General features: G+C 42.3%; 1 protein-coding gene across 5 annotated transcripts; it reads left to right on the top strand.

The window, feature by feature from the left end:
• The first annotated feature begins 8,013 nt into the window (after positions 1-8,013).
• LOC311064002 (phospholipid-transporting ATPase IH-like) lies at positions 8,014-59,248 on the top strand. Of its 5 annotated transcripts, none has more exons than XM_084083699.1 (31): positions 8,014-8,463; positions 25,128-25,250; positions 25,903-25,992; positions 26,242-26,322; positions 27,439-27,546; positions 32,424-32,552; positions 34,447-34,550; positions 34,765-34,815; positions 34,935-34,999; positions 35,495-35,576; positions 35,711-35,861; positions 35,977-36,174; positions 36,366-36,539; positions 36,668-36,834; positions 37,798-37,869; positions 41,243-41,316; positions 41,603-41,706; positions 41,824-42,005; positions 44,414-44,647; positions 44,818-44,992; positions 45,736-45,838; positions 45,984-46,129; positions 46,558-46,617; positions 46,737-46,864; positions 47,219-47,354; positions 47,985-48,008; positions 49,715-49,780; positions 50,257-50,360; positions 52,510-52,675; positions 54,197-54,419; positions 55,644-55,774. In XM_084083699.1, exons 1-30 carry the CDS (start codon positions 8,425-8,427, stop codon positions 54,374-54,376), a joined length of 3,516 nt encoding a protein of 1,171 aa, XP_083939825.1. In that variant the 5' UTR covers positions 8,014-8,424; the 3' UTR covers positions 54,377-54,419; positions 55,644-55,774. The 5 variants fall into 5 exon arrangements, with proteins under 5 accessions (XP_083939825.1, XP_083939826.1, XP_083939823.1 ...); XM_084083700.1 differs by lacking the exon at positions 55,644-55,774 and adding an exon at positions 53,391-53,508 and having other exon boundaries at positions 54,197-54,291; XM_084083697.1 differs by lacking the exon at positions 54,197-54,419 and having other exon boundaries at positions 55,644-59,248.
• Positions 59,249-64,644: the final 5,396 nt, after the last annotated feature.

Raw genomic sequence — 64,644 nt, forward strand, 5'->3', positions numbered from 1 at the left:
CATGATGCCCCTGGTCAGTAATTCTATATGTTGACGTTTAATGTTGAAACATTACAGCACTGTATGCCAAAGAAGATTCTATATAGGCCATATGAACCTCTTTCTTTGAAAATAAGAAGAAAAGAAAAGAAAAGAAAAGAAAGAAATAACAGTGTTTCTGATTCTAGAAATGATATCTGCAACACTCCACTGTCACAGCTACTCTTCCCCTCTGGCTTTCCTCACTTGCTTCTCTCTTTTTCACACACACAAACATTCACATTGAGAGAATGTGTGGATACATTCACACCCACTCACATGCACGCACACAGGCTTTTTGGAAAGAGTGCACATGCTCTGCACTAATACTACCGAAAATCACTAATTTATGTCCAGGTCTCAGTGGCATAACTACAGCACACATCCATCTCCCTGGCATTAACGTGATAGATGTATTTTTCAAGCTGCCATTAGGGCTGGAGCAGTTTGCTGTGCAGGGCCTGTGTATGCTAATGTGCCCTCTCACACCTGCAGTTTCCAATTACCCCTGAGGAATGGAGCCAAGGCTCCGTCTGCAGCCACCAGCAATAATATGAGTAATGGCAAAATTGCCCAAGTGCTGTATAGGACTGTATAGGAAAAAGAAAAAGGAAAAGAAAAAAATCTGTCAAGTGAGGGTGGAGTGTGGGGAAAGAGAAGGGGTAAAAAACGAGAAAGTGAGAAAGGAGGCATGGGGAAATGTGCTGTGGGTGGGAGAACGAGAGGAAGGAATGTGTGAAAAGCAGCGACGAAGCAGGGGCGCTGCCCTGCACAGCTTGAGATGTTTTCCTGACACATTTTCGTTTTCAACAGATATTGATTTCCCCTCCGAAACGCTTTTTCCTGTCAATATTGTAAGCATGGATTAAAATCATAGCATTCCAACATCGAACGCTGCCAGCTTCCTGTCTCTAATGTGTATTTTTTTCTTGTTTTCTTTCCAAGGTACTTTTAGATCAGCAATCACTGTAGCCTCAGAAAAAAAACGACAGATGTGTGAGTAGAAATAGAGATGCCTAAATGCATCTGCTTAGATCAATTTTGTGGAGCGTAGAATCATTTCATCCCTGCCACTCATATGTTCTCTCCTTCGTGACTGATTTATGTTTCATTTTATCTCTCTCTCTCTGCCCCAACCACACTATTTTTTTGTGGGATTGACCAAGGAAATGGGTAATTTTTGTTTAAATATATACAGTATATATATACATATATATTAGAGTTAGGGTTAAAAAGATTCATATAGGGTTAGAGTTAAGCTCTATTATGGTAGAGTATGTTCATACAATTCAACTTATACAACTGGGTTGGTTGTATTGAGACATTTTGATCCTGTGTCTAGGTTGGACACAACCTTTGTCATGATCCTGTTTCTGGTTTGACACAGAGCAAGCAGGCAGGCTCTATTAGCTCAGTGAGAAAAATGTCAGCACTTGCGCACAAGACCTGGGTTCTAATCTGGGGTCGAACAGGAAAGTTACATAGTGTAGCTTTAAGATTGGGCATTTACTGAGATTATGAGGATAGGTTCATTTTAGGGTAAGGGATAGGGGTTTTGAGGTTAAGGTTAGGGTTAGGTTGAGCCAGCAGACTAAATAAAAATGGCTTATTTAATGTTTTCTGTTTAGATAAACATGTGCGTGTTAGTGTGTGTGCATGTGTGTGTGTGTGTGTGTGTGTGTGTGTGTGTGTGTGTGTGTGTGTGTGTGTGTGTGTGTGTGTGTGTGCGTGCGTGTGTGTGTGTGTGTGTGTGTGTGTGTGTGTGTGTGTGTGTGTGTGTGTGTGTGTGTGTGTGTGTGTGTGCGCGCGCGCGCGCGTGCATGTGCGTGTGTGTGTGCACGCGCATGTGTGTGCGTGTGCGTGTGTGTGTGTGTGTGTGTGTGTGTGTGTGTGTGTGTGTGTGTGTGTGTGTGTGTGTGTGTGTGTGTGTGTGTGTGTGTGTGTGTGTGTGTCTGTGTGTGTTTATATCACCCTTGAGTATTAGGGGGACATTGTGGCTGTTGCCCTTGATAACAGGAGGCGGAAAATCAATCACCTGAATTGACAGATGTGTGTGACACTGAAGGGTTGTCACTGGGCCCACCCATTTGTTTTCCCCTCTCTCCCTCCCTCTCTTTTGGCCTCTTGTCTTTCTAGATCTGTTTGTCTCTTGGAGAATAGAAACGTATGGCCTATGCCTACGCATGCACATTTAATGTAAAGTCCAGAGTGTAACATTTCAGATTTCAATTTATATGCCAACAGACAGACAGACAGACAGACAGACACACACACACACACACACACACACACACACACACACACACACACACACACACACACACACACACACACACACACACACACACACACAACACACACACACACACACACACACACACACACACACACACACACACACACACACACACGTTTATGCACGCAGCAGGCACCTGGTAAAGACCTAGCAGGATTAGTGTGTTGCATGAGATGGTTACCACGAGGAACACGTGTTCAGGTCACCAGCACTCCGATGACACAATGTCACCGCTATAACAACACTGCTCGTCTCATCTCTCTCTCTGTCTGTTTTTCTTTTCTTTCTGTCCATCCTCAGCCCCCCCTCTCTTCTCTCTCATGCTTTCCCTCTCCCCCTCTTCCTCTTTCTCTCTCATGCTCTCTCTCTCTCTCTCTCTCTCTCTCTCTCTCTCTCTCTCGCTTTCTCTCCCTTTCTGTATTTATGTGTGTGTGTGAACTGAAAATGTTTGAGGGGTGAGGGGGGCACCGAATCCGAAGAGAGGACTTGGCAGTGGCTCCTCTCCCTCTCGCTTCATCGCTTCGGTCCTCCCCAAATCCTATTTCACAGTGCCAAGCATCCGCTCCCTGGATCTCCACAAACTCCCATCTCCAGACGCAGGTTTAAGCCCCTCTCCTGGCACCCAGAGTGGGCACGGAGAGAGGAGGCATGTGACACACTGCACTGTCGCCAGAGACACAGTTACGCACCTATTATCTTTGCTCAGAGCGAGTCCAGTGTCCCACAATGTGCACGGTGCTTACTCACATGTTCCTGAACTCACCGGTTGGATGCAATTATTTATGTGTGACCATTTAGGAGAACATAAACTTGTAAGCATATTACACACACACACACACACACACACACACACACACACACACACACACACACACACACACACACACACACACACGCACACACACACGCACACACGCACGCACTCACTCACGCGCGCGCGCACGCACGCAGGCACTCACGCACGCACACACACTCGCTTGCTCGCTCACTCACTCACTCACTCACTCACCCACTCACTCACTCACTGTATCATGACAATATATTGGTGATACTAATAAAGCCATATTCTACACATGCTTGATTCTGTAGTCATTATCTTCTGTTAAGTGGTTCTGACAAGTGACACAGGATCACACTTCAGTACTTACGGCAATACTACGTCAATATCAAATTCATTTCACTGCAGTAGCCTACATACGTAGAAGCAGAGATGGCCAGTATTTCAAATACCTTTTTGTACTTTGTCATTTGTATTTGGCTGGGACGGAAAACATTAGATTAATTTGTATCAAGATACTTTCAGATCTTGTATTCTCTAGATTTTAGATACATGAAATACATATGTTATTATGTTATTTTGGTCCGGGTACTAAAGTATAATTCGGTCTCAAATTGACACATTTTAAACATTTACACAGGTTTATACTGTGGAATAAAAATAAAAACACAATGTGAGATGTCACTTCTCCTCTGAATGGCTTACCCACCCACAGAACAAATTCAACCACAAATGAGAGGAAGAGTAGGGTGGGTCTTGAAACATATCACCTTGCCTCAACTAGTGAATGAGGCCTCGTGGAAATTTCCTTATACACTAAAGATAGTTTACTTTTGTGATAACTACATTACTGCATAACCGATAAATGGTCAGACGAGCCTAATCTTTGATTATTTGTGTTGCTATGTATCAGTATCCTGCTCAGTATCCTGGTGTCAGTATCCTGCTCAGTATCCTGGTGTCAATATTCTGGGGTCAGTATCCTGGTCAGTATCCTGGTGTCAGTATCCTGGCGTCAGTATCCTGGCGTTAGTATCCTGGTCAGTATCCCGGTGTCAGTATCCTGGTATCAGTATCCTGGTGTCATTATCCTGGTCAGTATCTTGGTCAGTATCCTTGTGTCAGTATCCTGGTCTAAGTATCATGGTGTCATTATCATGGTCAGTATCCTGTCGTCAGTATCCTGGTGTCTTTGAAGTACAGGCGTAGAGGCAGCTCTGTGTAGGATTGTGCATTCAGTCTCATGCCATAGTTCTTCGGCATAGTTTTCGGTGACAACAAGGTCACTCTGGCCTACACTCTCACACACAGTGTTAAACATTTTTGTCTGCCTGCTCCAAACACCACTCTGCTTGTATGATCAATTTCTTCTTAGAATTTCTGACACAGGCAATTCATTTAATATTTGTCAATCAATCTATGCATTGACTAACCATTGCATCAGTTTTTGTAAAATGTATTTTCATGTATTTTCAAAATACAAATGATCTCAAATACATTTACAAGACCAGTATTTTGTATGTGTATTGAGATACAATTTCAAACTAGTATTTGTAATTTGTTTTTAGCCCCCCCTGTGTGTAGAATAGATGTAACCAATGTTGCATTAGTAAGTAGGTCAGGTGTGAATAATATTGTCACATGAAGCTACGTCTGCATTTTCATGAAAAGACCACTAGATGGAACCATATACCTGTAGTTAGTGGGAGATAACATTTTGATCACATTTTTATGGCTGTTGTGTATTATTTTCCAATTTTTACATATAGACCTAAAGTTTCCATACTCATTCCTTGTATATTTCTATCACTGGTTCCAACATGAATCTCATCTTTGATTAGAGATCAGAGAACGGCTCATAAGTCATAACATACTTATAACATAAAATGTCCATCGTTTGCAATCATATGGTTCTGATTTTCTTTCTTTAATTGTCTCTGGATGGAATGCAGTAATATGCCAATATGAAAAAAAATGGCAAAAAGCAAATGAAAACTGATTTGATTCTTGACTGCCAGTCTCGTAGACATGGAGGCTCAAAAAGACTTGTTTATCTCAAACTTTCTTTCTTCCACCCATGTAAATGCCGGAAACACCATCTAAATATAGAAACGTAGACAATTCAGGAACATACGCACGCACACACACACGCGCGCAGACACACATGCACGCACGCAGGCACGCACGCACGCACGCACGCACGCACGCACGCACGCACGCACACACACACACACACACACACACACACACACACACACACACACACACACACACACACATCACATCACTGTTTTCTCATGCTGGATAAGGTGGAAACAATAGACCTATGACCCCATGCTAAAACAAAAAAAACATATTACTGTTTGTGCAAAAACATAGGTAGCCTATGCAAAAGATGTGAGTGTCTGTTTCCTTGACCTAGGCCATATGCTGATGGTGCACTTTGTCTCTCCTGAGTCATGATGGCAAGTGAGTTGTGACACAGAGTGGGACACAACCTCTGAGGGACTGGAAAACATTTGAGTTATTATTGGTGGATTACAAATCTGTCATAAAGTGGACGTGAAGCATTTATTCACTGACACACTGCAACAAAACAACACATAGAGGAGACGTAACCATAATAGCCTCCTATAAACAAAGCATGTTGCAATCTGTCCATTGAGGCAAACTCGTCATTAAACATTAATGGCCTTCAGGGCTTGAGGGAAGTAAACAGCGACATCCTGCACGTCAGAGCTGTAAGTGCTGGATCCCTATGCATTATTAATAGAGTCTGTGCTAATTGAAAGTCATAATTCCACAAATGAAACGTCTGAGGCAGACATCACGCCCTGACATTTTGTTGACAGATAATCCCCCTAACAGAGGAAGCTAATTTTAGATTATTATTTTTTTGCTCACACAACTAGTAGTACTAGTAGTTGTATAAGATAGTGGGGCTGTCACCAGTCAATAAGCAACTGCACTAAGCTTTCTTTAGGCATACTTAAGGTGTTGTTGTAAGTGATCTTTATTTGTAAAAGAATTGTGTTAAATAACTCTGGCAGTGTTTATTAAGATGCAGGAGTCTCCCCATCTCTGAGAGAGAACTCATGAACAAACTAGAAGTGGGAAAAACTAAACAAAAAAAAGTATCATGGTCCTGGAGTCAGTATCCTGGTCAGTATCCTGGAATCAGTATCCTGGTATCATTATCCTGGTCAGTATCTTGGTCAGTATCCTGGTGTCAGTATCCTGTAAGTATCCTGGTGTCAGTATCATGGTCTAAGTATCCTGGTGTCAGTATCCTGGTCTAAGTATCCTGGTGTCAGTATCTTGGTCAGTATCCTGTCAGTATCCTGGTCTAAGTATCCTGGTCTAAGTATCTTGGTCAGTATCCTGTCAGTATCCTGGTGTAAGTATCATGGTCAGTATCCTGGTGTCTTTGAAGAACAAGCTTTCTTTAGGCATACTTAAGGTGTTGTTGAAAGTGATCTTTATTTGTTAGATACAGATACAGATACAGATACAGATACAGATACAGATACAGATATAGATACCAATATAGATACCAATATAGATAGATAGATAGATAGATAGATAGATAGATAGATAGATAGATAGATATATAGATAGATAGATAGATAGATAGATAGATAGATAGATAGATAGATAGATAGATAGATAGATAGATAGATAGATAGATAGATACATACATACATACATACATACATACATACATAGATAGATAGATAGAGACTATGTAGGCTAATACAATACATAACACAACACTGACTATTTATGTGTTATTATTTCACCTTATCTTTGTAACACTCTGAATGTTAGGGTGTAATTAGTTTTTACAAACACGTTTTACCACTTAAGTTAAACAGAAGTGTAGCCTGCATGTGCGTTTCTATGCAGGCTGTGGGTGTGTAGTGTTTTGAGCAATAGTAGCTGAGTCACATTTAGCATGTTGTGGAGTGGATTGAAAACAAGTGGCTGTGGCACTTGGTTGGTACACGTGAATATCTCTGCCTAAAAATACTCAAAGGGACAGGTTTACATGAGCATGTGAGGATACGTTTGCAACAAATCATGAATCAACCATATATTTTAAATGAGTTGCACGAGTCCTGTAAAAAAAAAACACCCATTTATTGTAGACTCTGAGATTTGCTGCACAATATTTCCACCACAGGTTGACACACAGACACAGTACAGGTAGATCAAACGGTGGCTTTTTATAGATATGTTAGAGAGCCATTTCCCTGTGTGTGTGTGTGTGTGTGTGTGTGTGTGTGTGTGTGTGTGTGTGTGTGTGTGTGTGTGTGTTTCTGTGTGTGTGTGTGTGTGTGTGTGTGTGTGTGTGTGTGTGTGTGTGTGTGTGTGTGTGTGTGTGTGTGTGTGTGTGTGTGTGTGTGTGTGTGCATGCGTGCGTGGGTGTGTGCGTGTATGTGTTAGTGTTACAGTGCTGTAATCATATCTATTCCCTGCTGCGCGCGCACCGAAAAAGGTAACCGGAACTCTCGCCCCAAAACACACTCGCCCCCATTATTTTCGCGGACCGCTTGCGCCCAGCGATTCTTGTATGTTGTATTCGTGTATTAGTTTTTATTAGGGTTAGGAATGAGGTTAGGTTTAAGGCATAGGTTTACGTTTAGGATTACCTGGTGGCGACCGTTCCGGAACGGTCGCTGGATTTGGCCCGGGGAGACCGTGTTTTGGGGCGAGCGTTCTTGTATTCCCGAAAACAAGCCCACCACAACCAACCATAGACCGTAGTTCACAGCGCGTCGCATCGCGCCGCACTGACAGCTTGTAGATCGGCTCTTTTTAACCCAGTGGGAAATTTGCAGTACGCATGCGCATCGTAGTCATCTGACGTATGAATGCAATGAACATTTGGCATCGCTCTGCTACAGCGAGGTAACAGGGCCACCTCTGTAAGCACACAGCGGAACATACAGAGCTCACGTGAAGGAATATTTATTTAGGGAGAATAACATATCCATGCATATAGGGACCGAGGCGTAAGAAGAAGAACATTTAAAGGTTTTCAAAGTTGCGCGAAATGGAAAATTCTCCGGCTTGAGCCGCTGAGGTTCTTCTCTGCTCAGTTGCTGCATGGCTGTTGCAAACCGCTATAGGATGCCATGAAAATCACAACAGCCGACTGAAGGACCGCTGCTGCCGCTTCTTCTTTATAGGACCATATGGAGACATAGCGGCGGTGAACGATGGGTACTGGTGGTGAACAGATCTACTTTAGGTGTTTACAGGGATCCAAAGAGAGCTGAACGTCTTCTGCACCGAGTAGCCGCCGCGGATAGTAGAGCCTGTCTGCAGGATGGATTTCACCGTGCTCCGGAATCTCATCAGAAGATTCGTAAGGGGCCATCCGTCCATCAACATTGTTACCATTGAAATCAATGAAATGCAGTGCAATGCGGTGTAAACTCATAGGTGTTACATTTGTGTAGTTTTGCATGTTTTTCCTGCCACATAATCATGCCGACTGCCGAGTAAAGTAGGCTACCTATCCCACTGTTTCACAAACAGTGGGTTGGGGTCCAATTGTGGGTCGCGGACACATTTTTATGGGTCACGAGTACATTTCAAAACATATATTTTTTCAATAATAATCCCCCAAAAATGCATTTTTTTTCATGGATTAATGAAAAATTAAATGATCTTTCAAAATAAAATAAAGAAAACAACGAGTGAAAATAACCGAGCTACAAGCTCACAAACTCACATCATGAGCTTGTATATCTGCTATTTTCACTAGCTTAGGTAACGGTCAAACGTCAAATTTCTCTTTTGGGTCTTGAGCTAAAAAGTTTGTGAACCACAGACCCAAACCATAACCTATTGTGACTGTGTTGGAAACGTGGCTTTTGATTATTTTTCATGATAGACATTAGACATTAGATCCGAGTTGCTCCACTGGTCATTGACTATGGGGCTTTACACATTGTTTGCAACCTGAATAGGGAATGTGCTAGTTAATCCAGATGCAGTGACGGGTGGGAGGGTGTGTAGAATAGAAATGAACTTGGCTGGCCCAATTAAGCTGCCTTGATGATAAACTGTATACATCCATCAGTTTATTTAGATAGCAGTAGTAGCCTGACTAACAGGGGGGGGGGCTTTCTTTGACTGTTCTGACCCCCATTCTGCAGCAATAGTTGGTATAGCCACACATGTGGATTTTACAGGGGAGAATATGACCATAAAACATGAACATGAAACACCTCCAGCCATTTAGCATTAACCACTTAAACCCTCTAGACTTAGTAAACTGGACCCTGAGTTGGCTCTGTACCTGGACCACTTTTTTTCCCATCCACACCCAATCTCTTTGCCAAAAATAGCTGATCTACAGTTGCGATTTTAATGTTCTCCCAGAATATGGATGCTGGGGTTCAAGTGGTTAATGAGAGACATGCAGAGCAACATAGAGATATTGACACATTCAGTGCCACAACACCATCATACTGTAGCCTCAGATAGGCAGGACTCTTGGGGGCTAATCAGCATCTCTAACGAATGTTCTTGATTGTCTCTGAGCAGGAAATGATCTGTATTAATGACAGTGTTGATGATGCTGATCTCGAGCCATATTACCGGTTCGCCCGACCGTTCAAAAGGCCAGTGCCATTAGTGGCCTGTGATTATCTGCCAGGACAGGAACCAGCTGGCCAGTGGGCGGTTGAATTAGAGAAAGAAGGCATAGAGGGAAGCAGGCATGACACTTGACAGGACCAGTTACGGCCTGGACAGTCCTCAGACTGGACACACCACTGGGTTGTCAACACATCTGCCAATACAGAGTGTAGTGTGTCTCTGACTATAGGGCTGGGTGATATGACTTTAAATCAATATCACGATTATTTCAAGCTTTGGCCTCGATTACATTTAATGAACGATTAGCAAAAAAAACTTTGATGTGAAGCGTTGTGTGCTTGTAGACCTGCTATTGTCACTATTTCTGTACGCCACTATTGTACAACAAACCTGCATGAGAAAGATTAAGTCTGTTATTGATTCTAAATATCGGTTTAGATATATATTTTTATTTATATTTGCCCTATCTCTGACCACCTGACCAGAAAACTTCTTTAAGTATTGTGAAATAATCACCAGACTGTGCGCACACACCCGAGCACCTGTGTTTCTCTGTGAACGGTTGTACTTTTAAGTATTTGCTGTATGCCAGAGGTAGGCAGAAGCATGTTTAAGTGAGTGTTGAGTGAGTGTATATGCGTGTGTTTCTGTGTGCTGGAAGTGGGTGAGTGGGTGTACAGTGTATGACGGTCTGCTCCACCAGGGCAAATGTCAAGGGAAATCATATCCACTAGTGAGGAAGAGAGACATGGTCATTGAACACGCCCCTCATTTGTCATTACGCTGTCCATCCTTTTCTTCTTACATCAGTTGTTGATTATTTTGCCATGGTAACATGGTGTGGTGTGCATGTGGACATTAATTCCTTTGTTCCAATATCAAAGTTAAAATGGAGGGAATGTTATTAATGTAGCCTATAATGTTAGTGCTATCTTTGTCTTTACAACACCTCCCCTATAAAGGGACTTGGACCATTTGTAAATATTCTACAATTCAGCATTAACTAATAACTACTGTATGGTTAGCTTGGCTTCTGAGCAAAAGCATGTGGATATATTTTGCAAATCTTGAGGTCTCGAGTATTTAGTCTTAATTTTGACAATATAAGACAATATAAGTCTACATCACACACATCTACAATAAAAGATATGCCCACACTGCCACATGCACGGTCTAGAGTAAAGTTTAATGTGAAGCAACGTTTTGGTTGTGTAGACCTTCCTCAGGCAAATTTGTCACTCTCCAGCAGTGAAAGCATAACCTATTTCTGATTTTGTCCACTTGATAATGACAGAGCTGTGTAAAGAAGTTATGCTGCGTATGCTTCCTGTATCTGCTCATAACACTGTCAATCACCTGAGACAGCCTATTCCCCAAAGTGAGTCAGCAGAATCAATTTATGCCTAAATTGCGATTTTATGAATATATGTATTAGCCAGACTAGTTCTATAAGCTTGTAAGGCAGTGTACTACACAACACAAAATTTGACTGTCTACCTTACAAGCTTACACACTTCCATCGGGTTAAAGCATTACATTAAATATATCATATATCACAGTATAGTCATCCCCCACTTGGGTTCTGCTTGTGATAGACAGAAACACAGCAGCTGCTCAATACTAATCTATTTCAGATGATGCAGAGATTTTGTGTTAGAGTGTAGATTTGTGGATGAGCATTTTTTCCTGGATGTGAGACAACTCTGTCTACAGCAGTCATTTCATCTTTATGCTTCAGTGTTTTATCTCTTATTGATCATGAGGATGAGCGCAATATGTTCATTCCTTAAATCTAAATGAGTACAGTAGACTATACTATAATGTACATATTTTAAGTCCTCCGTTTTGGCCCGTAGGCCGGTAGTGAGGTAATGGCACTGCCGCTGCATCAAATTAAACTCGAGCACTGAAGTAAAACGCCTATTCAATCACTTTTACAAGTTTGCACAATGGTGAAACAAGGTTAGATTGGCCCTGTGTGTGTGTGTGTGTGTGTGTGTGTATGCGTGTGCGTGTGCGTCCGTGTCCGTGTCCCACAGGTTGAGAACCACTGCAGGCCATGCAGGCTCAGATAGCAGCTAACTTTAGTGGGACAGTAGTTCATGGTTTGACATGGAGATATTCCTAAAGTGTTCACACACTGACTGATAGTGAACCAGAATTCAATATGGGGGGTGCTGAACTGATGTACAGAGCTTCATCATGCCCAAGTGTGGCAAATGATTTACCTCTGAAATAAAAATACAACACAATGACATTCTCAGGACAAGGACACATTCGTTTTAAGAGGCAATATGTTGTGCAGTAACGGAAATACAGCCTGGGACTGAAACATTGGAGTGATCAAATTGCATTCTGTTGGCAGCCGTATTTCATCTGAGTCCCTGAAATGGCACTGTCTGTAGATTGAGCAGTGACAAACATGAATTTTAGTAAATTTGTAGGTAGCAAAGTGTATGGGACAGTATGTTGGGTAATAACCTAAATCTATTCATGATGGCAGTGCTAGCATTGCAAATTTAAGTGTGTGTGTGTGTGTGTGTGTGTGTGTGTGTGTGTGTGTGTGTGTGTGTGTGTGTGTGTGTGTGTGTGTGTGTGTGTGTGTGTGTGTGTGTGTGTGTGTGTGTGTGTGTGTGTGTGTTGTCAACAAACTTTCAAAATGTGATTATATAATCAAATTGTAAAGTAAAAAGAAGCAGACATTAGATTGTGAAAAAACTAAAGCAGCAGGCTGTCTTGTTCTCGTGTTGGCCTGGTCCGCTGCACTGAATATACTGCATGATGGACAGGAGTCACACAACATCACTTTCATTGATTGAAAATGAAATGTGGGTCATGCTGAAATGAGCGAATGATAACAACAACCATGGGTGAATGATGCAGAGAGTTCACAACCCAACTCGGCCGCAGAGAAAGTGAGTGCACTCTCAGCAATCTAAAAAGCCCCTTTGGGAATACTTCGGATTTTGGTCAGTCCGTGGTTTGTTTATTATTATTTCCCATTTCATGTCAAGGAAAAGATAATTGTTGTTCCATGTTTATCACAGCACAGCTCGCTCGGAGCATTGCATGTCTTTTCCGATAAGTAGTCACGTCTCCCTTCTATGGAGATATTGCGCAAAAATAGATTTTAAAATGGTTTGAACTTTTTAAGGGAATAATCATAAGTCATTTCTGCCAGTTCCTCAGTATTACAGTATTCTGCTAATTTACTCAACTGAGCACAGGTCAAGAAAGAGGACAGTAAGAGAATCAAACAAAGAATGCATTTCTCATCTGTAAAGGAACTTCCCGTGCTTTGACCAGATGTGTACTGTACGTGTTAACTTAATGGTTTGGCAGGTGCCTTGGTTTATGTGTGACCACTGACTGACTTCAGTCCCTCCTCCTGTTGCTTGCCTTTTATTATCTGGTAATAATAGCTCTGATGTGATGCTTCAGACTGGTGCTATGCAGGCGCTCTCATAACACTGCATGATGTCATCATTTTGATGAGAAGTATGGTGTGTGTGTCTGTGTGTGTGTTTGTGTGGAGGTTGTGGTTCACAGTAAAAATGAGCGATGGCTAATTAAGGCAATATTCACGTGTCCTTTAATCTAAAGCACATCATCTGACCTTTTAAATAATGGCCAGTGATAATGAGGTTTTGATTGGCACCGGTGACATGAACATTCTTTTCACGACTTAAGGCTAATCCCTCCCCTCTTCTAATCCTGTCTGCTCTATATGTATACTATATGGATTAATAATGAGTCTTGTGTAAACAGCCCCGAATAAGAGGCGTGAGATATAGGTCTGAGCTTTCCCTCTGATCTGAGACAGTGTCAGGGAGGGAGTTCTGAGCGGACCTAAAGCTTGTTAAGCCTAAATTTGTCTTGTCATATGACTTGCTGTGTTGCTCGCTGGAAAATCTTTTGCAGAATTATGCAGCCATACAATAAAGTAAGAGCCTTTCTAGGGTTTACAGAACTGTGAGTCATGTGTCTTGCTTTTACAGCTTAGCTTGGTAGATTAGTCTATATATTCCTGTTCGCTTGCCCCCAAAATTGAACCTTGGTGAAGAGAAAAGCTGACAAAGGTGACAAACAGACAAACGGTGCCTGTGTTTGGTTCAAGCTGCGCTTTGCCATGTGCTTTTTGTTTTGTTTGTGTTGGCTTGAGTTGAGACTAGTATGAGATTTGTTTGCCATACAGCATAGCTCGTACACAGAGGTTCCATTCCAGGTTAACATTTCAAGGGAGCATATTAGCATGTTCTCAGTTTTAAGTGTTAACCATAGAATAGGAGATAGAAAAGAGGACAGACGTACTGTAGCACAGCGGGATTGGAGACTTATGCAACCGTTTGATCACATTCACATTAAGAAATGATGGCAAAAAACACAGAATAAAAGAATACAGGTCTTGTGGGTGTGGTCTAATTAACTCATTGTAAAGGGCTGCTTGTGTTAAATTCTATTCAGTGCCAATAGTTAAGGCAATATTTACCATCATATTTGAATACGCCTTTTATTATCTCCGCCAGGCCGACGAACAGGGATGGAGATGATGTTTTTGCCCCTGTCTGTGTGTGTCTTTGAAATCCAAACTTATCTCGCAAACTGCTGGACCGATCAGTGCCAAACCTTTTTTTGCGCAGCCAGTAGACCAAAGAAGACAATCTCTTTCTTGTTATAGATTTTAAACAGTGCTAATAGTTCTTTCTCAAATTTATGTCTGGTTATATAAAAAAATATTGTTATGATTGGGCTTTATTGCTTAGTATTTAGAAGCCACATTTCAGCCCAAGCTATCATTGACGAGCATTGAGCACTGAGCCAATAGCAGAACACACCACCATATGTTATGTGATGATGAGAAAAGTGGTAATGACAAAATCCTTTGTATTCCCATTGCCTAGTATTATATAGTGTGTCATGGGCTAGTATGAACTTTCATACTTAGTCTCTGTCTATGGTTGCATACTGTGTTGCTATGGTGATGAATGGCAGGTGAGAAACATGGATGTCTATGGTGTCTATGTGCACTAATCAATTGTGGCAGCGGTGGCCTAGTGGTTAGAGGGGCGGCCTTGATACCGGAAGGTCCCTAGTTCGATTCCCCAATTCATCACATCAATCATGAATCACCGCTGAATAGCCCTTGAGCAAGGCTTCCATGCAGGGTCTGGCTGTAAATAAGTTCCGCACTTAGTCCAACACCCTGGGTAAACAACAAACTTTGCTTTGCTTACTATACAAATAGAAATCTCCTGAGAGCTCCTGATATGATGTTTGCATGGATCAGAATCTGATAATGTTGGGTCTTCAAGTGTTGTGACTTGTGAGTCAATACAATGTCATTTTGTATTCAATTTCTCATTCATTTCAGTGTAGTGAAAAAATACTAATTAATGTCCTTTAGTTTGCGGCAGCTGAAGGACATTGTTTCTGTATCATTTGTAATTTTTACTGTTTAAATGTAAAACATAAATATATCTGTAGTGCTCAACAGTGAGTTTCCGGAAGTAAAAATCCCTTTCCTATTCTCCGTAGAGGATTTTATCAGCTATATTTAGGGCTGTCACGATTATGTCATTTTACTTGACGATTAATTGTCTCTCAAATAATTGCGATTAATGATTTAACTGTCGAACATTGAACATTATTGGAACATTTTTTTTTTCCTTGGCTTTTAGGCTTCGTGAAGAAAAAGGTGTACAGGGCAGATATGACAAATAACACAGTGGAAATAGCCGATCTACAGGCTCAAAGCGTGTTTTAAGCTTGCAGATCTGCTATTTCCACTATTTTTGAAATTCTTCTATCTTAAATCTTCTATTCTATGATGATTTTTAGCATGGAAATGATTATGGCGATTATGCAAAAAATAACTGCGATTATCTCAAATCATTGCGATTAGGTGATAATTGTGACCGGCCTATATTATAGTGTCGTAAAAATCCAGTGGAGACTTGCCACAAGGCTCCTGGTTGTAAAACAATGCTATATGCTTATGCTGTGCTCCTGTAGAAGCCACACGTCTGTATGCAATCAAAGTTTGATTCGCAAGAAATACTTCACTACCCACAATCCTAATGTGTTAGCTGTGACGTCTCTGATTGGTGGAGCTTGTGTTACTATATAAATGTTCAATTAAATTTTGTTAAAGTGTCAAATCACAACAAGTTGTCTCAAGACACTTTATATGTGAAAACCCCCCCCTTAACTGGAAGAAACATCAGGCAGACCCAGGCTCTAGGGTGGGCGGCCATCTGCCTCGACCGTGTCGGGGGAGACAGAGAGGGAGATGCAAGTAGTAGCAATAATAGTAAATATAATGTTCAGGCTAAAAAACTCTTACGGATTTTCTGAAACGTCTATGAAGAAATTTATGGGATTTCTACCTCTGGAACCTACGCCGGTATAAAACATGGCGGCGACTGTTGCACTCTATTACAGTACTGAGTACATACATCTGTGTGTTGTGTAAGCATGCCATGAATATGTTTCCGTGTCCCCTGCCTCGTTAATGAGACTACTTCATTAAGGAAGAACCCAGTCAGGGGAACTGAATTTGTGGGTTAATGAAGGATACCTGCTTAACATGGTCTGTGGCACCACAGGGCAGCGTGATATAGTGGAGGAGGGATCAGACAGGACCGTTTAATCAGCCCAGTTAATGGTGGATACCTTTATTATCCCCCTTTGCTAGTAATGAGCTAGACACCATGGGATATGATGGTTTGCTCGGATGGTGAATGTCTTTGTGGTCAGTGTATGTAATCTGTCTTGTGCAGCTTAAAAGAGTATAGCACCAGTAGGGTTCGGGGGTTAAATTTCCATTGAGGCTTTCATTGTTAAAAATGTTCTCCATTAAAGCTCCATCAAATGGCAGGCAGTTTCCAGTATTACACATAGGCTATTGTCATTAAGATCTCAACCGGACTACTAGATGTACAGTAGCTGCTCTGTGAAAACACCTCTGAAGCAATAATACAAGTTGATATCAAAATCAAACTAAATCATAATGCAGTTTGAGTCCACATTAGGTTCATGTGCTATCTAAGATGAGACCTTAATTGATCCTGCTTGGGAAATTCAGGCACCAAAGACAATACAGCAGGTTACAGGGCAAGGAAAGAAAAGTGCAGTAGATACAGCATGATGGAGATACATCATAGTCAAGGCAAATAAAACATTTTTATCATCTGAAAGGTGTCAAAAAGAATAATCTACAGAGTCGGTGACAGCTACTCTTGACTAGCATTATCGAGTGTGTGTGTTGTGCACACACTCAATAATAATGCATCTTTGAAGAGAGCAACCGGTTAACCTATTAAGATCTGAGGCCGATTCTACAAATGTCTTCTAAATCCTAACAGTTTTTTTAAATACTTATGTTGCTGTATCACATCAGTGGTGCCCAAACTTTTTCATGTCAAGGACCCCAAAAATGATATGTATGTGGTTGTGGACCCTCATCTCAAAACATTTAGTTCCAGGGACCCCCAGAAGCAAATATTTGAGTAGAAAATGTTTATAAATATATTCAAAGATTTGCACAATATTTTTGAATAGCTAAAGTATAAAATAATGGTTAAAGTAGTTACACGGATACTTTCCCGAGGTCATGGTGTTGACATGTTGCAAGCCCAGCTCTGACTTCAAGTCCACCATTTCTTTTCCAATCCAATTCCAAGCTGACTTCCTCCCTGTGTTGCAGGTGATGATGTAACATCAGCATCTTCACTCGCTGGCCATTTTAGTGTGATTAATAAAGACAAAGCCTCCATGCCCTTTGTTCAACCAGCCAGCCACTCTGTTTGATGGAGCAGCAAAAAGGAAGATGGAACAGTGGGCCAGGGTTTGATACGGATCGCGGCAGATTAATGATCAGATAGCTATAGACCACAAAGCTTTCTTCTCTCTCTCTGTCTTCGTACCTCTCCTCTCCCGCAGTCACATTGTCGTCGGAGCACACAGTGCCAGGAAGATCTGAGGAGAGGTGAAGAGAGTGGAACGGAGAAAGACAAGCGGATGTGAATGGAAGGAGGAGAGTAAGGGAGAGAAAAGAGGGGGGGCAGGCAGTGGATGTTAGAAACCGTAAACCGGCTGGTTAGCTACAAGGTTCACTGTGCAATTTTATATCCATGTCCTTTTGGCCTAACATCTACTGTGGATAGTACAGCATCTCCACAAAACTGGTCTACACAAGCTTTCTCTCTCTCTTCCTCTCCCTCTCCCTCTCCCTCGGCCTCGGCCTCTCCCTCTCCCTCTGTAACTTGTCGCAGAGGTGAAACATGGAGTTATTTTTGTTTTTCTTTTCTAATCACAAAGTGCTGGTCTGACTGAATGCCCGTTGCATACACTCAAACGCACAACTATCTGGGCTACGGGAATGGTGGTATAGGGTGTTGTTTTGGCGTATGTCTCTCATATCTCCTTAACTCTGTTCTCGCAGTGAGTCATAGATCATCCTGTCATCATGTTAGCTATTACTGTCTCTGTTTTTTCTTCACAGGGTCTCTCAGCCAACCACCTGTCTGTCGGTTTCTCTTGAGTCTCATTTCTCATTTCAGATTTTTATTGTGCCAGTCTCTTTTTATGTCATGAAATTTAAGTACCTATCTCATTTGGTTATTTATCCACCATTTACTGTCTTTCTTTCTTTCTTTCTTTCTTTCTTTCTTTCTTGCTTTCTTTCTTTCTCTCGCTCTCTTGCTCTTTCTCTCTCAACTCCTCTGTCTCTTTATCTCTCTCTCTCTCTCTCTCTCTCTCTCTCTCTCTCTCTCTCTCTCTCTCTCTCTCTCTCTCTCTCTCTCTCTCTCTCTCTCTCTCTCTCTCTCTCTCTCTCTCTCTCTCTCTCTCTCTCTCTCTCTCTCTCTCTCTCTCTCTCTCTCTCTCTCTCTCTCTCTCTCTCTCTCTCTCTCTCTCTCTCTCTCTCTCTCTCTCTCTCTCTCTCTCTCTCTCTCTCTCTCTCTCTCTCTCTCTCTCTCTCTCTCTGTGTCTCTCTGTGTCTCTCTCTCTCTGTGTCTCTCTGTCTCTCTCTCTCTCTGTGTCTCTCTGTCTCTCTCTCTCTCTGTGTCTCTCTGGGTCATGTTGTTCCCCTAATGTTTTGGAGGGAGCTCAAGTCGGCCAGTCCATTGGCTTGATGTCTATTTTTATCCGGCTGCCAAATGCCTGGTGATCAGTGTGGATGAGTGTACAAACTGAGCTCATGGTCTCCAGTGGCTTTCGTTTTTAAACTAGGCTCGGCCAGTTATGAATTTGACACTGTATACTCCAGAGGAGTGTCAGTATTCATGTGTTTAATAACTGAACTACTACAGTAGAGATATAGGCCTAATAGCCTAGTTTCTCTGATTCTAATTACATCAGGGAATCCAAGTTACTGAGATTTCTTTCTCATAAAAACGTAAGGAGTAATTGTCACTGCATCATCTGCTAGAAGAATAGATAATAAAAGATACAATGTAAGCTACAATACAACTGTAATTCTGCAGTAATTCTATGCAAGACCACTGTTTCCACTGAAATGTTTGTTGCAGAACTTTCTGCTAATGGTCAATGCTTATGCGTTGAGCTGTGTCAGGCACAGTACTCTGCCAAACGCTGTGCTCATACACTGCCCACTCAGGCTAAAGCCTTTTGGAGGCACAGGGAAAGCCAACTGGAAACAACTTTTGACGTTCCTTGGAGAGCCCTGTTACAGACCTGCCCACCAGGTCTGTTTAATTAAGGACTAATAAAATATCTGTGGTAGCTTCCCTCAAAGCACTCTGTCAACGCAGACCTTTTTGATGGTGAGGAGTGGTTTGTTGTTTCCACATAATAAACAAACAAACTCACAGTGAGGTAGGGCTGCACGATTATGGCTAAAATAATAATCCTGATTATTTTGATTAATATTGTAATCGTCGATTAATAATCATGATCATTGGTGAACCAGGCAGCTATGCTGCTCTATGTTGTCTACATGAAGTGTAGTATAGTAATAATAATATGTCAGATTTAAATAGAGATTTTCTATCTAAGTACTCAAGGTGGCTTTACAAAGGGGGGAAAGAAAAACAAATGGATTCAACTTTATAAGGAAAACAAAACTCTAAAATGAGTTGTGTCTAAGAGTAAAATCAGTTGTCTTGAGAACGGAATTGTTTGTAGCTCAGCGAGTTCACAATCACAACTTGCACTTGGTGTCTAGACTAAAGTTGAGTTTTAGCCTTGGATGATCAGATGATCAGAATAAGATGTGAATGACTCTGGCATTGAGCTGTGTGGATTAGAGACAAACATATTTTAATTTAAGAAATGTTCTCATTATGAGGCGTGTAAATTAGTTAGTTTTATACTGTGGTATATAACTGGCAGGCTCGAGTAATGTACGAGACAGTGAGGAGGTGAAAGCACAACCCTGCAGAAGATTCCCATAACAATACGCTTCAATATGCTTTGGTTATTTTTCTTCTTCTCATTAAATACATGTACTAAACAGTAACTAACTAGGCAGTTGTGTGTCTAGGTAGCTCAGTTGGTAGAGTGCTCACCTTTGAATCACAAGGATCTGGGCACTGCCAACTCAGTCTAAATAAGAAAGACATGTGGTGGAATTAGAGGCATGTTACTAAAAGGTTTAATGATCAAAATAATCATCCCTCCTGTATTTGTCTTCCATGATCTTTTGCCGTTTCTCTCCTTCCTCTTTCTTCCTACTCTACTACTTTTTTGAAAAAATATATGTCCTTTTGAAAGAAAACAAGAATAAATATGATTTGACAGTCATATTATTAGCAGCTGTATTGTGTGTGTGTGCCCCCCCCAACTACTCAAGTGAAAGTATCAATACTGCAATGTAGAAGAACTCTGCCAAAAAATGGCATACCTCAATATGACATTTTGCGGCTATATTATGACTTTGTCATTTCTTGTTTTTTTTATAGTGCTGTAACATGTTATGGCCTAATCACTGTCATTCAAGCATAAATGTCTTAACATTAAAATAAAAATAAGTAACTGGTATAGGATTAGCCTACCTATTGTGGTACAAAACAAGTCCTTCTGCAGTGAATTACAACATTAGAATTGTGCAGAATTCAAGAAGCTTTATTTGTTACGGACTCATAAAGATACAAGCAGCTAAATGTTGTTGGAACTTGTACCACAGATTGTTCTACACATAATTGATATAATGAAGAAAAGAAAATATTAAGCAAGAAAATAAAATGGACAATAATAAATAAATAAAAATAGCCTACAGATATATACAGTTTTAGGAATACTCTGGGACTTGTCTTAGACAGGCATGTCAGCAGTGGTGTAAAGTAAGTACATGTACTCAAGTACTGTATTTAAGTACAATTTTGAGGTATTGTTCACTTTACTGTTGTATTTCCAGTTTTCAGTACTTGTACTCCACTACATCTCAGAGGCAAATATTGTACTTTTACTCCACTACAATTGTTTGAAAACTTGAGTTACTAGTTACTTTGCAGATATAAATTATTACATTATAAAACATACATTAACCACTTTAGCCCTATTTGAGAGAGAGAGAGAGAGAGAGAGAGAGAGAGAGAGAGAGAGAGAGAGAGAGAGAGAGAGAGAGAGAGAGAGAGAGAGAGAGAGAGAGAGAGAGAGAGAGAGAGAGAGAGAGAGAGAGAGAGAGAGAGAGAGAGAGAGAGAGAGAGAGAGAGAGAGAGAGAGAGAGAGAGAGAGAGAGAGAGAGAGAGAGAGAGAGAGAGAGAGAGAGAGAGAAGCATGTTGCTAACGCATCAGCACAGACAGTTGAATGCAACGTTGCATGCAGCCGTTGTGAGCTTGTAGATTGGCTGTTTTCGCCGGAGCTGGTGTGTGTGAGAGAGAGATAGAGAGAGAGAAAGAGAGCGCGCGCGCGTGTGTGTGTGAGAGAGAGAGGGACTTGGGAGAGGGCCAGATGGAGACGGAGGGGAGGTGCTGCGAGGGGAGGCGGGTGCTGCAAAAGACGGCCGTCCATTGGCCGTCCATTAGGTTTAAAGTAGTGTCTCCCTATTGGCTGTAAAGTAGTGAAGGACAGCCAGGACAGCCAATAGACAAATAGGTGTCGCGAAAACATGTCGCGGATGATGATGTCTGAGGCTGTTTGTAGAGCCGCCGCGCTGCTAGCGGCTAAAAAGGGGCAGGGTTGATATTTACCTCCCCCTTTGGCCTCCTGAAAGGTGGATTTTCTGGCCTGTTTTAAAGGAGACCAGTGTGATCCACATTTGTTTTATGGGATGGTGTCAGGGCATTCCACACTTGGGTGGCGGTGCTGTAGAAGGAGACATTACCCATGTTTGTTCTATAGGTGGGTGTTACCAGATCGTTGTTGTCGCTTTCTCTAGTATTGTGGCTGTGGGTGTCGCTCACTTTTTTTGGTCAGAGTGAGCGAGTCGGGTAGTTGGGGCATTGACAGAAAAGTCGCATTGACTATTTTGAAAGCCAATCCCATTTTTAATTGCTTAACCCTGTCTTCTACCCTGAGCCATCCTAGGCTTGCAAAATGTTTTGTAAAAAGGTGGGTCATGGGCCCCAGGCCAAGAAGTAGTCGAATCAGTTTGTTTTGGGAGGTCTGAAGCTTAGTCTTTAGTGACATTGAGATGTTGGAGTTCCTGTCCGAGGTCCCATTGCTGCACAGCAGCTATAACTTTCTCAATGTATTAGTTGCTCACTGGCATTATTCTGTGCCATATGATGTCTCGATTTGATTGTGCTTCTGTGAGCCTGATGGATGGTGAGATGGGTTGTACAGCGTTCTTCTGGGTATATTCAACTTGGTGTAATGATGAGGTCATGACAACAGCTGACAAAATAAATGCTTATGCATGATCTGATATCCAATCATCATCCATTCATATCAACACCATAATAGGAGAGTGTCTCCTGGTGGCTCACTTGACCTAATATTCGCAATATCCTGAGTTTGAATCTTGCTCAAGACGGTGTTGAATGTCATCATATTATCTCTCTTCAAATATAGAAACGTTAACAGAGACTGCATACTGTTCAATTAATTGTTTTTTAATCAGCACCCAGTAGTGATGTTCATAGCGTTATGCTCCTCCTCATTGGATTTCCTGAGGAGGTCTGATGTAAAATTCTCTAGATTTGGTTGTTTGTTTAGTTCAGCATCTACCTAGAACGACTCCTGGCATGTACATGTTGCACTTCGTTATAGTCTCTATCTCCACCTGCCCATTTTTAAATTTAGAGTAGCCAAAAAAATAATAATTTAACCCTATTTTCTCCCAATTTAGTATGCCAATTGACCCCCACCCACACCTCTCCTATCTGTGCACTACTAGGCTGCCCAATAAAACAGATAGACAGGACTTAAAATCTTTAAAAAATATATTTTGCACATGAAGAACTAATGTTTTTAAACTATGCTGTAACTCCATGCTCTGATGCCTCAGAGCTGAGCCCACCTACACACATCAACAAACACACAGTACATTCATACTGCACTCGACTTTCATGTCCTTGAAGTAGGATCAGAGTAGTGACAAAAGTTATTTAGGGAAGTATTATGTAACATTCTGCTTTTTGGCATTATCACAATTAGGAGGGAGTGAGAATCGGTATGTCTGTAAATTAAATGCATGAGGAATTTATTTTACTTGATTTGATGGATGCTGAGAAATAGTGACACGCACGCACGCACACACTAAATGTTTAGTATTTATATTATACATACAGCATAGATTTTATTTCGTGCATTAAACCAACATTTACATACAGTAAGAATAGTAATCTATGAAATGAGAAGTTTTGAAGATTTAAAAAACTCATATTTACAGTTGAGAGATTATTACACTAAGTAAATAAAAAAAGCTGAGGATGAAATACATCCTATAATAAATCTCTTTGTACGGGCATATGGTGAAGTTATACCCAGAGCTGTGTCTATATTGTGCTCCTGTTTGATGGAATCATTCAACAATATATGTTAAGAATAAATGGGAAAAAGAGCTGGGTGAGGACAAAGCCACTCCCCTGCTTTCTACAGACCGAAAATGAAGCCGATTGTTCCAAGACTGTAGGTCCGTCATCTTTCAATATCGCGTCATATCGCGTCATATCCTGCAGAATGAGACCAGACCATTATTGGTTGGGTAGCTTGTCAATCAGGAGCGGGGGCGGGGAATGAATGCTATTGGTTGTGTAGCTTGTCAATCAAATCATCCCGCCCCTCCTAGAGAATAGCCTACTTTATCGTAAATTTTAAAATAAATGGGACCATAATTTAGCAAAACGCATATCCTGATGATTGAAAGGAGACTTTAAACTAGCGACTGGAAGCATATAGAATTTATGACAAGTTTTATTACGGTAAGAAAATCTAGTCTAAAGTTTGTCAAAAAACCCATTCACTTGCGTTAAAATAAATTCTTTCTGACACCGCAGGTCGGCGCAGGGTAAAACAGCGCCACTCTGACCATTCATAAGCTTCCGTGTTGGGCTCATTGTAAATATCCAAGACTTGCCCCTTGGGTATGACATGTGGGAAATACATCAGACTACAACTCAATCAAAGGGATGGAGGGAGTTTACCTGGAAGAACCAAATTCGATACTTCATCTCTCCAAATTAAAAGTAAACAAATTAATTCAACAGCCATGCTGGAAAATGTGTGACCACATTGATCCCAACCATACACACATTTTGGAGTTGTATAAAAATACAGCCTTTCTGGGATATCATACACATGTGTGGGTATATGTGAGGTTTTAGGATACTAAATTCTCCATTCATGTCTTGTACTATACCTGGGACACATTGAAGGAACTGTACATGCAGGAGACCAATACTTGGTCAAGATCGTCCTGGTTGCTGGAAAGAAAGCGATCACCAAGAACTGGCGCAAGACTGACATAACAGACTATAAACAGTGGCGGACCACCATAGACAACATTCAAGACATGGAAAGCTTAACATACAAACTGAAAATAAAGGAAAATCTCTTTCAATAAAGATGGGAAAAATGGTTAATGTATAAATTCAACAAAGGAGAGACGTGAGGCAAAGAAAAGCAAAGGTTGACTATGTACCCCCATAAAGGTTATAAGTAAGTGTAGTATTATGTTTGGTTCTTTTTTGTAATTTTTATTTTAACATTGTTTTGTTGTTCTTTTTTGTCCTTTTTTTGTCTTTGTTTATTGTTGTGTCATTTTTCGTTGGTGTTTGTATTGTTTTCATATCATTGTAAAGTAAACCTTAAAAAAAAAGAATAGTAATCTACATTCAGCGAAATTATGACAGACTAGAGAGGCAGCTGGCAGTCATGTAGGTTGGTATCTGTGTGAGCTGTTCAGAGTGCATTCCTGTGATGGTCACTGTACAATAATAGTAAGTAGGTTATGAGTTGTGACAGAACAACACTGATTGGAAGGTGCGAAGTAACCCCACATTCTTTCTCTCTCTCAGTGTGTGGGGGAGGAGATCTGGGTGGACAACCGGACAGTGTACATCGGTCACAAGGAGCCTCCTCCGGGGGCTGAGGCCTACATCCCTCAGCGGTACCCCGACAACCACATTGTCTCCTCCAAGGTGAGCGTGCCTGCAGCTCCAGTGCTCTTGACAGTCTCTGGCAGTGGTTCCCAAACGTTTTAGCTCAAGACCCGAAAGAGAAATTTGACATTTGCCAGGGACCCAAACTAGTGAAATTAGCAGATCTACAAGCTCAAATTTTCGCGTGAATCCATAATTTTCGCTTATTTTAATGAATTTCTCTTTAATGTATGAAAAACTCCGAATATTTTGTATTTATGTTTTGAAAATATTTTGAAATAAAGAAAACATTGAAAAGGGGGGAATTTCACTCGTGACCCACAAAAATCGTTTCACGACCCACAATTGGGTCCCGACCCACTCACTGTTTGGGAAACTATGGTGGTCTATGGCAACCACATCAGCTACTCCTGAATCACTTGGTCAATGACATGACATTACTTCTCGTAAACACCATCAGACAAGCATCCAGTCTGTCTGACGGCCTTGCCGTCGTCGGGAATCAGATGACACAGACGGACGCATGTCATAGCTGCATATTAATAGAGGCTGTCTGGGACGGGCTCTGACATAACAGTTTGTCTTCTTGTGGTAAAAAAAAGAAAAGTGACAATGTATCATTATTCCACCTTCTGGTTCTATTTCCTCTCTGGCATGTCTGAGAGTAAATATTTCTTGTTCTGCCCCCCAGTACACCTTCTGGAACTTCATTCCCAAAAACCTGTTTGAGCAGTTCAGAAGGATAGCAAACTTCTACTTCCTGGGCATCTTTTTGGTCCAGGTGAGTGTGCTGAAGACAGTATGTGAAGTCACAGTGAGAATAATCTGTACAGTAAAAAAATATATATATATTTTTGCATTTAAATGTTATCAAATGGATCCATAATGGGTGGATTTGGTTACATTTGCACACTGCTAGTTTTAAATTAACATTGAGTAGTTCTATGTCTAGTTCTTTGTCAGATGCTTCTCTTCTTTCCATTCTCTGTCTTCACCCTCCGTCTGCCTCCCTTCCTCCTCTGCTTTGCAGCTTATGATCGACACCCCCACCAGCCCTATCACCAGTGGACTGCCCCTTTTCTTCGTTATCACTGTCACCTCCATAAAACAGGTAGGACACACTCAACCCCCCCCCCCCCCCCCACACACACACACACTCATAATCAATTCCATGTTAAAAAATGTCATATATTTAAAAAAAAAATCAAAAATAGTGGAAATAGCAGATCAGCTATTTCCACTATTAATGTTTATTTTTAAGTATAAAATAATTATGTGTTATTTGTCATATCTGCCCTGTGCAACTTCTGTTTACGAAAGCTAAAAGCCAAACAGAAATGTAATTTTTTTATTCATAATGTTCCATTCATTTTCAACGACAGAAACACAATTAAATCGTTAATCGCAATTATTTGAGTGATAATTCATCGTCAACTTAAATTTGTAATCGTGACAGCCCGGCCCCTATACACAACTCCCGGCCTCTAATGTGCTTCCATAGGCATGCATACACAGAGATGCACGCGCACACACACATTACTGTACCCACGCAAAGAAACTCTCACACACATGCTCGTTCTACCGTGCCCTGCAACCCACATGTACATTCCTCTCTCAGTGCAGAGGACACACTATTGAATATGTCTGGCGATGTGAGAAATATGATAATGAATGGTCTCCTGTGTTAATCGCTCTGGCTGAGTATCCGGCGCCCTCGAGGGAGGCTTCCTCTCCACTGCATGGCGGTGCTGAGGGATGGGATACTATCAGTGATAGATGAAGCTCTCCTGGCTAAAGGAAGCCTGGACTTTATTGGGACATAAATCTAAAACATGACATGTTGGCTTGAGATCCAGGAAACGGGTCACCAAGCGCGGGGAACAACGCTAATTAATTACCGTGTACGACTTTCACCCTCTCACCCCCCTCTGTCTCTCTCTCTCTCTCTCTCTCTTTCTCACGCACGCACGCACGCACGCACTCACTCACTCACTCACTCACTCACTCACTCACTCACTCACTCACTCACTCACTCACTCACTCACTCACTCACTCACTCACTCACTCACTCACTCACTCACTCACTCACTCACTCACTCACTCACTCTTGCACTCGCATTCGCTCTCACTGCATTCTGTCCCCATTTCTCTCTGCACTCTAACCTATATTCTGTTCCTTCTCCAACCTCTCTCTGTCCTCTCTTCCTTTGCATTCCACCTCTCCCAGGGTTATGAGGACTGGCTCAGGCACAAGGCGGACTGCTCTATAAATGAGTGTCCAGTGGATGTGGTACAGCAGGGGAAGGTGGTGAGCACACAAAGTCACAAGCTACGGGTAAGAATGGCCTCATTAGAGCTGTACAGCACCTGAGGACACTCTCTCACACACACACACACACACACACACACACACACACACACACACACACACACACACACACACACACACACACACACACACACACACACACACACACACACACACACACACACTCTCTTTCTCCTTCCCGATCTCCCTCTCCCTTTGTCTCTCGCTCTATCTCTCCCTTCTCCTCCCATTCCCTCCCACTGCAACCCCCTTTTCTCTCTCTCTCTCTCTCTCTCTCTCTGTCCCCCAGTAATAAACAGCTCAGAGGCTGTAGCAGAGGAACAGTCAAACAGCCCTCTAGTGCACTGTACGCATTCCTTTGGAGCATGAACAAGACTGATGCATTCCATTAGTTGGGATAATCGATATTATGCATATTTGTGTACTGGGACCAGTCCAGAGAGAGTATTGTGCACTGCCTGCTGCCTCCTCCACCACCAGCATAGAAAGGCAGGGGTCATAGTTAAGTTATGTAACCTGCACCATCATTATATCCACCATACCAAAGTCTTTGGATGTTAAGCTTCCCAGCTACTCTGCAACCTGTTGGGTTGACCCCAGCAGGTGCTCTGCGCCTTCTGACCGTAACGTATAAACTATTTCTGTGTGCCTGTTCACGTTGCGTTGGCGGTGCGCTTGTAAATGTTAAATGTACCTTTGGGCGAATGAATGAAATGCCATCAGTGGAGGACAAAGTACTCAACTAGGGTTGTCCGATATTGGCTTTTTTACCGATAACCGATATACCGATATTGTCCAACTCTTAATTACCGATACCGATATCAACCGATACCGATATATGCGGGGATTATTGTGATTAGGGTAAGCTCAAATTTCATATCACACACACCATATACAGTAAGAACTCCTGTAACTTATTTATAAAGCAAAAAAAAACGATACCGATATTTTCCCGATATCAATTTTTATGCTAATATCGGCCGATAATATCGGGAGGCTGATAATATCGGACATCCCTATACTCAACCCCAATACTTGAGTCAAAGTATAGATACTCTTGGTCAAATATTAATCGGTCAAATTTGTATTAATTTGAAGTATAAAAAAAGTACAAAGTACTTTTTGTTTTTAAATTGAAATTTAGACAATTTCCCCCCAAAATGCAGCTTTTTTACATCTGCTGTAGTGTAGTCAAAAGTACAACATTTGTCTCTGAAATATAGTGGAGTGAAAGTGTTAATCCTACTATAATTCTAGTAACCTCACGGACGGTGGTAGCTGTCTTGTGTCTTGGGTCGACTCTTGATCAAACTGCGCATGCGTCGTTGCCAGGTTTCGCGAGAGAAACAAGCAGCAAGGTCTATTAAAACAAGGCCAAACGAAAGGAACCCTACAAGCAACGAGGGATATGAAAAGAAGGCCAAACGAAGCCCCTTCACACATATACCTTGCCTCTTGGAAAACAGCCGATCTACAAGCTCACAACGCGTCCCCACACCCACCTGCACTTTCACAACCAACGCCAAAACACAATACCACCAATATTGGCCCTAAACCGCTTACAGTAGGCCGACATGGCAACACCGACGCTGCACCATAGACCCCGCCCACTCTCTGAGTACAATTCTTACTGTGGAAAGTAAACACACCAGACTTTTTCCGCACACACGCATACACGATGCACATACGCACACGCGCACTTTTAGACCCAGTCCTATTTTAAAAGTCTGCGTATGTGCGACTCGCGTATCCGCGCGCCTGGTGTAGCCGCTATCATTGATAATCACTTGGATCTAAACAAACGCGGTGTACGCACACGTTCGCTTTGAAAAGCCTGGTGTCGATCGGCCGTTACGGATGTGTGTGTGTGTGTGTGTGTGTGTGTGTGTGTGTGTGTGTTTGCGACGGGACCCGGGGCGGGCGAGTAACATGCCTACGCCATTCTCCGTGCTGTGTGTGTGGGTGGGGGGGAGGGGTCCCTGGCATATCTTTTCAAATGGGGGTCCGCGGGCTAACAAGTGTCAATTTGGGGGTCCTTGACATAAAAACGTTTGAGAACCACTGCACTACACAGTACAAACTCACTTTCGATCCCTGATAAACTGTCTGTTCTTGGCGCATAAGCCAAACTGCACACTTTGGGTGCTCATATTCCCCTACGGGTATGGTCTAGTAATAATAATAATAATAATAATAATAATGCATTTTATTTGTATTGCACTTTACATTTGAACAAACCTCAAAGTGCTACAGTACAGAATAAAAGCATTTGCATAAAACATCTAAAAAAGGAGAGTCTTAAAAAAACCCAATTAAAAACAAGCAAGGGGGCAAAGAAAACCTAGGGGTTAAAACCTAAAAAGCTAACGCAATAAAGCAAATGCTTTATTAAAAAGGAAAGTACTGGGGGCACGGTGGTGCAGTGGGTAGTGCTGTCGCCTCACGGCTAGAAGCTCCTGGGTTTGGTTCCCGCCGGGGACGCTGTGGGCACTGGGGGTGTGTCCTCTCCTTCGTGTCATCAGCGACCATAACCCCACCTTTCGCCAAGGTGGGGTTGGCGAAAGGGCCTTTCTGTGTGGAGTTTGCATGTTCTCCCCACGTCCCCTAGGGTCGGTACCCTCACAAAAATATACAGTAATCCTGGTCTCTATACTGCCTCCCCCTGGTCAGCCGGGGCGCCTGATGGAGGGGAAAGGAACTGGTTGGAATAACGTGTTCCTTCCATGCGCTACGTCCAACTGGGAAAACTCCCCCCCTGTCAGGTCTGGGCTCTCCCTAGGCTGGCAGAGGGAGTGTAGCACCCAGGATTACTTAGCCAATTGGCACTGGGTGAAAAAAATGGGGTTGCAAAATTGTGGGATACAAATTTAAAGGAAATAAAAGGAAAGTATTTAGTCCTCTCTTAAAAGCATCTACAGACTGTGGAACCCTTAGCTGGTCCGGGAGTGAGTTCCACAGTAGAGGGGCAGCTGATCAGCTACTTAAGTACAGTACTCAAATAAATGTAGCTACTTTGTTTGAGATTCACCCCTTGGTGCCCCCTGCATTTGATGATGGCTCTGTCAACATACTGGTGAAGGATTTGTCTCTCTCCACCGCGAGTGATTAGATAAGATTGCGGACAATAATGTCTATCCTCATCCCGTTATGCTCTCCGGTGTCATTCATGATTTTAGAGGCCAGATTGCAGTGCCTGTGAGATTATAGCACAGAGCAACCATTACAGTACAATACAACTATAGAGATGGCATAGAATCAAAAAGAAACAACACCCATAAGTTCCAACAGTTAATTTTTCATTTTGTGGGTTGGGGTTCTAGCACGCCTGGTCTTCAACCTCCCTATATTTTCACCTTTCCCGTAGAACTTCTGGTACGCTCCCGGTTGCTGCCAACATCTGGTTCAAATCAATCAATCAAGGGCATGGCACCCCCTTACCTTCAGGACATGATCCACCCCATCCCACACACTTAGATCAGCTAACACTGGATGGCCAACACTCCAAGCTTCCTAGACTGTTCTCCCTCCTGGCTCCCAATCTGTGGAATGACCTCCCCGCCTCAGGCAGAACTGCAGACTCACTCCCTGTTTTCCTCCGCAGTCTGAAAACTCAGCTCTCCAGACTCTATCTCACCTCCTAGCACTCATTTTTCCTTGCATCACTTATTGTTGCCAATTTTTGACAGATGCTAGCCATACTATGCAGATGCATGTTGATTACTTATTCACAGCCTATTCATGTTATTTAGATAGACGTACAATAGTGTTTGCTTGTCCACAAATGACACGTATGTAATTTGATAGCACATAGATGCTACAGTAGGTTTATTGTTTACCTGGCATCCTAGTTGTTTTGTATGTTTCTATTTTCTTTATTATTTACCTTTTATTTACCTTATTGATATATATATATATATATATATATATATATATATATATATATATATATATATATATATATATATATATATATATATATATATATATATATATATATATATATATATATATATATATATATATATATATATATATATATATATATATATATATATATATATATATATATATATATATATATATATATCTTGCTGCCCCCCCCAACCTTGTCAGCAAGTACAATGGGTCCCATGGTATATGTAATTAATTCCTTGGTCCTTTCTACTGTTCCTGTCGAGTGCACAGGGACTGAGTTGGATGTAGGGGGTCCGTTTAGAATAAGGCTTCGATATTATTTGCCGCCTTAAAGGTTGCGGAGCATGTCACTTTATGTTGCCATAGCAATACGGTCAAATTAATCTCATTGGTCGAGAAAGGTGTCCTATAAAAGACATTCACCGCACACGCAATGCACGTGCGTACATGTGCGCATTCTGCCTCTCTCTGTCTTGCTTTCATTTTCTGTTACCCCCACCCCCCTCTCTTCTCGTCCTCTCTTCTCTTCCCTCTCTCCCCACTCACTCTCTATGTCTTCTTGCATGTTCTAAACCGAGGTTCCTCCTCAGATCAAACAGAAGGGATTAGAGTGAGAATCGGGAGCAGGAATAATGATGAATATATTAATCATCAAAAAATCAAGAGTGCGAGTGTCACGTGTACGGTCACCATGGCGATGGGATTTATGAGCGCTTAAGCTGCTCCCCTCACATAATCCATTATGCAACTACTCAATCTGCTGAAAAAAAAAAACACAGTGTAAAAAGATGAAGAGGCTGTGTAGTTGCTCGTCTGTCTTGTCTGTCTGTCTGACCTGCTGTCTGTGTCTGTGCTGTGGTCAGTGTTGTTTATGGTGACAGACGATGTCAAAATACCACATTTATGTATTATTGATTTTTGAAGCCATTAAAATGGGCGCCGCGCCACGGCCGTCTCTGCTCCGTCAGGTCGGGGACGTTGTCATGGTGAGGGAGGACGAGACGTTTCCCTGTGACCTCATCCTGCTGTCCTCCAGCCGGGTTGACGGCACCTGCTACGTCACCACGGCCAGCCTGGACGGGGAGTCCAGCCACAAGGTACCACGCGGTTAACCCATTAAGACCTGAGGACGATTCGAAAGATCTCTTCTAAAACCTATAACAGTTTTCCGAAAGACTATGTTGCTATATCAGTGGTGTTCAAACCTTTTCATGTCAAGGATCCCCAAAATTATATGCATTTGGCCGCCGCCCCCCATCTAAAAAATATTTAGTTCCAGGGACCCCCCAGAAGCAAAGATTTGAGTTAAAAATGTTGCGCAGATTTTCACCTTTTAGAAAAAATAGCAGATCTACAAGCTCACAGCACGTCTTCGTGCCACGCTGTGAGCTTGTATATCTGCTATTTTTGAGTAGCCAAAGTATAAAATAATGGTTAAAGTGGTTAAAATCTAAAATGACACAGTGGCTGTCCCGGTTTTAGTGGGTTAAGTGGCCCAATGTTATTATACGCAGTTAAATCTTCAGATAGATATTTAAAGCACCTCTGCAGATTTGACTGTGGACACTTGCAAAAAGCTTGCAGTGCCTGGTTAACTTTATAGCCTAAACAAAGATGTTTTTTCATTTTATTGAGGTTTTATTTGCTTCCATTTACAGTTTGTACAGAACCACCTATTGTATGTAGCTGAAAGCTACATTAATATGATACACAGACACACACACAGAAAGTTACAAACTGAAAATTACAGGATTACAAACTTAACACAACATTTAATAGAAACCAGACCAAAACAAATAAATAAAGTAAAACATTAAATAACCAAAGCTCAGTCCAGAGGGGTACACTGTGTCCAAGACTGGCTGCCACACATTGGGGAATCCTTCTGTATTGTCCTGGAGTGTGTGTCAGTTTTTCCAAAGTAACTATCCTCATTACCTCCTTATACCAATCGTCCAGTGTATGAGTGTCCTTGTAAATCCTGAGTTTGAGAATAAGTCTTTCTTGCATTGTGAATGTACTTTGCGCTGGCCACCTTAGCTGGCACACTGAAGAGCCGATAAGTCCAATTCATATCCAGTCAGTGTGGGTGTTCTAATGCTCTAATCGTTCCTACTGTAAGTCTAATCTTAAAAACTGGACAAAGACTATATTTGTTTTAACCCGACCTTATCTATCCACATGTGCAGCTTGAATGAATAATTTATTACATTTTTTATGAGGCACATGATAGAGTTGTTCTCTTTAACCTTTAAAGTGTAAATGTGAAAAGCAAGATAAAGTGATTTGAAGAGAATATTATCCAAATCCAACCACTATCCCCATAATGACCATTATATATCACTCTTTCACTCACTCGCTCACTCATAGATGAATTCTATACATAAATAAACAAATGTCTTTGATCATTTCACATTTTCAGCCCCAACACAGACACCATGCACAGCGTGCACAAATACATGGCCCCCCTCCCAGTCTCACATAGTCAGAAGATTGGAGATCTCCGCCTACCAAACGTGTGGGGAAATCTATATATGGTCTTGGAACAGCAGAGAAAACCTCCGCTGACAAACCTATGCCCACTGCTTTGAAAACAAACCATATCACTGTCCCAGTATGAAGTCTTTGCATTGGTTCTGCAATCATTTTTACATTTCCAAAATGTCAACCCAGTTCTAGTCCCTACAGTACATTGAATTTAGATGTCACCAGATGTATCGGTAAGTGGAGATCTCTGATCGTCTGGCTAGGCGAGACTGCACCGAATACAGTACATAACCACTTCATCATCCCAGCATGCATGCTGCTACTGACCCAACAAGCTCCGCAACGACTCGCTTCACTGTCTCCACTGAATATTCCTGCAGTATCACCTGTCGTTCAGACAAACAGGCCACCAAAGCTGAAGGGCTGAACGAATGAAGCTCCAATTAGTGACAGTGGGTGACATTTTCCATCTTTGTCTCCCTTCTTCCCTTCTTTCTCCCTCAGACCTATTATGCTGTACCAGATACCATGGCCTTTAGAATGGAGCAGGAGGTGGATTCTCTACATGCCACTATTGAATGTGAACAACCGCAGCCTGACCTCTACAAGTGAGTGGGACACACAATCGCAGCATGTATGTTGCACACACACACACACACACACACACACACACACACACACACACACACACACACACACACACACACACACACACACACACACACACACACACACACACACACACACACACACACATACATATATATATGTGTGCTTTTTTTCTTTAATTGTTTTATTTATTTTATTTGATCCCCCATCCAGATTTGTTGGACGCATCAATATTTATAAGGAAAACGAGGAACCTGTCGCCAGGTCAGCTTTCAGTCACGATCATCTCTAGTGTCTTCCTTTTTCATTGACAATTCATACTCTTCTACTTGGAGTTATGAAATGGCTTATTTCAATTTCAATTGTCTCCCTTGTTCTTTCAGAACACTAGGGGCTGAGAATTTGCTCCTCAGAGGAGCCACCTTGAAGAACACACAACATATTTATGGTAATGTGAAAGAATGGTTGAAGGAAAAACAACCTTTGTTGTGATCACGTTTAAGTTGTGTAATTTTATGTGACATTGACTCCATTGTGTTTTAACGGGTGCTACTGAGAATTGTGGCATCTTAGTGTGCAGGGTAGGGTATTGCTTATTGCTTGTAGTAATTTGAGATGTTTTTATGTTCTCTGTTCTCTGGACTGTTACTGTATATGATGTTTTTTTAATGTTTTTTTTTGTGTTTTTAATGTTTTGTTTGTGTTATGATGAAGTCCAGGGACTTACAGATGTAAATGAACTTTTATCTATTTCTGGTGCAATACATCTATTGTGCATTGTCCCTCTGCCAAATACAGTAAAATGACATTGAATGTGCGTGCGGTGCCATGTTGTTAGTTTTTTTTTCTTTTTTTTTGTGTGTCTTGAACATAGACATGTAGACAGGCGGTTAGGTGGTGTCATTGTTATCATGGTAACCACGGTCTCTCTCTCCTCCGTCAGCTGTTGCAATTTACACCGGCATGGAGACCAAGATGGCGCTCAACTACCAGTCCAAGTCCCAAAAACGCTCTGCTGTAGAAAAGTAATATTTATTTTTAATTCACTAATATTTCCTATTTCACCCATTTGTCTGTCTGACATTAATTTGCTGTAATTTGCCCTTGAGAGTTGCCATGTCTCCTCATATTCTTGCATATCCTCCCTGTCTGTCTCTAGATCAATGAATGCCTTCTTGATTGTATACCTGTGCATCCTGATCAGTAAAGCATTGATCAATACAGTTCTGAAGTACGCCTGGCAGTGGTCCCCTGACCGGGATGAACCTTGGTACAACCAAAGGACTGAGGTTGAGCGCCAGCGTCACATGGTCAGTCCATCAAACACTACATTACCCATAATACAATCAGAAATTGCAGCTGGTTCTTTTTTCTATTCTTTTTTTTTTTACCTTCTCTCTCTCTCACACCTTTTCTCTCGGGCAGGTGATCCGAGCATTCACAGATTTCCTGGCCTTTATGGTCTTGTTTAATTACATTATCCCGGTGTCTATGTATGTGACGGTGGAGATGCAGAAGTTCTTGGGCTCCTATTTCATTGCCTGGGACGAGGATATGTACGATGAAGAGCTGGGAATGGGAGCGCAGGTCAACACTTCCGATCTCAACGAGGAACTTGGACAGGTAAAAAGATCATGTGCACACACATCTGGTTTTTCACCAATTGCAGGTTAGTGTTGCAGTGTGTCCATGGCTGCTGCAATGTCAGTGTAAACCCAGGTACAAACATGAACATTATCTGCCACAATCTGCAGGCAAACAATTTAGTAATGGACCCTCAATTTGCCCCTGCATAATCCCCCCCCTCCCCCCAGGTGGAATATGTGTTCACTGATAAGACGGGCACTCTGACTGAGAACAACATGGAGTTTATCGAGTGCTGCGTGGATGGAAATGTCTACATCCCCCACGCTATCTGCAACGGTCAGATCCTCAGCGCTGCCTCCAGTATAGACATGATCGATTCCTCACCTGGAGGGTACAGGAGGGTAAGTGTGTGTGTGTATGTTCTGCAATCTACATGCTAAGTGAATTGTGATTATTAAACGAGCCCTGTGCTGTTTGCATAATGAGGATAATGTGCGCATAATGTCCCTGTGCTCGCTTGTGCCCACAGGAGCATGAGGACCTGTTCTTCCGGGCGCTGTGCCTGTGCCATACGGTGCAGGTGAAGGAGGAGGAAACGGTGGATGGCATCAAGAGAGGCATCCACCAGGGCAGGCCCACCTCCTCCTACATCTCCTCTTCACCTGATGAGGTGGCACTGGTGGAGGGAATGAAGCGGTATAACACCTTCCTATCTCTCTTTTTCTCTCGCACATATACAGTATTATGTCTGTCAAAAGAAATTTCATAAATGTATGCAATTAACTCTTTCACCGCCAGACTTATTTCTGGCTGTGTGCACCCACTGCCAGCGATATTTAGATTTTCTTACCTTTTGAAGTAGTCACAGAATATTTATCTCCAGTATGATCGATCCCATGATGGTTGCTAATCACCGTGCTTCCGCGAAAAAAAATAAAATGTCATCGCGACCTCCCGTTCGCTTTTATATGCCTTTGAAAATAACATGTCTCGGCCAAAATTACATTGGGAAAAAGGAAAGTACACAGGAGCCGAGATACAGGATTTTTAAGTAATAAGTTAACCAGGAAGTGAATGGAGCAGTAAATCTTCGGATCGCGTTATCTCTGGTTCTGTGTGAAAAAACGAAATGTCGACTTTTTTAAAGTCGTCATAAGTCGTCCTTGGCAGTGAGAGAGTTAATTTGAGATATTAATAAAGAAGTATGGGTCTAAAGCGTGGCTTCCATCTCTGTCATCACATTGATGACATTATTGCCAAAATAAACAAAATGTGAAAAATATTCAAGGATTAACTTGCTTGGCCTACTTGCAGTGTGCACAAGAAATGTGGCGTTGATCGGTCCAGTGGTTTGCAAGATTAGCTGTGGACAGATAGACAGACCCACACAGACACAATTGGCCCCTAGGAGCCCCACGCTGTAAAAAATGACTCCATTAATGTGAATTGCATCAATGTAGATTTTATTTTGAAGGGTTTGAACAGAAGTGTTATTTTCTTTCTCCTACAGTATTCATGCTTCTTTCCTTGTTCTGACAGCGACTGTTTATACTTGCATAATCGGGATAACAGTTTTTGTCCTGTTATCTGACTTTCTCTTGCATTTTCTCTGTCTCACTCTCGGTCTCCCTCTGTGTCTCTCTCCCTCTCCTTTCTCAGGTTGGGTTACACCTATCTTAGACTCAAAGACAGTTACATGGAGATTCTCAACAAAGATGATGAGATTGAGAGGTAGGTCTGATAAGAACATGTTTTAGTCCCAAAAATAAAATATAGTTTTGTGCATTGAGCGCATGCAGTGCGGGTAATGGTTTCGCAATAATCTGTTGCTTTTGAACATATTTCCTTCAGAATAGCGAACAATCAAAGGGTACTGCACAAAAATGGGTATGTCAGATTAATCTTTCATAACAAGGCTCAGCTGTCCTGTTAAGACAATAAATGATAGGCTACTCACAGGTTATACTGTAATAGATAGGCAGTAGATCCCGTCAGTCCGTCTGGTTAGGACAGCTTTTTGGGAAAGTTGATTAAGCATATGTGGGAATCTCCTCATAGAGCTATCCAGTTCAAGTGGTAACGTTTTAACGTGTCCACCTTTTATGATTAACGTTGCTTTTCACCTGGATGCCACAGCTGTGGTGTGGATAGCTGTTGTGAAGAGTCTTTAGTAGGGGTGTGCCGATATACCGTCCCGCGATATATCGCGATCGTGACGATTTTGTGACAATATTTATTTATCTTTTTTTTTACTTTTTTTTACCCGCAATAATAATAACGCAAAAACAGAAGTATTTGTTTGCTTCCCCCCCGCATATATTTTCATAAGCTTCCCCCCCCATATATTTTCATAATAAAAAAGTGCCATATATCGATATCGTGAGCCCAGTATCGTGTATCGTATCGTGAAATTAGTGTATCTGCACACCCCTAGTCTTTAGGCATCCGTGTTTGTTAGATGTTTCATCTTGAAATGCGTGTGCATTGTTGTTAATTTGTGGTAGGAGTAGGACAACTTGCCAACTTTACTCACAAGTGCCCTCTCATTTGAAAGTGTCTGTGACTTATTTTAACTAATGATACAACTTCTTTTGACTGCTCAATATACAACTTAAAGTCTATGCGACAACTTCGCAGCAAAAACAACTTTCTTGTTCCGTTCTTACCTTCACAATAAAGTGTCTCCTGTTTACCTCCCAATACTGCGCATTTTACACAGGTTATTATTAACAGGAAATAGGTGTATCTTAACAGTGTGTGTGTTTGTGGGAGAGAGATTTGCGGTGATATTATAATGAACTGCTATGTCATTGTCAACCGGTCAGGATGTCCGGAGAGATTTATATTTTCCGGTCTTTTTTGTTATAAAAAATCTGTCAAAACCGGCAATTACCGGACTAACGCGTAACATATCTACACACACACACACACACACACACACACACACACACACACACACACACACACACACACACACACACACACACACACACACACACACACACACACTATATACACTGAAATTGCCTAGAGGAAGACAGCTCCCACATGGCTAACATTCAGGATTAGATGAAGCAGTCAGAATGAAATTGCGGCAGGGAGGGTTGTTTTTAGAAATTGCTTAATCAGATCAAATTCTGTTGGACCGAGGTTTTGTGACAGCGTATAATGTTTCGATCCATATGAAGCGCTTGTGTGATAGCCATCTTTACATTAATAGTCTCCACAATGGCCTGTCAATAGAAGAGCTATTTTGAGGGAGTGGGAAAAGTAAGAAAAGAAGCAAACTCCCGGTTCAAACTAGCGGTGATAAAAGTTACACAGTGACAGCTGTCACGATCATGACATTTCACTTGATGATTAATTGTCACACAAATAATTTTGGCATTGAACATTGTAGCATATAAATACAAATTACATTTCTGTTTGGATTTTAGAGTTGGTAAACAAACATTGCACAGAGTAGAAATTACAAATAACTTAAATATACAAAGACATATTCATATTTAATAACTTTATACTTTAAACATGTTTAAAAAGAATAGTGGAAATAGCTGATCTACAAGCTCACAACGCATCACATCGCGATATATCCACTCTTGCTCAATCTATTTTTTTTGTCTGCTTTTGGTATCAGAGTCACCGTTGTCTGATCTGTAACTTGTGTTGAATGCTACAAATCTAAATTGATGTTGTTTTCTAATCAGAAAGACAGTAGTTTCTCTTCCTTACATTGTAACCTTGCAGGGCAGTCAGATTTAATTACTTTATTACTTTATGTCCACTGCCCCTGCAGCCAGGAACCACCCGATTATGACTTTCAAAAATGTCATGAAGGGTTTGGTGGGAATTCAATTGGAATGTGTAATTGCTTCCTTAGCTGGATGTCGTTTCCTTTTATTTGTCAATTAGGCATATGATTCTGTGAGTTTCTACTGTATGTTTTGCTGTATGTGCTTTCAATGTTTGCTGTTTTTTTGTTGTTTACAACAGTAATTGCTGCTATCTTGGCCAGGGCTCCCTCGAAAAAGAGATTGCGTCATATCATTGGCACTCATCTAGTTAATACAGGATGTACCTGTATACTGTACGTTATCCATAGCTTTTAACTAGATACTTTATTTTTCATTTGTAATGTATTGGTTTATATTCTTTTAACAGAAAGCACTTTATGCTTTAAGCCAAAAAAGTATGCTTGACTCCCCCGAAACAAACTGACCACAGACCTCATTCAGTGTTGAACACAAGTCTGTGTCATTTTCAATCAATTAGCCTACTAATAAAGATTATCAAGGAACAATACACTTCTGTACACATTGGAGCCACGCCATTCCCATGTGGATCCACAAGATTAGATTTATGATTTGATAATTGACTAAATCGATTAGTTGGATTGTTGCAGCCCTATTGGACTAACGGTCCATGTATGCTAATTGTATTTAAAGACATTGTGACGGCCCCGCCCCCCTCTGCCTCACTGTGGCCTGCTAGCTGCCACAGTGCTGTCACCTGCAGAGGGGAGCAGGCCGTCAGCCAATTGGCCCTCCTAAGAGGGGTGTGGCTGGGAGAGTATAAAAGCAGCGCTGCTCCCAGTCTCTCATTCTCTCTCTCCTCCATACAGACAGGTTGTCCCTGTCTGTGGGTCCTGGCCTAATCAGTTCTTTTCAGTTCCCTTTTCGCACCCTTATTACAACACGCACACAGCACACTCCACACATCCATACACTGCAGACAACCTGACTACTGACTTACTCACACCTCACTACTTTATCATTGATTTTTGATTTAATCTTGAGTAATTAGTTAAGAAATAAACATTATTTAAACTGTTTGACTTGTGTGAGACAACATTTTTGTTATGCAGAACCCTAGTGCATGACAACATGTACAGTGCAAACAACATGCACAGTGAAAAATATACCAGGAGATTATCAGAACAAAAGAGTACAATGAGAGTGCCGTGAGACTGGGATTTCTCTCTCTGTATTCACTTGAAAATAACTGGCTTTGGTTCATTTTGAAAGGGATGCTACCTGCATGTGTCTCCTGTTGAAGAGGTGATGGTTGTTCATTTTTAAATGCTACGTTCCTGTTTGTCCCACAGGTTTGAGCTGCTACATGTACTGAACTTTGACTCTATCAGGAGGAGAATGAGCGTCATAGTCAAGTCTAGCTCAGGTCAGACACACACACACACACACACACACACACACACACACACACACACACACACACACACACACACACACACACACACACACACAAAATTATGAAATATTGTTCTGTACACATAAATCACAAATGTACACATTCATTGAGTTTGATTGATTGACTGACTTCTTCAATCTGCACAAATATCAGATTTTTTGTCAGGGTGTTTTTGTATGCCTGTGTGTGTTGTGTACTGTACATATATGCATATTCTTGGATATATTTCTATGTGTTTGCCTGTTTGTATCCTCAGGAGAGTATCTGCTGTTCTGTAAGGGGGCAGACTCATCCATCTTTCCGCGAGTGGTTTCTGGAAAGGTTGAGCAGGTGAAAGCCCGCGTGGAGCAGAACGCTGTGGTGAGTATACAGACATGGCCCGTCATAAAGCATTAACACCGACATTATACAGACAACCAATTCTCTGCTTCCCGATTCTCCGTCCACCATCTGTCTTCTTCACTGTACTTCACACAGGAGGGGCTGCGGACTCTGTGCGTAGCCTATCGGAGGCTGTCACCAACAGAATACGGGGAGGCCTGTCAACACCTAACTGATGCCAAACTGGCCCTGCAGGACAGGGAGCAGAGGCTGGCACAGGCCTATGACATCATCGAGAGGGACTTTGTGCTTTTGGGGGCTACGGCTGTGGAAGACAGGTTTGTTGTTCAAGAGAGAGTGGGAGAGGGAGAGAAAGGTTTAAATGTGGTTGTCAGATTAACAGCAGAGTGAGGGCACGGTAGCGCTGTCGCCTCACAGCTAGAAGGTCCTGGGTTCGATTCCCGCCGGGGACGCTGTGGGCGCTGGGGGCGTGTTCTCTCCTCCGCGTCATCTGTGCCCTAGGTGGGGTTGGCGAAAGGGCCTCTCTGTGTGGAGTTTGCATGTTCTACCTGTGTCTCCTAGGGTAGGTACCCTCTAGAGATACGCGGATCGCGGTTTTAGCCGTGGTTGCCGTAGTTAACCGCAGTTTGGGTGGATTTGGGTCAATCAAATATAATTATTAATTAATATTGGATAAACCGCAGGTGAAATAATGCGGGAATTAAATGAATGATATCAATCTATAGGCCTATAATAGCTTTTAAAAAGCACTACATTTCACCGTGTGTGCGTTAACTGCGTTTGTAGTATTTTAATATTACGTCATTTTACACCAGGCACAAAATAGCCGCTCACTCACTACATGTTGCTTTGCAGCCAGCCGGTGTTGCCAGGTTGCGAGAGAAATAATCAGCCAGGTCTATGAAAACAAGCCCAAAACACGTGCCAAACCTTTACAGTCTATGTGCCAAACAAGCCCAAAAGTCGCTTATAAAAAGCCGACATGGCAACAAAGTGGTTGAAAGCGAAAGTGACTCAATGAAGACGTGCGCTTGTTGTTACCATGGTTGTGGATTGTATACAGTCACTGCATCGCGACAGTGGTGAGTGACATTGTTTATAAGAAAACTAACGTCAGGAAAATAACTGGTGCGGTTGGTGCGGATATAATTACAGCGGGTGGATGGCGGATGGATAATGAATTTGTTAACGCGGATTCGGGTGACAAAAAAACCCATCCGCGCATCTCTAGTACCCTCACAAAAACATGCAGTAATCCGGATCTCTATACTGCCTCCCCCTGGTCAGCCGGGGCGCCTCATGCAGGGAAAAGGAACTGGTTGGAATAACGTGTTCCTTCCACGCGCTACGTCTAAACAGGGAACCTCCCCCTGTCGGGTGATAAGAAGCAGCTTGCTAGCTCTCATGCATTGAAGGAGGCATGAGCTCGGCTCTAGGCTCTCCCTAGGCTGGCAGAAGGGGTTTAGCTCCCAGGATTACATAGGCAATTGCCACTGGGTGAAAAAATGGGTTACAAAAATCGTGGGATAAAAAATTAAAAAAATAAAAAGATTAACAGCAGAGACTTAGTGAGTCATGTAATTATACTGTAACTAAAATATTGCCACAACTCTTGTCATGGGGGAGAACAGGAATCATTCCCAGCTCAGATGTACGTGACCTTTTAATAATTTTTCCCTTTTCCATACTGACTCCAACACTGCTCAATTGAGTAACGATTTCCCCTACTGATCAATCAGCAAGTTGACAGCTTGTTGTCTTTATAAATGAACAAGTGATCTCATAGAACAGAAGAGGATTACTTATCAGCAGTCGGGTGCCTGGTGGCTCATCTGGCTGCTGCATGGACGATGTGGGCTAGCGGGGACCCGAGTTTGAGTGCGACTCCCGGTCTTGTTATGCCGGTCTCTCTCTCCGTCGTAGCTAGTCGACTAGTCTATTAGACACGGAAATACTAGTCGGTTAAACTATTATTTATTATCAGAAAAGTATTACAATATATGCTTTTATTCTGTCAAAAGACATTTTTTAAGTAAAATCCCACCGCAGTCACAGCTTGTTGGTACCGATCCTCCTTCTTCCTGAAGTGCTCAAGGTTCTGTATTTCCCTGAGTTGCAGCTGTAAAGAAGCGTTATAATGTGGCAGCTGCCTCCAAGTGTCACTTATTGGGAGAATAAATTACCCTCCCCCCCAAAAAAACACACCAGCATGGAAAGGCCATCAGAATTCACTGGAGCATACGTCCATTCAGCGAAGTTGAATGAACCATGGTTTTCCCCGTTTGTTCAACGATTTAATTTCTTCGCATTTCTTTACGTGTATTTTTGTGAGCATAATGCAAGGTCGCAAAATGCAATACTTTTTTGTGGCATTTGAAATAATAATATTATATTATTGAATATTAATATTAATATTAAGCATTTGAAATGGCTTTTATATACTTACAATCTGTTCTGACAAAGTTTGGCCTTTTACACGTGTCGTGACCTGTCGTGTAGTCAGTTAAAAAACATAATTTAAATGTATTTCTTTAATTACAAATGTATTTGCTGTGCACATCCCTACTCTCTACACTTTCCAATCTAATAAATAAATGCCAAAGGAAAAACATGAATAAAAAATAAATGTGGACAGTTGATCGACCGAACAATTCATGGTTGTCTTAACCCATCGACTGCTGGCTAAATGACTACCGGTAACTAATATTGACATGTTGCCATGCAGGCTCCAGGAGAAGGCTGCAGACACCATCGAATCGCTCCACAAGGCTGGAATAAAGGTGTGGGTCCTGACTGGGGACAAGATGGAGACGGCGGCGGCTACTTGCTACGCTAGCAAGCTGTTCCGCCGCAGCACCCAGATCCTGGAGCTGACCAAGAAACGCACAGAGGAGCAGAGCCTTCATGATGTGCTGTTCGAACTGAGCCGGACTGTTCTCCAACAGCGCTCCATGTCAGGGTACGGAGCCAATGAGCACATCACACACGTATATGAATACACCGCATAATCCTGGATCAATGATTTAGCAGTGTACTGATATGCAAAACTACTGACTGCTAAAGAGGTGGCTGTGTCTGTATTTAAAGCTGGCTGCTGTTGACCTGTCTGTGGCATGGGGTGTGTTTCAGATTGTCAGTAGACTGCCTAGACTTTGGCCTGATCATCGATGGGGCCACTCTGTCTGCAGTGCTGAAATCCAATCCAGAACGTGTAGGTTACAACTACAGAGAGATCTTCCTGGAGATCTGTCGCAACTGTAGCGCTGTGCTCTGCTGTCGCATGGCTCCCCTGCAGAAAGCACAGGTACAACTGCACTTCTTTTGCTAATGTGACCTATGTCCATTCTAAAAACACTGCTGATGAAACCAGTAGTATTCTTTAACTTCTGTTCTTCCCTATGAAACTGAACTCATTCAGTGTTAGGGATGATTGCCAAGAACGGGTAACAGTTTGGTCCCGGTTCTGATTACTCCGAAACAAAATACCAATAAGCTCCTGGACAAACTCTGCTACTGGTATTTGACTGTCAATTTATTGTAACAAAGTGTTTAACAAACATAAGCTTTACTGGGGCGGGCTCCTCTGGTATACTAACAGCTGCTTAGGTATATTTGAAGCCATTTTAACAAGTTTCTATTTTCAGTCTGAGAAAACAACAGCATCCATGACAGTTCAGCCAGGACTCTGTCCCTCCCGACCTCTTTCCTTCACAGTACAGAGTCATCAATCATCTGCATCCCATAACCTGAAGGCACTTTTGTGTCGTATTTGAAGCCATTTTAACAAGTTTCTATTTTCAGTCTGAGAAAACAACAGCATCCATGACAGTTCAGCCAGGACTCTGTCCCTCCCGACCTCTTTCCTTCACAGTACAGAGTCATCAATCATCTGCATCCCATAACCTGAAGGCACTTTTGTGTCGTATTTTGTCTAGTTAATAGTATAGATGCCCCCAGAGATTAATGAAGTGGTTTTGTTTTGTATTGTGCTACATACTGTACTGAAGTTCATACTGTATACTGTATGTATATATTTTGTTTCTATAGATTGTGAAGCTAATAAAATCTTCTAAAGAGCATCCCATAACCCTGGCCATCGGCGATGGTGCCAATGATGTCAGCATGATCCTAGAAGCGCATGTGGGCATAGGTGAGCTCATTTCAGAATCCTATTTGGAGGCAAGCGGAAACGGTCACCTCTGTACTTAATGTTTGTGCGAGCCATGTACACAGTCAGTCGCTGCTGATTAGATTATGTAGCCAACCCTTATGCTATTTAATTTGTACTCCTCCAGGCATCATGGGTAAAGAGGGCCGCCAGGCAGCGAGGAACAGTGACTATGCCATCCCAAAGTTCAAACACCTGAAGAAGATGCTGCTTGTTCATGGTCATTACTACTACATTCGAATTGCTGAGCTCGTGCAATACTTCTTTTATAAGGTGCTTGTAGAAATCAAACACACACACATCCACACACACACACACACACACACACACACACACACACACACACACACACACACACACACACACACACACGTACATTTGTAATTCCCATTGATAACACTGAATCACAAAGAAGCAGATTTTAGAACCCATGACAGATTACTGGATTTCAGTGTGATTCTCTTCTGGAATGGAGGTTCCGATGATCCTTGTGGGCAGTATCCAAATTATTCATGTTTTTTTGTTGTTGTTGTTTTTTCACCCTTTTGGCAGGCTATAGTGTTTTGCAGCCCACTCACCAGCGCATAGCCTGTACATAAACAGAAATGTGTTAATGGTACCTTTAGTAGACTGAAATGTCTTCATGTGTTCACTTAACAGACTTATCTCTGTTCTCCTTTTCTCTATATCCGTCTCTCCAGAATGTGTGCTTCATATTCCCTCAGTTCCTGTATCAGTTCTTCTGTGGGTTCTCGCAGCAGGTAGGTAACTAATGTGCAGAGTACACATATCTTTGAAATGCTGTGTTTTAACACTAGTTGAGTTTGTATTATTCTGGAGTTCTCGATCATTGATCTCTGTTGTGCTTATCCCTCGTCAGCCTCTGTACGATACTGCGTATTTGACGCTGTACAACATCAGCTTCACTTCGCTTCCCATCCTCCTCTACAGTTTATTTGAACAGCACGTCAACATGGAGACGCTCATGAGGGATCCATCTTTGTACAGGTGAGCTCAGAAGAAAGTGTGTCAAACTTTCAAAGTGACTGCTGAGAATGGAACTCAAGATTGATGCAACAAAGAATAAAGCCTGAATAAAGCCCTATACTGTACTTTGTTGGGTGCAAGTGTCACGCTATGAAAATTGCCTATCTACAAGATCACTACGTGTTGCATCACCATGCTTTGTGAGTTTGTAGATCGGCTACTAAGTATAACTCAGGCTTAATAGATAAATGTGTCTGTGTGGGACTGATTATCAAGAGCAATTCTACCAACAAAACAGACATTGTATAAAACATCGCTTGACTGACCTCTGCGCTCTACTCCACTGTCCGTGTTTTCCCCTGGACTCTCTCTCAGGGACGTAGCAAAGAACTCCCTACTGCGCTGGCCTGTCTTCCTATATTGGACGTGCCTGGGTGTTTTTGGCGCCGTTATCTTCTTCTTTGGTGCCTACTACCTGTTCGACAACACCACCTTCACCAGCAATGGTCAGGTGAGCCTGGGCCCGCCCCCGCCCACCCACCCCCCTCGTGTCTCTTTGGCAACAAGAGGATGCGAGTTCTGTCAGTGGCTGCTTCGGCCATTTTGGAATTAGAGCCTTTATGTGGTTTGGTACATGTGGGGTATTTGAGGTATCCATTAGGTAAGATACGAGGATAATGGACACTAACAAAGTGCTGTCTTTAAGAATGCTCATCCATCTCTATTGGATTCTCTCATGAGGGTGGAATGAAGTGCAGCGCGGCCACTTTAGTGGTCAAATATTGTCAATTACAGTCTTGTAATACAGGGAGGTTTGAGCCTCTGGGGCACTCTGAATAGGTCGACAACATTGGATTCACATTCATATCGACAACGCAGTAGCATTTTTCTCTGTATTGTTATTTTTTATCATGTCAACTGTTTTGATTGGCTTTTGGTCTTTTTTTGTTTGTTAGTTTGTTTGTTTCTTTGTTTGTTGTTTTTTAAGTTGAAACATCCTGATATTTATTTCACCCTTTGTCCTGATTCTTTTCTCTCTTCTCCCTTCTTCTTTTTCTCCCTCTTCTTCTTCCTCTTCTTCTTCTTTCTTCCTCCTCTCCGCTTACCCTTTCTTTATTTTGCTTCTCTTCTTGTTTCTCAGCTTATGACCACCAACACACAGATGGTAAGCCTGTCTCCCTGTCTCTCTCCCAGCTCTCTCTGTCTTTCACGCTCCCCTTGAGTTCCTCTCGTACCGTTTTAAGCTTTCAGTTCTTACCGTTTCATCCACTTCCATCCATCCTCTCACTTCAAAGCGTCCATGCACTCTCATTTGAATGTGTAGTTCTATGGTGCTCCATTATTCCCAAACCTTTTCAAAGCCCTGAACCCCTGCACAGTACCTAACCGTACCAGCCTCCACTAACATAGTAGATACCTTAGATGCTCCTTACACATCTTCTTATATTTTGTTGTGGTAGTGTGTAGTATAACATTGTAGAGTGTGCGTGTGCGTGTGCGTGTGTGTGTGTAATCAAATCTTGCATTGGGTTGGTTTTTAATGTCATTGCTACAGTATTCATGGGTGGCTGAGCCTTTTCCCATCCCAGCAGACTGTACTGTATGTGCTCATGTTCATGAACAGCTAGCTCGGTGGTTTGCGTAGGGCTGGGCAATATGGACAAATTCAAATATCATGATTTTTTTTGCCCTTTTTATTTGTTTATTTGACCTTTTCTCCCAATTTATTGTTAAGCTAATTGCCAATCCCCTCTTGTATTGTAGTCCCTAGAAACCCTTAAGCGCAATACATACTCCTTCCGACGTTTCTTCGGAAAGGGAGGTGATATAACTACAAATAAGACGTCATTCCGAGCTTCGGAAAGGCGGTCCTTTCCCTGGAACCCGTGCACCTCCAGATGTCCTGACTCTCCGAACTATAGTTCAGAAAAGCTGTCCGAACCAGAAGATTTTCCGACTTTGGAAGGAGTATGTATTGGCCTTAAGTCTCTGCTGTGGTGGACAGGAACATTACCCCTGCACTACCCGGACATCCTAAATATCATGATATCTTTTACCAAACACCCCAATATCGATATTACGCTTTCACAAAAAAAGTACACAATGAGATTTGGGATAAATAATCTTCATTAGTGCATAATAACTAAAGGGGTAAGACAAATAATAGAACAGCTAGAATAGTATAGTAATAGTTGGTTTCTTTTCTTTTATGTAAAGTGACTTTGGGCACTATTATTATCATTATAGTTTTAAAAAGGCAACACATATCACACACTCCATATTACGATACGATAATATCCACAATCCCAGACCATATCTTGTCACAATATTGATATATTGCCCAGCCCTAGTTATGCATCATGCTGATTTCTCTCATGAAAAGAATGCCATTAAAAAAATGCCATATTATCTTATGGAGGAATTCAAGTACAGACAGCAGCATGGCATCAGCAACCGGTGTGGTTGTTACATAAATTCCCTAGTTTCTCTCTACCTTCATCTTCCCCTCACACGGTCACCCCCCTCCCCCTTACTCCCATTCCATCTGTTCCTTCCTGATGTCTGCTTTGAGAACATTGTGAAGAAGAAAAAAAAAAGAATCTCTGCATTTCAGCGGCTAGGAAGATATGGATGGAAAAACGGGTCTATATATTATGGGATAGGGAACCTATTCAGATGATTGGTGCCACATAAAGAACACTGTTCTCCAGTGGATTACTAGGGATGATGTGACGTTGTGCACACATCCTCTCTTCATAGAGCTTGCATTGTAAAGCAGTGGGGTGTAGTCGGCAGCTATGGTCACAAAATGATGGGAGTGACAGGGCTCTGTCATGTGTAATGACCAGTTCTCCATCTCTCCCCATGCAGATGTTTGGGAACTGGACCTTCGGGACTCTTGTCTTCACTGTGCTGGTGTTCACCGTCACCCTCAAGGTGCATTATGTGTTTTTACGTGTTTGTGCTGGGCTGTGTGTGCATCTGTGTGTACTGTGCATACAGTACATGTGCCTGTTTGAGTGTACAGAGAGATGATGGGAGAAAATGCCATGACTCTGCATTATGTAACCCCACACGTTTGAAAGCGCGTATTGGTAAGTGTGACACTGTATGCTCTGTATAAGCATGCACAAGCTTCCAGGCACGTGTTAACTGTGTGTGTGTGTGTGTGTGTGTGTGTGTGTGTGTGTGTGTGTGTGTGTGTGTGTGTGTGTGTGTGTGTGTGTGTGTGTGTGTGTGTGTGTGTGTGTGTGTGTGTGTGTGTGTGTGCGTGCGTGCGTGCGTGCGTGCGTCTGTTTGGGACGTCATCGATTGACTGATTACTATAGCCGCTCAGTTAGCACCCCTTAGGCCTTGTCATTGACTTCATTGACTCAACCAGTCTTTACCATATATGTAATTCTGTGTTGCAGCTTGCCTTGGACACACACCACTGGACCTGGATCAATCACTTTGTCATCTGGGGGTCCCTACTTTTCTACGTCATATTCTCGCTGCTCTGGGGAGGAATCATTTGGTATATTGTCCTTTTAGTGGTGTCTTTAATATCTGTTGCCTGGTTCTTGCGATAATTAGAGGACCATACCAGTTGTCTGATACGTTTAGCCCTTTGACTCACAGTATACTTGACATTTCTGATGACCACATTACTGCCATCTAAAGCATACTGTGGTATGTTTGATTTTCGAGGAAGACGATGTATTCAGTTCATTTCAGTATGGTATGAAAATCAACATGAAGACTTGAAACTTGCTAGAGATACATAATCCAACACATTTATGTATATGTAATATTTGTTAAAGTTACGTTATTGTTGCATTTTAACCACTTAAACCCCATAGGTTGTTGAGCGGAGTTCCTCAGGACTCTATACTAGTGACTTTTCTGTTTTCACTGTACTTTAAATAACTTTGCTTTAACTTCTCTGAAAATAGCCAATTGATTAGCTCACAATGCCATAAAGCGTAGATTAGTTATTTTCTGCGAAGGTTTTCCAAAGAATACGGATGCGGTAATGCATTTTAAAGCGTTGAGAGTTGAAACATTTAATTGAAGAGACAAGATTGTAGTAAGTGGCAGGAACCTTAGTCAATAAATGACAGGGTAAATGCTCATGCATATAGAGTGCAAATAATAAATCAGTTAAATACTACAAAGTAACTAGGATAGCAGGTAATTATCAAACCTAGCGTCTTTCGAAACAACATGTTATCTACAGTACATATAGTATAACTAGCATTATTAAAAAATAAGCAACAAGAAGTGCTCCCAAATTCTCACTCTAATCCCTTCTGTTTGATCTGAGGAGGAACCTTGGTGTGAAAGAGAGAGAGAGAGAGAGAGAGAGCGTTGGGAGTGAGAAGAGAGTAGTGGGGTAACAGAAAATGAAAGCAAGACAGAGAGAGAGAATTCTGCACATGTACGTGCATTGCGAGTGCGTTGAATGACTTATAGGATGCCTTTCCCGACCACTGAAATTAATTTGACCGTATTGCTATGGCAACATAAAGTGACATGCTCTGCAACCTTTAAGGCTGGCAGACAATATTGAAGCCTTATTCTAAACTGACCCACTACATCCAACTCAGTCCCTGTGCACTTGACAGGATTAATAGACAAGGAATTAATTACATATACAGTACCATGGGACCTATTATACTTAATGACAAGGTTGGGGGTGTGCAGCAAGATTTAAATATATCTGTACATCTTTGTGTTGGGTGTGAAAGTAGATAACCTTGATACTGCAGATCCACTGTAGCATCAAATGGGAAGCACAGCTTATGCTTTCCCACAGGGAGGCTGTGTGCTATTCCACAAGGTTCCTGACTGTCACGCTCACTATTAACAATTTAGGCATTTATCAGACACGCTTATTCAAAGCGACTGAATGCTAGGGGGTGAAGTAGAGTCTGAAGAGGTGAGCTTTCTGCTGTGATTCTGCAGTTCTGCCTGAAACGGGGAGGTCATTCCACAGATTGGCAACCAGGAGGGAGTCTAGGACGCTTGAAGCAGTGGTCAGGGTGCTTTAGGGAAGGGAGGGACAGATGTTCTGTTTTAGCTGATCTAAGGGTGTGGGAAGGGTTGTAGGGGTGGATCGTGTCCTCAAGGTAAGGGGTTGCCATGCCCTTGATTCAGGGACGCAGAGGGCATTTTAGAACCGAAGGGGATGCGTGCCCAGCGTGCGCTTTTTTTTCCAGGTTTGTTACTTTTTTTGTTTTTTTTTTGTTAGTCGGTTAGTTCGGTACAAAAAATGTACTCCATGAAGTGTAGATGTCGGAGGTTATTTATTTTTCCTTCATCACAAAAGTGGGGGGGATATCACCCTCCCCCAGTAGAACTGAGTATATTCAAACCCACCAGCCCCCCCCCCCCCCTCCTGCGTGCAGTGAAGAGAACACAATCGGTGAGCTTAAGGTGGTGGAAAGACATCCACGTGAAATGTCAGCCAGGCGTGCAGCGATGCATCTTTCAACTTGCGTGGGAGAAGGAGGGAGTTGCAATAGTCAACAGTAAAAAAAAATATATGGCCAACACTGTGAGTAGTATTAGTATAGTATGTATTGATGCCAGTATGGTCCTTTAAGTTCACATACTGGTTGACAGGAACCTTTGAATCTAGTGTTGAGACCCCCTGTACCTACGTATGTTCTGTCGCTGTCCAGGCCCTTCCTGAACTACCAGAGGATGTACTACGTGTTCATGCAGATGCTGTCCAGTGGCCCAGCGTGGCTCAGCATCGTCCTTCTCATCATAATCAGCCTTCTGCCCGACGTCATCAAGAAGGTGCTCTGCAGGGCCATGTGCCCCACAGCCACTGAGCGTGCACAGGTAGCGTCCTTAGTCCCCAATTCAACACTTGTGCTGTAACGTTAGCTTTGTAAAGTTCTCCTATGTTTTGTGAGGTTTAGGTTTTGCAGTGGTGAACCACATGCTTTATTGCTCAGCCATTAACCCAAGACTGCCTACTAAAAGATGCTTATGCTAACTACTATATCACATCACTTTATTTAGATGACAACACTTACATTGGAATTGTCCTACTGACACTTTTTTGCTACGGTCACTGTCGCTCTATATTTCCCTGTTCCTCTGTCATCTTTTACTGTGTGATATCTTGTGCGGAGGTTTGCTTCAATATACTATATAACACATCAAGGAACACCGTTAGCCTCCTCAATAGCTATGAGCAACAGTGTGATGTTGAAGTGTGTGACATGCTGTTCCCTTTTGCTTAGCTACACCTGCTTCGTGTGAAGCAAGTTGCACCTCGAGTGAAAAGGTGACATGTCTGACAGATCTCTGCCTCCTTTTCTCCCCCCTCTCCATCCCCCTCTCTCTTCCCCTTTCTCTGCACCGTAATGGACCACCTAAATCAAAATGTGCACCTGCCCCTCACTCACTTCCCTCCACCACCCTTATTCCCTTTCTCCTTCCCTGTTTGCTTTCCTCTTGTCGCTCTATTTTCTTTTCTCTTTCACCCCTCCTCTTCCCTCTGCAACTCCCGCCATCTGCGTTCGATTTTCCGGCGGTTCACTAATGGCAGTCCAAACGCCCGTGCCTTACCGTGGAGCCATCCACCATCTTCATGCTTTCTCAGTCCTCCAGCAGAATGAGTTTCTGATTGGCCCACAGAGACGGGAGAGGAGGAGTTGGAGGAGGAGGTGACTCTCTCTTTTAAGCACTGTTCTCTGTATGCATGGTGGCATGTTGATAATATGAATCACTCATCACTGTTTCACCACACGCACTGGCAGCTCTGATAACGTCAAACCACCTACTTTACTAATGCACCGCACTTTACTCCGTCCTATTCCCACACTAACATTCTTCTGCCATATTATCGAGTCCCATTCCCACTCTGTATGTATTGCTGTATAAGTGTATAGCATATTGCTGGTGTACATGTGCATGTTCATCATTAATGTGTCAATCGTGTTTGGACGTGATTCTTCATTTAAATAGGATGAGAATTGTCCTATAATTGGCTGGTTTTACAGGCATGATCAAACTGAGCAAGTCTTATCCTTTGCAGGGTCTTCTCCATCTGTGAAACAGGCCACACAATTAGTACTGTATAACTGTAACTGTTCCAGCTTTGTTTGAAAGTACTAAATGTGTCATCGCTACCCTTCCAGTCCAGCCATTAATCTAAAAGGAGTGGAGGACATTAAGAGATTTGTTATGGGGGAAGTTATTTGGTTTGCCTTTGATTTAAGATTCATTCGTAGAAACACAGTCTAATCTTATATCTTATCTTGAGATAAGATTTAAGACACACATTCAGTATCATTGTTTTATTCCTGACCCAAGGGTCCATTATTACCTCCTCACCTGTACCATCATCCACAGAAGGTAAGGACATCAGGGGCCCTGGAGGTTTGTGTGGCCCCTGGCCCTGGCCCTGATGCTGGAGGGGGAGTCAGTGAGAGGGATCCACTGCACCCTACTCGGACCTGTGAGGGGGACAGTGGAGAAAAAGCTGCTAGGACCTATAACTCCATGATGACACCCTGCAAAGCAAAGCCCTAGAACCCCCCCCCCCCCCCCTCCCAGGTGGGCTAGGGTCACCATGGTAACAGCACACGGATGGACCTTTCTAATGGAAGGGGGGGGGGGGGGGTATTAGTGCTGCTGCCGTTATTGTTTACGTGCCGCTCGGGTCTGCATGGGGCATGGTGGTGTGCTATGAGTCAGGGGTGTGAGGGGCTTGGGGCTTCTTGGCTCACTTTCGTCTGGGTGTTGCTGTGCTCTGGAGCTTTTCCTCCCTCAAATCTGGCTTCGGGATTAAAAAAATCTCCATTTAAGGCTGCACTGCTGGTTCTGTGCCATGCTGTGCTTCTTGCTGCATGTGAGATGAGAATTAACATGATCCAGAGAAAATCCATTGCTACTCTCGAAATGTGACTGAACCCCGAGTCATTTTGGATCCTTGCCCACAGCGTTACAAAAAACATGGAAAAAAGGGTGAAAGGATAATACTAAATGTACTAGCTCAATGGCGCTTTGCTGCACTTTGGGTCCTACAGCATGACCTAGCTGACATTTCTTAGCCAGCACTTGGTGAATTGGGGTCTTATGTTTGCGCTTTGTATACGGTAGACACACTGCTTAAACACTGCTGGGCTGTCCCAGATCACTAAGACCACCCACTCTAACACAGATGTCACAGAAACACACATTTAAAAACAAAATTTCTGTAACAATTTGACTTAAAGCAGTACTGTACCCATTGATCCTTTAGGCAATCTAAACCATTGGCCTTCCCCACGTTTTCCAAATTCTCATTAACCTAGTCTCACTGATGACATCTGGTGCTGAGAGATGGAACAGCATGCATGAACCGTGTTTCCATATTTCATGGGTATAGCTGAATGGTATATCAAACACAAGGGGTATTTTCATAGGATTTTGTTATAGACCATTTAGAGACTTTACAGATGTGACAAAATTCTTTCAAGGATTAATTTGTACGTTTTCCATTTCATTGACAAAATCTCTGCAGTTTAGGACAAAATGGTTGCCATGTCCTTGGAATAGTCTCATTATTATTTATTAAAATAACCATCTGCAGATTACATGGTTGTCCGATCTTATGAATATACCCTTGTCGTGCAACATACTGTACTGCCAAACATTGTGCAGCAAATCATTTTTGCATCAGCTGTCATTCATAAACTGGTTTATGAAGTTCATAAAGTGGTTTATGACTGGTACTGTTCATCTTCTTGATGACGTCCTTTATTCTTTATGTGCCTGCGTCCCCTCACTGGCTTTGTTTGTCTTGGTCTCTCTGTAGGACGATGAGAAGCTGGCGCAGGGTGGCATTGCAGAGTTGACTCCACTGTCCTCTCGTTGCTTACCCAAAGGCAGGAGCACCGACTCCTCCCACCTCCACCTCGGGGTCCCAGAAACCCTCTCGCTCCGCAGCTCTGATCCCCTTCCCCAGAAACTGCTACTGGCCCACTGGGCTGAAGGGGCAGGGGCGGACCTGTGCACTCTCAGTCCCTACACGCTCCGTCTATCGGGGGCTGGATTCGCCTACTATGCTCCAGGGCCAGAGACCTCAGTGTGAATATATACACACACACACACACACACACACACACACACACACACACACACTCACACTCACACTCACACTCACTATGGAACTACACGTACTGTATGTGAATTGTGTGTGCACATACAGACTTCCCAAGAGGTGTGACCAACACTGTACAAAATACAGTCAAACAAACTGACACACACACACACACACACACACATAAAGCAAAAGCATGGAACCTCCACACCGAGTTCACTATGTGCATTTTCTGGGCCTCTCCTGACCGGTCATCCCTTTAGATATCATTGCCCCGACCTCTTATCCTGGTCTTGTCTTTGTTTTCATTTCCGTCCTGTCATCCCCGTATCATTCTTGTCCAAGTTTCTAGCTCAGCTGTCCATGTGAAATTACTTGAATACGTCTGCTGTTTAAGACTGTCACTGAACACAAGGGGAACCATAATGAATGTGTTGTTTCATGCACTATAGGTCTGTCCTACATCAAAATGTCAACAGTTGGGCCTTTTTGTATAGATTTTCCTCTGTTTATGCCTGTTTCTCTTGTTGACTTCTTTTGCTTCTCTGCAAATGTACGTTTTGTTATGTATGTGGTCTGGCCAAGTAAGGGCAGCCTTCAAGGTAGACCCTGTAGGCGTGCGTGCGTGCCGTGCATGCATGTATAATGTTCCATATGTCTGTGCCGTCATGAGACACCTTTGCCTTACAGTTACCACACAGCAGCAGGCTAGGAGCCAAAAGTGGAAAAGTGGAGCTAACGCTAGTGGTGTATTTTTAAGCCTTACACACCCATCAGCTGACAGAGGGGAAGGTCATATGAGGGATGTACAGTATTCTAGCCACCCTGCCTTAATTCATCAACTTCATTTATTTATTTCCCACCAGTGTGGGCAAGGTTAATTGCGTAAGCTGTTCTGAGGGTGTAAGTTTTACTATACGTGTTCTTTCTTTTTTTCTTTCTCCTTTCTTTTAGCCATCTCTATTATATCCATTTCTGTTTCCTTCCTTATCAGCCAGGGAAAGCATTGTAGGATCTCCCCGCTGCACACTGATCTATTCTTCTCTGCGCTGTTCCTCAGCCTTCCTCTCCCAGACATCATTCATCATCAAGCATATCATGATGCCTCTCCCAAACCCCTGAACAATGAGCATATTGTATCCACTCTCGCCACCATGTGGCCGTGCATGGTAACGACAGCAGTGTTAATAAAAAGGGACAGACACTGGAGCTAGTTCATATGAAGTGTGTGTAACGCGGGAAGTCCAAGGCTGATGATAAGGTATTTATTTATGGGTTTCCTACATGACTCGCTGTTAGTCATTGTTGCATTGTGCTTATTTTGTTTGTTGATTGTGTATGCTTGCTGCCATGCTCTGTGTGTTATGCAAAAGGTTATGTCCTAGAATGCTTATGTCATGTCCTCACGTTCTGAGGATATTCTCTATTTGACTACTACATGTACATGAGTTTTTTGTTCTACACTGTAAAGATTATTGATAGCAGTTACAGATAGTGAATGGATGGATCTTATACTTTTGGAGGTGAATATTATATTGGGGGGGGGGGGTCTGTTGTAAGGTAGAGAGGGAGACTTGAATCAGCGGTGTAACAATCAAATCTCTAGAATGTTGAACTGATTTATCCATCATATCCTTCAGCTAAAGATTGTAGCTCATGGATGTACCGCTTTAAAAATGTAAACATTTGAAGTTCCTTTTTTGGTTGTTGTTGTCTCATCTTGTTGCATTACCGAGTTACAGAAAGTATTGAATGTCGGGTTCTGAAGCATCTTTGTATGTTTATTCAGAGACGAGATGCATGGCCTACTGCAAACTTGTATAGATGACATATCCACCTTCTACTAGAGCAGTGGTTCTCAACCCGTGGGTTGGGGTCCCGACGTGATTTTTGGCGGGGGGATCCCCAGATGACAGTGAAGTGACAATTTAAGGACTTTTAAGACCTTTTTAATACCTCAAAAGAAAGAAAGAAAATAAATAAGACCATTGCTGCATCAAAGGAAATCGACAAACTATACTGTAAAAACTGGTCAAACCTTGGCCAAATTCTCAAATAATATAAGAAAGAGGGAGGCGTTGAGTGAGGCGTTGTGAGCTTGTAGATCGGCTATTTTCACAATTGTTATCTGTGGAACCGAGTCAAACTAAATGTAATGCCTCAACACCTATATTCCAAGTGCTTGTCAGAGTGAGGGGTCCCCAGTTCAAATAATGATTATTTTGGGGGGTCACAGCCTGAAAAGGTTGAGAGCCACTGTACTAGGGGGTGCAAAACACTTGGAAGATGTCAGACTTTCAGATGTGTTATCGTTTTCACTCCCAGCCCACAGCCATCAGCCCACAGACATAAAGTGTTATGCCGGATTTATAATTAGTTGCGAGCCAGTGTCGTGCACCAACAATAGCGGATGTACAAGCTCACAACGCACGTGCTTTCTGGTGCCACGACACCAGCACACAGCTACGTGTAACTCGGGCTTTAGTGTTTTTAATTTGACGGCACAACCTATGACCTCAGAGGTGTTGGAGAAGGGCAATGGTGCTTGTTATGGCAGTGTTCAACCTCACTGTGCTGTCATCATTATGTCCAGAGCTATTCTTAATGTCATATACAGGATATATATATATATATAGTATATATATATAAAATATGTCAAAGCCCACTACAATAACTTTGTATGGTATATTTTGTTACAATGGAGTGATTAGGAAGTTCAGTGTTGTTGAAGAGTGTATATATCTTTTGTCATTGATCAGACTTAATTTGTTAGATGAGGGGAAATCATCACTTTTGTTCTTGTTTATGTTCTTCTCTTCCTCATGCTGTCCATCGGATTGTTTTTAGTTTCTTTTTTTTGGTTGTTTATTTGGGGGTGAGATTTTCTTTTGCTACGTTTTGTATCCCGGAGAGAAGACTATATTTTAACTCTATTTATTTAGAATGTGCGTTTCAAGTTTGTAACCAAAATGAGGACTGGATACATAAGATGTTAGAGAATAACCAATAGCTCTATACACTGCACTTTGTTCTACAGAGTAGTTTATCCCCTAACGAAAGGTCTATCGTTGTATGTACTGTACTGAGGTTTATAAATGTTACACTGTTTCTCACACTTATTTTTCTAAGACGATTGTAGTGGGCAAAAAAAAAAGTGTGACCAAATAACTTGACTAGGAATGAACTGTCTCTAGGTGTCAGACACTGGGGTTTATTGCACCAGCCTTCTACTGCTGATCAGAATGTCAAACTGCTTTTATAAGTCCCATCATCAGCACAACAGCAGGTGCTCATCATGTCACTCCTGAGCTTGGCATAGGTTTGGAGGAAAAAAAACAAAATTATTACTGAGCTGTCAAAAGGCAGTGAACAGCAAGCTGCATCCCACACCTTCAATACAGCAGTTTGTATTACTAAACCGGTTTTGAGAACTTTTTTTTTTTTTGTATGATGATAAAGAGAAAAAAAGATGTTCATCTGTTGACTTTTTGCCAGCCTATCTGTAGCGAATGAGGGCAAAGCATTGTATTGTCATTCTGCTTGTAATAAAGAAAGTATATTAAAAAAAAAAGAACACTTTGTTGACTTGGCTGTCATTTTATGTTTCTGATGGCTTATTTTTTCCTTGCAGCTTAAAGTGTAACTTAACATGAGGACACTTTTGTGAGTTTGCTGTGCTCCAAAGGTGTGCTGATCCACTGCCACCCTCAATGAAGTGGTCCCTGAAAGTTGAACATCAAGTAGCAGTTGGTTGACTGTCCCGGACAGAGTAAGTCATAAGATACTCTTTCAAAGCATCTTTGCTGAACTGCACAGTGGTTTTAATGGGGTGTTTGATCAGCTTTGCCCCACAGTTAGCGAGAATCTTCTCAATGGTGAACAATTTGTCTGCCATGCAGCCATCTCCTAAGTACAATAAGTGAAGTATTCCATAAGAGAAAGACCGTTGTCTCTGGCACTGCACCTCTGTACAGTCAATGATCACCCTCACCTCTGGACACTACTGCCTGAATTTGAGTGGAAGCCGCATTGGTGGAATTCACTCGCTGTCTGCTCATCCAGATGGACAAGGAACTGAGGATCAGGTAGAGACCCAAGTTATTACAATGTGGCAGATTGTGGACACACTGACCTGAAAGATGGCAGCCGGTACATTCTCTTTCAGGCTGTGGTTGATGAATTTATAGATTGCCAAATATATGTATTATTGTGTATTTGTCTTCCTTCCATTCAAGGACCGACAGGACGTGCAATAACCCCACATTTGCAACTACTGTACTTTCGCCTGCGCACTTCACCGGGTATGGACTAGTATCCTTAATATGACTATTTACAATAGCATCTTTGTCTGAGAATGGGGCTGCAGGAACAGGCTAGGAGGCCTGCTCCTTATGATCTGTAATGCTGTTGCTCTGTTGAATCTTCCTAATAAATTGTCAACCTTCACCATGACTGGATAATAATATTTTCCATTACAAGGCCCATATATAGCAACAGTACAGGAAAAACTCATCAATAGGCTCTGTTCATAACTGTAATCCAAGGTTTCCAAAAGGTGTCATTCCCGTTTCCTGTTCAGATTCAGCTTTGTATAGCTTTGTTTGATTGGCTCTGATACTGACACAACCCACAACTAACACAGCCCTGGCTAGACAACCCAGCTAGATATGCTCTCCACAGTTCTAGTTTGGTGGAAATCTCAAAGAATAATTTGATATCCTTACTCCAGCTTTGAAGGGCTGTGTAGGAATGTTGCTCCACTAAGCGAACATCATCTAAGGATGTTCATTTGGGATACTGGACAGTGGTTGTGAATATGATCCAGGAATTGCTTTCCATTTTGGCAAAAGTGACCGTGTGCAGTTGAAGCCGAAACCTGTTATATTGGCGTGAAAATGGCCTATTCCTGATGACAATGCAGCAATAGACATGTGTATCCACATGGTGGCATTGCAGCATAGTCAATGGACCATGATATTTACTCAGGCTCTCTCCACAAAATCGCTGTGCCTTTTCTCCTCATGTGAAACTGCCACCAGCAACTGCTGATGAAAAGCTGACATCCAGAGCCCCTCTTATCTCGGTTAGCCAGCACCAACACACACGTTTTTGGCTTAGACTGTTTATGTGTTAACGTGAACAAGCTGTGCGGCAGTCTGTTCCCCCTCTACCTTCACACCTCCCCCTCTCTCTCCATCACCAGCATTCCCTGCTTAACATCCCTCGGCAGAGGAGACGCTACCGCAGCTGAGACTGTCAACGGCCATAACAGCCTCAGCATCCACCCCGCTCCACCGAACCTCTGCATCATCCTAGCTGCATCATCCCCTCTCCTCACCGAGGCGTCCATCTCTCACAAGCATCTGGGCATCACGCAGCCACACCCCCTCCCCTCTCTCGGCTCTCTTCCCTCCAGCACCAACTGCAGTGAGTGAGTCAGGCAGCTCCTGTCTCCCACTCCCCAGTCGCCGCGTCCACATCGTGGGCTAGCTACCCTTCTCCAGGGCTAGGTGACCTCTTCTCTGCCCAGGCTTGCGACTGTGGCAGTCCTCCTCACCAAGCCGTAGCAACGTTCGGACAAGTGGGCAAGCTGTCTCTTCTCCACGCTAGAGTGTCTGTTGGTTGGACAGCGGGATTTCCACTGTCCCTGTGGAGGATGATCCTGTGGATGAAGACAGAGGAGATGGCCCTGGGTGAGCTGCTGGAAAGACTGAAGACAGTCACCCAAAGCATAGGTACGTAGGTGCAAACTACACGCTCACCTTCATTTATAATACATTGTAGTGATTAGCAAGGCATGTTATGCACATACAGTATTTGTGCGAAAGAGAATTAAGGACATGGTTAATGTAGAATGGCCTGCATCATGGACGATTTAATGTCAAAACATTGCTTTGTGGTGACATGACACAAAAACCCAGGGGAATGAGTCATTCAGTGCTGTTACAGAAATAACACAACACCATGTTTTGATGGTGCTGACGTGCATAGCATTTCCCCCTTAAGCTATACGTTTGCATGACACGATTTGTTTTTGTGTGTAAAAGAAAAAAGCTGTTCGTATTACAGTATGCTTCCATTCTGAAACATTAGATTGTCGACCTACAGTATATCATTTCATCTCATGGGGAAAATAAATGCAATATTGTAGTGAAAGTTATAGTTCTATATGGATTTTTGTCAGGTAGGGTGAACACATTTAGCTTACAATATAATTTACGATATTTGAGATATATCTGATGGGGTGTTGAGGTGATAAAAGCAGAAATTGGAGACAGAGTGACCTAGATATGGTTCACATCTATGTATCCCTGGGCACTGGGCAGCTTACCTAATGTTGACCCACACCTTTTCACACAGAATGACATCACCTCTTTGACAATCTGTTAGGTTCGGTGTGGTGTGTTTTGACCAGAGCAGCAATGACCATTTTACAGTTACCTGAAATTATTAGAATTTGGCCAGTATCGCAGTTCTGAACAGTCTCTGGCAGCTGCAGTGCGAGAATTGTAAAACATGCATCTAAAATAACTGATCTACAATCTCACAATGTATTGAAGCATTGTGAGCCTGTAGATCAGCATGTTTTTGTTTTCTATAGCAGTGTTATTTTATTGTTGGCACTGAGGCCACAATGTAGTGAGGTAAAACCCCTGGCCAGTACCGTGGAAGTGATATCCTGGCACTCTTACCACAGACAGTCCCAGGATTTAAGACCTCCAATAGATGGCCACTGTTTCTATCTTCCTCCTATTAATCTAATCCCACTAATATGATTTCTAATGGATGGCTTTCCATCCGCCTTCATCCACTTATAGAGCTCTCTCTTTATCCACTCAGTGCCTGCGGACAAGGACTCTCAGGCCTGAACACACACACACAAGACAGACACACATCCCACAATATGACTATAATTTGACTAGGCTATCTTTATTTCCATGTTTGTTAGTGATGTTGACCTCGTTTAGAAGGACTGCAGCTGCTCCCCCGATGAGCACATCAGAGTTGATGTTTAGGACTGATTTGACACTGTATCGTTGTTTTCCCACATGTAATTTACGTTTACATAAGTGTTAATTCAATCAAGACATTCTACTGTATATAGGATATACAGCTGTCCATACGAGGAAGAGAGAGAGCAGTGAGGTGTGTATGCTGTCAGGATGGATATAATCTAATCGTTTGACCTTTACATACTTTATTTACTTCTCCAAAGTTATCCTTGCTGTGTGAGCAGTTTACAGGCTACTGCAATGCCCTCAGGCACTGTTCACTGTTCCTCAACACCAGAGATGGCAAAAGTGTGTGTGTGTGTGTGTGTGTGTGGGGGGGGGGGGGGGGTATTGCACAAGCCACCGAGTCGTGAGAGAGGGACCCTGCGTCAGAGTGGCACAGACAGATACGACACCATAACGATAGAGATGTAACTGGCAATGATGACTCTGCAAAAGAAATTGAATTATGTGGATGTTGGAATCCAAAAACTCTAAAACGTATGTGGAAAAAGTGGAGGTATACAAGATGTTTGCAGGATTAGCTGCCGCAGATATACAGCCTCTTATACAGTAGATGGCTGGCCTCCTGCAGTGCCACGCCATTAAAAACAAGTAATTCAAAGAAGTCCTGTCAGCATGGTTTTATTCTGCATGAATACGCATGCAGAGCATTGCGTCGTAACTAAAACATGAACTAGAACTGCATTGGTGGTTGATGTGGCATGCTAGGCATAATGGGACCCGACTGTTACTGAGAGAAGAGACAGAACACTACCTTTTGGCCGTTCACACTTGAGCACTATAACTAGTCACACCAACTAATATAAAATAAAAAAACATTGGTGAACGATATAGTTATAGTTATAGTGCTCAGTGTGAACGGCCCTTTAATACTGATCACAGGAGACTGGAGACTTACAGTAGGAAGAGAAGGGCAATAAAGAGGGGAGAAACTGCGAGACGGTGTGAACTGAGTGCGAAAGGGATTTAAGGTCGTAGTCTACTGCAGTAGGTGCTGGTGCACATGCATCAATGCTGCATTGCATAAGCTGGAGAGCTGTTCACTTCCGCAGGGCATTAGAGGAAGTAACAAAATATGCTCCACTGTGCTTGTGTGATTAAAAAATCATGCAGATCTCGGATTAGATCCAGATTCCAGACACATATACACTTATAGACCACTGGTTCCCAAGCGTTTTATTTCGAGAGAAATTTGTCTCCCCAGGACCCAAACGTGAAAATAGCAGATCTACAAGCTTGTAGATCGGCTATTGTTTTCTAATTTATGGAATTTGTTTGATTTATTTTATTCATTATGAAATTATTTTGAAAAATCATTGATTTGTTTCTAATTCATGAAAGAAATTGCATTTTTGGGGATTTTTTAAATATTTTGTTTTAAATAATAATTAAAAACTAAATGTAGGAAACAGAAAATGAAGGTTTCAGCCCGATCAGCAACCCTTTGATAGATAAATATGTAAAAAAAATATAAAACATTTATGTGATTTATTTATTAACACATTTCATACATCACCTCGTTTTCAAGGGGGTGGCACTGATCAGTCCAGCAGTTTGCGAGATTAGCTCTGGAGAAACAGACATAACCACACAGACCCGGGGCCGACCCTCATATGAGCCTGCAGAGCCACATCGTAACAAAGAGAAGTATGCACATTTTGTATCTAACTGGTTCTCGATGTGGGGTCCAGGCCACCAGG

The sequence above is a fragment of the Gymnoscopelus microlampas genome (genome assembly GCF_963454915.1).
Source record: "Gymnoscopelus microlampas genome assembly, chromosome: 17".
Classification (NCBI taxonomy): Eukaryota; Metazoa; Chordata; class Actinopteri; order Myctophiformes; family Myctophidae; genus Gymnoscopelus; species Gymnoscopelus microlampas.

Bases quoted from the DNA above. Each gene is read 5' to 3' on its own strand.
- LOC311064002 (XM_084083697.1), top strand. From the start codon at position 8,425: ATGGATTTCACCGTGCTCCGGAATCTCATCAGAAGATTC. The intron at 8,464-25,127 runs GTAAGGGGCCAT...TCTCTCTCTCAG, and splicing joins GGAATCTCATCAGAAGATTC to TGTGTGGGGGAGGAGATCTG. The intron at 36,540-36,667 runs GTAAGTGTGTGT...TTGTGCCCACAG, and splicing joins CACCTGGAGGGTACAGGAGG to GAGCATGAGGACCTGTTCTT.